The 70650-nt window shown below is 48.5% G+C and overlaps 3 protein-coding genes and 1 pseudogene across 6 annotated transcripts in view; 1 reads left to right on the top strand and 3 right to left on the bottom strand.

The window, feature by feature from the left end:
- Positions 1-4077, bottom strand: part of RAB8A (RAB8A, member RAS oncogene family) — a 19045-nt gene extending 14968 nt beyond the window's left edge. Inside the window, exon 1 of the mRNA XM_059063124.2 lies at positions 3539-4077. Within this exon, the coding sequence (XP_058919107.1) occupies positions 3539-3662 (124 nt within the window). The 5' untranslated portion in view covers positions 3663-4077. The remainder of the gene's footprint in view (positions 1-3538) is intronic.
- Positions 4078-7360: 3283 nt separating this feature from the next.
- TPM4 (tropomyosin 4) lies at positions 7361-29394 on the bottom strand. 4 transcript variants are annotated; one of them, XM_059063121.2, is made up of 9 exons: positions 28916-29394; positions 23614-23739; positions 19252-19385; positions 16529-16646; positions 15891-15961; positions 14908-14983; positions 13053-13115; positions 12897-12966; positions 7361-8801 (listed from the first exon to the last, which is right to left on the bottom strand). In XM_059063121.2, exons 1-9 carry the CDS (start codon positions 29027-29029, stop codon positions 8719-8721), a joined length of 855 nt encoding a protein of 284 aa, XP_058919104.1. In that variant the 5' UTR covers positions 29030-29394; the 3' UTR covers positions 7361-8718. The 4 variants fall into 4 exon arrangements, with proteins under 4 accessions (XP_058919104.1, XP_058919105.1, XP_066888471.1 ...); XM_067032370.1 differs by lacking the exon at positions 7361-8801 and adding an exon at positions 11618-11891 and having other exon boundaries at positions 28916-29097; XM_059063122.2 differs by lacking the exons at positions 23614-23739; positions 28916-29394 and adding an exon at positions 23080-23450.
- A 7502-nt stretch (positions 29395-36896) lies between these two features.
- On the top strand, positions 36897-46143 carry LOC131755812 (small nuclear ribonucleoprotein E-like; annotated as a pseudogene).
- A 6226-nt stretch (positions 46144-52369) lies between these two features.
- Positions 52370-61459, bottom strand: LOC131756220 (cytochrome P450 4F2-like). The gene is made up of 8 exons (XM_059063120.1): positions 61262-61459; positions 59792-59936; positions 56919-56972; positions 56699-56826; positions 54958-55079; positions 53901-54171; positions 52687-52752; positions 52370-52504 (listed from the first exon to the last, which is right to left on the bottom strand). The coding sequence occupies exons 1-8, from the start codon at positions 61457-61459 to the stop codon at positions 52370-52372; spliced, it is 1119 nt and encodes a 372-aa protein (XP_058919103.1).
- Between the last annotated feature and the right edge of the window lie 9191 nt (positions 61460-70650).

Here is a 70650-nt window from a genome sequence, read left to right as displayed (position 1 = left end):
TGTACAATGTCTGAGTTGAAATATATGTCAATAAAACTGTTTTGGGGTTTTTTTTTGTAATTTTTTTTTTGGTCTGCGCCACGTGGCTTTGGGATCTTAGTTCCCTGACCAGGGATTGAACCTGGGCCACAGCAGTGAAAGCCTGGAATCCTAACCGCGAGGCCGCCTGGGAATTCCCAACAATAAAACTGTTAAACGGTTAAAAACCTTTCCACCGCCTCCTGGCCCCGGAATACAGTGAAAACAGTTTCCTGAGTGCTCCTAACCTTGTCACCTCAGCACCCATGGCTCTTGCCCTCCCCTCCGGCCACAATGCCCAACAGTGTTCCAGCCTCAGGCTTTTACGCTTGCTCTTTCCCCTCCTGGAATGTTCTTTCATTCCATGGCCATCTGGCTCCCCTCTCCCTTCACTCAGGTCTCTGTTCAAGTCACCTCCTCAGGGGAGCCTTCCTAACCATCCTCTCTCCCCTCACCTGCTGCATATTCTTCACGCACTATCCCTGACGTTGTTTGCTTATTTGCTCTATGCAAATGGGAGCAAAACTTGCCAACTGGAATGGCCTGCGTGGAGGGGTAACAGCCAAGTCCAGCCTTTGCCCCCAGGACTTGGTTCTAAATCTCTGCCTGTGAAGCCCTGAGACTGAGGCCGGGCTTGAGCCCCTCAGAACATGGCATGGGGATGCTAATTCCATCCCTGCCCACCTCAGGAGCTGTCCTGGGGACCACAGGGAATATAAGCCTGTATTTGAGTTTTGTCTCCTAGAACATAAGCTCCAGGAGGGCAGGGGCTCACACGTCTTATTCATGATTGCATCTCCGTGAACGCACGGCAGGGGCTGAGTACATATCTGCTAGAAGCCGATCACCCCGTCCTGCACACACACTTTGACTACAGGCCTTGTTACAGTTCTGCTTCCCTCTGATTCATCCCAGTCATCTCTGCAGCCCCTGCACCGAGGCGGATGCCTGGTGCACAGCAGGCACTGGAGAAAGATGGCTGGATGAAAAAATAAAGAGCAACGGGATCTACGTGGTGCCGCACAGTTTACCAAGAAAGCACTTTCACGTACATCAACCACTTCTCTGAAGGAATGAATGAATGGGGCCCTGAGGAGGAGCTGGGGGCTGAGCCAGGCTGGGGAGAGCCAATTCCAGGAGGCACGGGACCAAGTTCACACCACAAATGATCGACTGACGGAGCTTATGAGAATAGCCTTTGGCAAAATGTTACCTGGGCAGGCAGTGAACAGCCACTTAATTCCTGATCTATACAGAAAATAGAGATACATACACTCAGTGCCAATACAGAATCACCTCTATGCATCACGTTGTATTTCAGGACTAAGCCACTCAGTGCTAACTCTTCCTAAAACATACCCCGCTCCTCTCACAGATGCACAGGACATATGAAATCAAGAAGCACTGTTCAGTCCACAGAACCCAAAGCATCACTCTGTTCTATTTTCCTCCTGGGTTTTATTAACACACCAAATTTAATTAGGAAGTGTAAACTTTACAAGGCCTAAGAGTCATGAGGCCATAACTTCAAGGTCAGGGGGAATTAAACTTTCCTAGAAGACAAAGGCCTCCAAGAAGGCTACAAATGTAATGAGAATCCGGGGGTGGGAGGGAGGGAACCTGGGTTCGAGTGCCACGCCCACCTCCTTAGACGACCTTGCCCAAGTTACATCCTCATCTGCAAGTGGAGGCTGGCCTCCTCAGAGCCCTAAAGGACTAGACTGGGTTTTCTGGTCAAGAATTAAAAAACAGATAAACCACTCAACCCCCGAATTGATCTCACTAGGAATGTTCTGACCCTGGGAAACTGAGGTCTGGGTTGAGAGTGAGCCATAGTCTACCAGGAGTTAATACCACTTAATATCACTTCCTGATTGGTGGGGACGCATGGGCTATCCCAAAGTTTGACCTTGGAGTTAGGGAAGGGGAGGAATCAGAAAGACATGTGCCTAGGGGAAGGATGCGGTCATTGCAAGAGACATTCTGCTTCCTCTCCATGGTCTCTGGCAGTGGTGACAACCCCCTATTCATTGTACAGTTCTGATCCTCCACCATCCAGGCGATGGCCAAAGCCAAGAACACCACTCCTAAGCTGAAGAAACAGGGCTCGGAGAGGCGAAGTGCTTGTTCAAGGGCAAACAGCAGCTGGAACCCAGACATGATGATTTCCAGTCCAATTCTCTTTACATCTGGCAGCTAAGTGTCTTGCAAAGTGCAGCTCCAGGAGGATGGCAAGGATGGAATCAGCAGCTCATTGTGGGCTTTAGGAAGATAAGGTACACAGGGGTAAAGCAGAGCCCATTCCCTAGGTTTCTTCCAGCTCCTGGGCTTGGGGACCATTCTCCTGCTTCCCCACTCCAGAGCAAGACTGCGTAGCTTATAGGCCACTCTGCTTGATGGGTGTTACCTCCAGGTCAAACTTTTCACGTGGGTAATGCTGTTTTTGTGGTGTGGGAAGAAGTCAGCTCCACTTTTGTGGATGTCAGAACTGGGAAGCAACAAGCCAATTCTGCTCAACCACAGTGTGGGCTGGCCCTGCAGGAAAGGCTGTTCTGCAAAGTGACAACCGGTGTCCTGGGCCTAGCGATAGGGAAGTCAGGGCTGTCTGTGGCAGCCGCTGATTTTGGTTTCTCACTGAAGCTTCTATCTGGCATCTCCTCCGGATGACAGGTCCCATGGCAGGCAGCTGTCACTCGCCATTTCTGTCACCCTTGAATGAGATGGAAATCTGCTTAGGGGAAGTGTCTGGACTCCCTCTCACCATTCCTTCCAGAAGAAATTCATTCATGGGGGAAACAGGGTCAGGGAGAGGGGCTCAACCCCTGAAGATTCCAGAGGAAAGAGCAGGAGAGGTCTGGGTTGGAGTCCTGGCTTCGAAGTGGATCAGCTGTGCTCGCATCTCTCTGGGATGGTTGAGCCTTGAGTTTTGGGTCAGACACACCCAGGTACAAATACCATCCTTGCCACCTGCAGACCGAGTGATCTTGGGAAAGTCCAGTATCCTCCCTGAGCCTCAAATTCCTCCACTGTGAAACGAACTCATAACAGCACCTGACACAGAGGACTGGAAAGTGTGGGAATGCACATAAAGCGCCTGGCACACGGTAAATGCCCAATAAGATCAGATGTCACTTGTCACTGTCCTTTCCCCATGGACAACTCTCCGTGCCTCAGTTTCCACTTCTGTAAGACGAGGACCCCAAAGAACTGCTTCAAGGTATGCTGCGAGGACAGAACAAAATGACGGGCGCCAAGACCTCCTCCAAGCCATACGCTCCCTGAGCAGATTGAGGGTTGGCGCCTCAGCCTCCCCATCTGCGAAATGGGCACCTGGTGCCCACCCCGCCCATGGCCCGGGAACCGCCAAACGGCGGTGCAGGCGACTGCTCTTTTCCCCTCCGGCTCCCTCGACCCTCTGCTCTTTTCCCCATCCGGCCCGGCCGCTCCCTCAACCCCAGCCCCTCAGGGGCGCGCCCGGCCCGGGCCTCCCGCGCCCCCGGCCGTTCCCCGGCCCTGCTACCTATGGTGGAGATGAAAGTGGAGTTGAAGGCGTCCTCGGAGAAGCGGAACAGGACACAGGTCTTCCCCACCCCCGAGTCCCCGATCAGCAGCAGCTTGAACAGGTAATCGTAGGTCTTCGCCATATTACACTCTCTCCCCGACGGGAAGTGCTGCCAGCGCCTCGCCACTGGCCCCTGGGCCCGTCCATCAGCGCCGATCCCACCCCCGCCATTGGCTCCCGGCCCGACGCGCGTCACCGCGGCCGACGCCCGCCCCCGTGCCCCGCCTGTCTTGGGAAGACGTGGGGAAGGGGCGAGCGGGGCACGGAGCCGGAAGCGGTCCGAGCGTGCCGCTCATTGGCCGGCGCTCAGAACAGGGCGGACTGCGATTGGCCAGCGGTGAGGAGTAGAGGGGCTTCAAATGGGGACAGGGCAGAGGCGGGGCAGCCCGTGTCCCCTCCTCTGCCCTCCACTCTGGGGCGGCCCCTCCCCCCGATGGGAGGGGGAGGGCGGGGAGCTTGGCCAACGGCTCCGCGCGCCCTCAATCCGGGGGCGGGGTCTGGGGCGCGTACGCACGCGCGCCGGGAAGACCATTGGGTGCCAGCAGAGGGCGCACGCGCGTGGGGTCTGTGGCTCCCGCCCTTCAAGGCCTGCGCAGCCTCAGTTGGTACCAGGACGAGCGCGGGAAGACGCCGTGGTTGTGTTGGTACCGTCTAGAGGTCTCCGCGTCCGGCCAGGGGGAACCAAAGAGAAAAGGAGAATAGGGGCGCCGTCATAGTCGAAGCGAGGTCCCCTCGAGACGTGCTGCGGGACCTCGGCGCTGGCCAGGGGACCTACCTAGAGATTGCCAGGCCCCAGCCACCAAGCTATGTACTGAGGCCCGCAGGACCCCCCTGCAGGGCACTCGAACCTATTTACAGGTTGTCCGGGTCTTACCCCGGAGCCTCGTCCGCCTCAGCCCTTTGAGCGCGCCCCGGGGGCCTCGGAACCTGCCGAGGGAGTTAGCACATTCAGAATTATAGGGAATACTTACGAGTGTTGGTTCTGTTACCGCAAGTGTTGTTAGCACTTATAAAAAATACATGAAATAGTTTATTCCCACCCCGACCCACTGAGGTAGGTATTATTGTCCTCCCCCCCGCCCCGCGTTTTATGGTGAGAAAACCAAGGCCAAGTAGGTTAAGTAACTTTCCCAGGCTATTAACCAGCTAAGTTGGTTTTTGAACGCAAAGTGACCAGCTTTCAGAGGCTGAGGTCTTGATCATGTTGGTTTCCTGCATCGTAGAGACGGGCCGCACAGCACCTGCGTGGCGTCACCGCTATGTGTCACTCTGGGGTTAGTCCTGGAGACTTGCCCAAGGATCTCAAAAGATGGCCCCTGCCTCTCCTGTCTCCACCCGCAGCACATTCTTCTGCTTATTTGGCTCTGGTTAGGAAAAGCTTCAACCAGAGCCAGAGACCACTTGGTTGGCTTCAGCCTCTGTGGCATTTGATACTCTTGACCACCTTCTCTGGCAGTTCTCCTTTTCTTGGTACACTTCCCATTTTATTTTCCTGTTTCTTTTATTACCTATACCTCCCCTTCTCTGGGTGCTGCTTCTTAGATTCCATTGCAGTCTTTGGGCGGAGGGGGTTTGCTTGGTGTTCCTCATGGTTCTTTCTGTGTCTGTTCTTGCATCCGGGGTGATCTTATTCACTTCTTGGCTCCTACTGTCTCTGTACTGGTGATTCTCAGTTCTTAGAGAACCCATAGCCCAGCCATCCCTCCATGTCCCGACTACTTCCTGGGCATTTATCTTTGGATCTGTCAAAGATACTTCAAATTCATCAGGTCCAGGGCTTCCCTGGTGGCGCAGTGGTTGAGAGCCCGCCTGCCGATGCAGGGGACGCGGGTTCGTGCCCCGGTCCGGGAAGATCCCACATGTCGCGGGGCGGCTGGGCCCGTGAGCCATGGCCGCTGAGCCTGCGCGTCCGGAGCCTGTGCTCCGCAACGGGAGAGGCCTCAGCACTGAGAGGCCCGCGTACCACAAAAAAAAAAAAAAAAAAAAAAAAAAAAATTCATCAGGTCCACAACTGAACTTGTCATCTTGTACTCACACTAGCTTGTCTTGAATTACTTTTCTGAGTGAGACCTAAGCCACCATACTTTTCTTTCATCCCTCACAGCCTGGTTTTAAAGGATGTTCTAAATAGCTCTTAAACCTTTTCTATTTTTAAAAAATTAATTAATTTTATTTTCGGCTGTATTGTGTCTTTGTTGCTGCACGGGCTTTCTCTAGTTGCAGCGAGTAGGGGCTACTCTTCCTTGAGGTGCATGGGCTTCTCATTGGGGTGGCTTCTCTTGTTGTGGAGCACGGGCTCTAGGCACGCGGGCTTCAGTAGTTGTGGCTCGTGGGCTCTAGAGCACAGGCTCAGTAGTTGTGGCACGTGGGCTCAGTAATTGTGGCACACAGGCTTAGCTGCTCTGTGGCATGTGAGATCTTCCCAGACCAGGGGTCAAACCCGTGTCCCCTGCCTTGGCAGGCAGATTCTTAAGCACTGCACCACCAGGGAAGTCCCTTGCTCTTCTATTTCTTTTGCTCGTCAGATCATCACATCTCTCTGCTGCTCTGCCTGATCGTTCTCTAATCCAGATTCCACCCTGCAGTGAGCTTAGTCTAAAACATTTATCCAATATCCATCCATGGTCTATTGGCAGGATAAATTCCTCACAGTCTGGTCCTAACCTCACCTTTTGTCCCACCGACACTTCATGAGATTGGGAACTCCCCAAGAGCTGAGACATGTCAGTTTAACAAATACTAAATACTTATGATAGGGGCTGAGGCACCAGGATGACTAAAACAGTATACTGAGATTAGATTACAGCCCAAGGGGGTGGGGAGGAGGGAGAGGAGGAACTTTAATCTAGCAGTGGTAGGGCACTTAGAGGAGGGCATTATACTTTATTCATCAACATTCCCTGTCTCTACCACCTAAACAAGCTCACAGTGTCAGCTAAATATTGAATTAAAATGAAGGAAATGTTTTTAATTGTACTTTGTAGCAAAAAAATTGTTTGCATACTGCCTTCATGTCTTCAAGGCTTTCATTTCTTTTTGATTCCCTAACCCCCTTTCCCCAGATCAGATCTTAAGGCAAATCTCAAAGCAATTCAGGTAGTGAAACTTCAGTCACCTTTGACACTTTCTTCTTTAAGTTCCTGCCATCCAGTAAGCCAAGTCTAAAGATTACTTTCCTTCAGATCACTTCTTCCTTCTCATTCCAATCTGGCAAGCACTGTCCTGGATTAACTGAAATACCTTTCTAACTGATCTTCCTGCTTCTAGTCTACCCCCACTCTAGTCCTTCCTGACAATGAATGCCAAGTGGGTTTTCCTAATTTATTTCTTTTATTTATTGATTATTGATCAGTGGCTCTCCACTCCGGACCAAATTAAGTTCAGGCTCTCATCAATGTGGACCCCTCCTACCTTCCAGCTTTCCTACTTCTTTCTTTTTTATGTGTCACACAGAGAAAACCTTACCCAGGCAGGCCTTGTGCTTTCCTGACTCAAGTGATAGGGACCATCTTTCCTGCTCCTATTTTGTCTATTAAAATCTTCCTCATTCTTTTAGTCTGGCTCAGGCAGGATTGGGGATAACAAGGGACAGTAGCTTTGCATTACTAAGGCAAAGAGCTGTCACCTGTAATATAGAGATCATAATCCTTATATCAGGTAGTCATGGTAGACAGCAAATAACATTTTCTGAGTTCTTGGTACAGTTATCTTTCTATCCCATTTACATTTGTCAAACCATAATGTTGTGTATGTCCCCACACACTCTAAAATTCACACAAATTGTAGTTTATGTAAAAATTTATTTGACCAAAATGTAGAAAAAGTGATACTATTACATATGATACAGTTGCAAGAATCTAAATGAAAAGTGTGGGTTTTATTCAGTTGCACAGTTTGCTAGTGTATCTCCTGGGTAGTGTGATGCTTAATAAATAGGAGTGAGGGGCAGAGGATTTGGATAAGCTAGAAGCAGGGTGATTTTTAGTCAGAATTGTAAACTTGAGTTGGCTCCCACACTGCTGGGGAATGTGGAATGTTTCAGCTCTGAGATGGTAACTGAGAAAGCAGAAATCTAACAAAGACAAAATGTGCAGCCCTGTCTACAAAATACTCCACATCCAGTTTAATCAGGAGTTTCTTGGTATTTGATTAACTTTGTCCTGAAGAAGGAATTAAAATTCCAGATAAGTAAATCTCCAATTTGCCAGTGCCTGGAGTATAGAGGAGATGAAGTTAGGCCAATTACTTTTTCATCTTTACTTTGCTGCCAGAGAGGGCCATTCTGCCCAATATTTGTTTATAGAAAAACAGTCTTACTCAGTTATTGATGCTAGCAGTGTTTTTGATAACGGCTTCTCTGAATAGGACTGAATTCTACAACATTCATTCCTGCTGAGTGGATGGCCTCATATCGGAGCAGATAAGCATGGGTCATTATTGGAATAAGACATCAGCTCCTCAGAGAACAACTTTAGAGTGAAAGAGGCATATAGAAGAGCATATCAAGGATCTATTCCGAAAACATCTGGGTAATTAGTATGACTCTTTTCCAAGCATTCTCATGCTGACTGCTCAGAGGATGTTTGTTCTGCACGGTGGAGTGTGGAAAAGAGCCGGGTTGATTAGGTTAACCTCTCTGGTTTATGACTCCCCATAGTAATCCCACCCCCACCCCCCTTTTTTGCTCTGGATGGAAAATCCCCACCCATTTTAATGTGACGGTCCCTGGCCTCCTATAATGTGACCGATGGTGGATATTCTTCAACCTTTTAAATTGACCCATGACTAGATATCGGAATCTGTGTTTTCAAAGTGTGAGGTTGTCTATTCTCCCAGGAACCAAATGCCCTCAGTCTTAAGAGAGTATGCTCAATATGAAATACCCTGCCTACCTTAGGAATAAATGCAATTTAAGGATAAAAATAGAGCTGAAAAAGCTGGTGCCATTTGAAAAAAGGAAGGAATAGATTTAACTGGTGCTCAAAGCTTCTCTGATACAAAATATTTGGTCATGTGTTCATAATTTGTTTGACATTTCCAGCAAAGCGAAGAGGCAATAACAAAAGAAACTTCTTACAAGAGAAGAGAAAGACACGGAGCTCTGGAGTTTCTTTTGGAACAAAACTCTTCTGTTTTGGTTATATACAGTTTAGTTCGTTTAGTGTCTGATCCAGTGTCTGATGTAAGCCCACGTTCTCTTCTTTGGCCTGGGCAAGCTTTTCTGGTGAGAATTAAGAATGAGGGAAAAATAAATTAATAAGCATCTTTGTTAAAGGAAAAAAAAAAAAAAGGTTTCTAAACTCCACATTGCCATAGTGAAAGAGCAGAGAAAGTACTCTGCATTTTAATTATAGCAGAACACCGTGGACTAGAAGACACTAAATGCCAAGCAAGTTTGGGAGCTGGATAGGGTTACAAAATAAAATACAGGTGCTCAGTTAAATTTGAATTTCAGATAAACAACAAAATTTTTAACACAAGTGTATCCCAAATGTTGCTTGAGATACACTTATGCTAAAAATTTATTCATTGCCTATCTGATATTCAAATTTAACTGGGTGTCCTATATTTTAATATGATAAATCTGGCAATCCTAGAGTCAGAACACCTGGATTTAAGCCGCAGTTGGGCCAATGAAGTAAGCCATTTAACCTTTCTAGGTCTCAGTTTCCCCATCTCTCAAATGGGGATAATAATACCATTGCGTGGCCTGGGGGTTATTATGAGGAACAAATGAGAAATGCTTCAGAACTTATGAAATGCTACACAGATTTTAGTCTAAGATATGGATGACTTAATACATTTTCTCCCTAGTGCTGGTTAATTAATCCTTGAGTTTATGGTAGGGAAAGATAATCCTGTAACCCATCTTTTCCTTTGGAGCTTCTGGGAATGGCTGTTTAAATTCCAGGCATAATTATGTTATTGTTTCTATGTGTCCATAGCAGTGTAGTCAAACTGCAGGTAAATGCAACATGACTGAAATTTAAGCCAGACTATAGGTACATTATTAAGTAATTGAGTTGATGAAACAAATAAAAAACAAAACCAACACACCCCCAAAATCTAAGATGCCATCTAGGGCTGTGCATGACAGAGCATGAGAGAGAACTGGTTTGCAATGAGTGATGACTGATAAGGACTAGGCCAAGACTTATTAAAATACCAGAGGAAAGCAAAATGCCTCATAAAATGTGATATGATCAACTTGGAAATTTTCAGAAAGAATAAAAATGACTGCAAAAGATGGCAGCCTTTCAACTAAAACTACTGAACCTTTCATTTGATGTGGCACTTTAAAAAAATCTAATCTAGTGACTATGATCTGGGAGGATTCTCTCAGAGGACAGTTACTTGGGCCTGTCCAGTCTGGATTAACAGAAGTAACTGAGGGCCTACTATGTGTGAACCATTTTCTCCATTACCTCATTTAATCCTCAACAACTAAGCTGTCACTTTTGTTTTTGCAAAAAAGCTTAGCAGCTTGTTCAGGGTTGCACAGCTAAAATGGTAGAGCTGGGATGTAAACCCAGGTTTCCCAACTCCAAATCTCGACCTCACTTCACACCTTGCCACTTGGATTCCCTGGCATCTACTTTGTCATTAGGTCTGAGACTAACTTTCCTCTAAATTGTTAATTGCCCTTGAGAATGTGACAGGCCCCCACGCTGTCAACAGGTAGATCTCCATAGCCCTAATTGCTAAATGAAGTTCTGCCTAGGTGCTGAGTTATGCAGAATGACTGGATAGACAGGGCTGCAGTTATTTCAAAGGGTGGAGGCTACATATGTCTGGAAAAATCCCAGGAACAAATATGCAGAGAGAGCAAACAAAAAACACCTACCCCTACACAGTTTAATCTTTCCAGGGGCATATGTGTAGCAATATGTGAGGGGAGTGGTTTATGCAGAAGTTCAGGGTGGACAGCAGTTAGGTACAGAGAAAGGTTGGAGGTGGAAGGGCATGGGTAGTTGAGGAAAGATGTATTTTGGAGGACTGAATATAAAGAACTGTGACAGAGGTTCCCACCTAAATAAAAAGTCACTGGATGAGGAATAACATGCTGTAGTGACCAAAAATTAATGATCTAACTGGAGCTTTTCATGCCATTTTCAGGTTCAAGGGGCAGTCTGGAAGGACGGCTTGGACATCAAAATGTCAGTGTTTCTGGGACAATTTAAGGTGGTGGCAGTGGTGGGGTGCAGGGGAGAACCAGACAGACTATTTAAAATTTGGATTCTCTTGGGAAAACTGATGAGCTTTTGGTCACCATAGGTGTGACCTTTTAACACCCACACGCAAACATTATGAACTCTCACTAAACCAAGGTTCCTGGTTCTAGTTAACTCAAGTATAAGGGGAGATAGATGTTAGCATCTCAGGCAACTTCGTTTGGAACTCAGGAAAGAATCACCTCACTTCCTTTGTTTGGCATCCCAGCAGCCTCCATTCCCTTGCCCTGTTAATGGGATGCCCTTTAATTCCTTGTATAGTTGTTTTCTAAGGGCAGGGTATAGAGGTGAGCTTCACTGGTGAAATTCCTCCCAGGACTGGGAGCTGGAGAGGTGTTCAGTGAACAATGAAGACATAGGGAACCCCAGGCACCACTCTCAGACTATATCACAGAGAAAACATGAGAAAAGGAGGACTAAGGAGACCAAAATGCCATTGCTGCTATTTGAATCCGCAGATGAAGCCCCATCCAAAGGTAGCCTCTTTTTAGCGATAAGCCTGCTGGTTTTTGCAAGTTCTGCTGACTATTAAGCTGCTCAAGAGGTTGCATGAGTCTCCATTCAACATAATTTCTATTTAAGGAAAAACTGCTATTGGCATGCAGATACAGTTAGCTAATACATTTGAGAGCTCAGGCCAAATTGGCTTTTGTTTTTACATTGTCAGAAAAGAATCATGTGGGCATAATTTTCTTTTTGAAACGAGCTCTTCATTTGAACCACTCACTTTTGATTGCAGTCATGATCAAGGGCTTCATAGCTATGGCTCAAATGCGGCAAGTGGAGAAATGAAAATGAGAGGGCGTGAAGGTGAGGACTGCCTGTCTTTATTTTGGTCACACAGTCACAGACACAGCAGAAGAAGCCTTGAAAGGTCAAACCAGGAGGCAGGACACTGGAGCTTCTAGGTTCTAGAAGCCCACAGGAGTATAGGCACCACAGTGAGAAGGCAGACTTCAGTATTGCTAGGACAGAGGGCAGCACCCCAGCCGCCTCTTAGAGAGAGGTCATGTCGTTGAGAGCATGGTCCAGCTCCTCGCTGATAGCTTTGTACTTGAGCTTCTGAGCATATAGCTCGTCTAGAGGGCGGAGGTCCCCAGGGAGAGAGTTCAGAAGAAGAGGTACAGGGTACAGAACGCAAGGGTCGGAATGGAGTGTCACACATGAGCAACGAGAGGAAGAAAAAAAAAAGAAAACAAAGCATGAACTAGGAGAACGTTGTGTCCTGTGTAACACAAAAGGGAAAACAAAAAATCTATGGAGTGATTTCTTAGTGGTGTGAAGTTCTGCAGGGTGTTAGCCATAATGAACCTTTAAAGAGTGGTGACTGGAAATGGCTAGAGCTTCTCCCCACCATTCTCCCACCCCAGGTTATTTCTGACTTTCAGTGATGTCATCCAGTCCAAAGGCTATACTTTGGAATGGGGCATTTTCCCTTATATGGAACCCTCACTTCCTAAATCAAACAGTGGGACACATGGTCTGAGGAATGAGTTCTGTACCCTTTCTGGGTGGGACAGGCAGTTTGGGAGATTTCGTTTGAACCCCAAGATTCTGGAATTTCTGGGTTATTTCATGAAGAACATGGGACAGAATTTTTTTTAAAGATGGAACTCTTCAAGAAATTCTGGGATATGTGGGCACCAGACTCGCAGACTGGAGTCTTAATTCACGTCTCCACGGTCTCTAAATTTCCATTTTCTCATACTGTGATAAGCTTTGCACTCTCTGGGAGAGAGCTTCTGTAAAAATGTAAGGCATTTAAAAAATGCAAGGCGTGTCAGAAATGAGCAAATTAAAGGAAATTCTAAAGACTTGAAAAGAATCAGCCATATTTGGGTCTCTTTACTCACATGTGGACCTAATTAAGCAGAAATATTTTAGTTCTTGAAAAATGGCGACCCTAGTCTGAATTTGATTTGCACTGTTCCATTCCAGGGCTCCAGACTTCTACATGTGACATCACTCTGCACTTTGCTATCCTAAAGTGGACAAAGCCCAAATCAGCCTTTCCAGATTCCCCCCAACTGTCTGGGGATGTGTCGTGTAGAGGGAGGCAGAGCAAACATATGGCAATTTCATACCTTCCAGGTCATCAATTGTCTTTTCCAGTTTTGCAACTGTTCTCTCTGCAAATTCGGCACGGGTCTCAGCCTAGGGCAGAAGAAAGGAGTCACTGTGACTGCTTTAAGACCAGCTGCAGGAGAAACCTGAACTAGTTGGGTGGAAATCACACGCACCTCTTTCAGTTTGTCAGACAGAAGTTTAATTTCTTCTTCATATTTATCCTCCTTTTCAGAATACTGTGGGAGAGACCAAAACACTGCTTTTAAAAAAGGAACGGAAAAAAGCACAGAAGAATGCATGTTCCCTGTTCCTCGGAGAAAAGTGTGTGCTTGAAGCTATGAGCCTGCCTAAGAAGTGGAGACAGGCACCTTCCCAGGCAGAAGAAATGTGTGCAAAACTCAGAGAATCTGGGGGAGATCCCTCTGGGATGGTATTGATCTCAAGACCTGAGCTGATAACTCAGGATACACATGTGATGAATATGGTACAGATGACTGAATGGAAATAGGCTACCCAAGGCCCTCCACAGCAGCTGGCCTAACCTATGTTTCCAACCCCACTTCCCACCAGCTTCCGCAAGGTGCTGGCCACTTCCTAACCCTATTCTGAGTATTCTCTGGTCTCCAGCCCTTGACTACGACTGGGCCCCCCAGCATGGAATGTTCCATTCCTCATTTCTATCTGTCAGACATTATGTTTGTCTTTCAGGGCTCGACTCAAATGAATAGTAGTGAACCTTCATTAACTGCCTGCTATGTTGCTAGATATCATCAATCCCAATTTACAGACGAGTAAAGAGTAACAGAGAGGTTAGCTAATTTGTCTAGGGTCACATGGCTACGAAGTGACCAAGCCATGACTGGAACCTGACTCTGGAATTTGAGCTCCTGGCCAGCATCCCGCTCTACGGTCTTTTCTAACGTCACCTCCTCGTGACACCTTTCCCGACTTTGTGAAGTCCCTCTGTTGAAGCCCCACAGCACTTTACTTTATCAACCCCTCTACTCAGCTAGACTTCGAGATCTTCAAGAGCAGAAGCCATACCGTCACTGTGGCATCTCTCCGTGTGACCAGGGCAGCATCTGGCATAAACATGTGGTCTGCATTTATTCACCACCTATCCTAGTATGAGATATACGCCAGGCACAATGCTAGGACTAATGACACAGCTCTAAACAAGACATAGTCCCTGTCCTTAAAACCTATAATCTAGTAAGGAAGGCATGCAATTAATTATGATAAATGTGATCAACCATCATGATAGGAAAAGAAGTGGGTGGGGCTACACAGCTGAGAAACAACCTAGATGAGCAATCAATCAGGGAGGGCCTCTCATGCAGGGGCCTGAAGGAGGAATAGGGGGTTGCCAAGCAGAGAGCAAAGGGAAGGCCACCCCAGGCTGAGTGGACAGCAGGTTCAAAGCATTGAAGGTGACCGACATGGAATGTTTGTGAAACTGAAGTTCAATGAAACTGGAGGGGAGTAGGAGGAGGGAGAATGAGGAAGAGATGAGGACGCAGAACTCAGCCGCAGGGGTTAGCGGGGGGGTGGGAAGAAGGCCATGGAAGAGCGTGTACGTTGCTCCTAATGCTCTCTCCTGTAATGACTGCTCGGGGTACTGTTTCAACTAAAAAAGCCCAATTCCACCTCTGATTGCCGCTCGACCTTCTAGGAAGCATTTCTGGAGAAACCCAGGGATTCAGTTGAGAGTGAGGCTCTGCAGGCTCTGTATTTATATGATGATGCTCAGATCTACCTAAGAGGAGCCTGACCAGATCCCAATCTCATTCCATCTCCACCTTCCGGGAAGCAGAGATAAAAGATGGTGCTAAGACCCCATCTTAAAAGGGGGAAATCTAGCCACTGGACCCTCTTTCCGTAGGGGAAAAACCTGGCTGCCGGGCACCAAAGCTACTGTCAGCAAATACAGGTCAGATCCCTGATAACCCTAGCACGCTCCTGCGTACGTTGGGGGAAGAAAAGAAGAAAGTCCGGCCAATCACCCTCCAGCTCAAGCCAACCACCAACCTTTTCAGATGCGGCCTCTAGCGACTTCAGGTTGTTAGTGACGTTCTTGAGTTCTTCTTCCAGGTCACCACATTTTCTGCTCAAAGACAAGAGATTTTTGTGTCTTACATCAGGCAATTCCCCTAAAAGAAGTTTTCAGAAGGAGGAATCGCACTTCCAGGGGCCCCCAGAAGGAATGCTGGGGGGGTGGGAATGTTAATGGCTTTTTCTGAGACACAGTGCTGTGTGTTTATCAAAACCCTATCATGCCAGGAAAAGGCGCGGCAGGCCGAGGAGTATTTGGAAGGTTTGTAAAGCACTCCTGGGTTCCTGCCAAGGCTGAGGCAACAGGGACTTGTGAAACCTATGATTGATGTGGCTGACTCTGGAAGGTGTTTAAGAACGAGATGGAGGCTGGGAGCAATCAGAGTTCACACCGGACACTCCAGGAAGCAAGCTTGGAGCGGATTTTCGAAACCAGATCTCTCTCAGCACAGCAGGAATGCTCTGGGGAGCTGGATTCCTCACCCAAGTCCGAGGGGGGAGGCTTTTTGGTTTTCTGGTGGGGAGCTTGTGGGGATTCTGGTCAAGCTTCTCACCTTTCCCCCCAGGAATGTGTCCCAACCAAACAATGACATCAAGAACAAGGCATTTAAACACCGACATGGCACCCTGCCCTCAGTGTTCCCTTAAGAAGGCACAGCCTCCTGAGGGATCCTCTCTGGGAAAATGGGACTTCTGGGCTTCTCTGCCACTGCCTGTCTCACTCATCTTTCCCAGTACCTTTGTGGGAAGAGTCAACACGTGGGCAGCACTGCCCAGGGCAATAAGAACAAACAGTCGCCCATCATCCTTTGTCAGCCATGGAGGCAAAGAGGAGGTACTGAGCAACGAGTCTCAGAGGCCCTGGTCGGTGTTCATTCCCAACACAACCGACTCCCTCCCAGCTCCACCCCTGCCCCGGAACTGAGCTGGGCGCTACTCAGCCTTGCGCTGCCACTCACAGTTCAGACACCTCGGCACGCTCCTCTGCCCTCTCCAGCTCGCCCTCCAGGATGACCAACTTACGAGCTACCTGCAGAGACAGGAAGGATCGACCAAGACTGAGCCCTAAGAGCCACGTCTAGTTCAATGCCCTCCCCCGTGCAGACAGCAAGGCCACGCCCAGACCATCTGCAACGTGGGGCTTTCTGCTGCTGCTCTGACTCAGACAGTCCCAGAGAAAATCTAAATTCTCTCCCTCAGGCCCTGGGAAGTGAAGGAAGAGATGGGACCATGAGGCCAGGCAGAAGGAGCAACTGAGCGTTCATGGTCTGAAGACCCACGACTGGGGACCACAGTTCCCCATTTTAGCCTAACACCAAGCTGCAGGGCGAAAAAGGGATCTGATCACTTGGTTTCCCCGTTAAGTCTAAGTCCCCACTTGTCTGAGTGTCACAGAATTTCCCAGGACTTGTGGCATCGTGGAAGATATGGTTTCCTAGCCAAGTGGCTGTCTTAGGAAAACAGATGTGGACACAGAAGGACAGCTGAGCTGACCAAGAACTTCCTTTAGGCGGCTCCAGGGTTCTCCCTATCACAGATCCATTTCCTCCCCACTTCCTGCTGCTGCCATCTACCAGCCCCACTCACCCCAACTCACCTCCTCGTATTTGCGGTCAGCCTCCTCAGCAATGTGCTTGGCCTCTTTGAGCTGCATCTCCTGAATCTCCATCTTCTCCTCATCTTTCATTGCCCGGTTTTCTATCACCTTCATTCCTCTGCAAGGAGCAAACCTCGTCATTACTTCCGTACATTACCGCCTCATCACACGCCTCCATGCATCTGCTCATCTAAATGTTTCTCTGACATCCACCAAGAACCACACTCCAAACAGGAAATTGTAGAGCTGCTTACATTCACTTCATCTTTGCCGAACGCCAGGCACTGAGTGCCTCAAACTTCACAACCCCCGCCCCCAGAGTAGGTACATTATCCCCATTTCACGGAGAAAGAAACTGAGGCATAGACTCAGTTAAGCGAGTAACTTGCTTAAGGTTACACAGCCAGTAAGTGGCAGAGCTGGGATTCAAACTCTGGTGATGTGGCTCCAGAGTCCATGCTCCCATCCTATAGAGTCTCTCACTAACTAGTAACAAGGGGGACTTGTACGCCAGCAATTACCACGATGTGATCGGAGGTCTGGGCCCAGCTTGGCTGTTGGAATGATGAATTCTGCTGCAGTGAAGGCGTGTGTGTGTGTGTGTGTGTGTGAGAGAGAGAGAGAGAGAGAGAGAGAGAGAGACAAGGTACTTCCCAGAAGAGTCCACAAATGAACAAGGAGGGGAAAGGTATTCTTCAGTGAGACAGAGCTGTACAGGAAAGCCCCAGAGGAATGAAAGAATATGGCAGGGAGGTCAGGGTGGCTGGACCATAGGCTGCTTGGATGACACACTAAGTGTTTTATGCCAAGGGGACATGGAACCACAGGAGGGTTTCAAAAGCAGGAGTGGGTGGAAAGCAGAATGATGGATGGGCTGCAGTGGGAAGACCAGGTAAGAGGCAGGTACCCATAAAGTGATGGGTGAGGAAGGCCTGAACTGAAGTGGATACTGAGCTGAAGTCCACTTTGGAAAGGACAGCGTCCTGGGAACGGCTGGAAGTCTACAACTTTTGACCATGAAATGGGGCTCACTCTAGCCTGCACTGCTTGGGATAGACAAGGTAAGATCAGATACTTCCAAAGAAGGGGCCAGTGCAGGATAATGTATTGATGTGTGTTGCGCCTGCCCACAGCAGAGGACCATATACTTCTTTCTTTTTTTAAAAAAATTTTTGAATCATTTAATTTTTTTATACAGCAGGTTCTTATTGCTTATCCATTTAATACATATTAGTGTACATATGTCAATCCCAATCTCCCAATTCATCACACCACCCCAACCCCCACCATATACTTCTAATAAATACTTTCATTCGGACTTTGACTACCATTCTCAGCTGACTATCAAAACACTCTCCACGCCTGTACCAGTCCTCAAGATCATCAAGCTTGGAAAACCCTCTGTAGTAGTGGAGAGATCAAAGTGACTTGTCCAAGGCCACATAGTAAACGGCAGTGGCTTTTTGGAAGGACTTAAATCTAGATTCTCCATCTCCCAAGTATAAAATTCTTTCTACCTAAACAGCAGTCTCTAATAGGGGTGCCATCAAAGGCCTCTGGTAACGTGATACCAATAAGTGAGGGGCCTTCCTAGGCTCTCTTGGTTTGCCTTGGGGAGGTCACAGAAGTGAGACATCTGGCCAGGCTGGTCTGACTGTGAACAAGGGTAGCAGCTAATCTAGGCCCCAGGCGCAGCCATGAGCAACTTGTGACTGGACCCTTCACACTTCCTTGTAACTGTCCTGAGCTGCCACCCTCTCCCTCTATTAAGTGGCTGAAGCAGATATCTGTGCCTGCACTGGGATCTGTGCCCTGGGTAGGACTATTCCACCGCATGGGAAGAAATTTACCACTTGGGCAACTCAAAAAGTCAATCTCCAAGATTCCCCAGTTGGTTCTGCATCTCCAGTGTATGGCCACAATAGTACAATCAGGAATGAACCCTTGGGAGGAGTATATACCAGAAAAGTATGGTGGATGGGTCCGGTGAGAATTCTGTTGTGATGATGTGGCAGATACACGAGGACCAATGGGCCAGCCCACACCATGACCACACAAGGAGCCCATTTACCACCACACAGAGACAGCTGCTTCTGTGAGTTACACAATCTGCCCTCAGTCCTCCAGAGCCTGCGCCAAGGCGTGCCAGAGAACTTGCCCACTGTGGAGGACACAGTACCCTTCTGGAGGCAGTGTAGCTCTGTCAGTGGCAAATATATTAATGGGACTGGTTTGTGCATGTCCCTGACATACAGCTGTCCAGTAGCCCAAAGCCTGAAGCACTGCTAACGATCATCTATGTAGATGGCCCATTCCAAATTTTCATCCCCTGCCTTCTCACAACACCCTGGAAACTGATGTCTTGAGAACACTGTTGACGAGATGCACAGGGACTTTCAGGGAGAATGTGAGAAGCAGCACTCTGCGAACTGATTGCCAATGACAGTTGCAGTTGCAATCTTATATGTGCCCATTTTTTGCCTTCTTCTGTCTGTTGTTAGTTTTCCTTTGGAACCACCACATCAAATGCCTCTACATACAGCATGATGGTTTACAAGGCGTTGCACCTACGTACAAACCATACGCATTTGTACGTGTGTGCACACGTGCATGTCTGTGTGATCTCATTTACTCTCACCTCAGCTCTGGGAGGTCCGCTCTACAACACGATCCCCGTTTCCCGGAAGCAAACGCTAATGCCACTGGGTTCAAGGCGTCCTTACCTCTCACTCTCATCTGCAGCCTTTTCTGCCTCCTCCAGCTTCTGCAGGGCTGTGGCCAGTCGTTCCTGAGCCCTGTCCAACTCCTCCTCGACGAGCTGGATGCGTCGATTGAGAGCTGCCACATCGCCTTCAGCCTAGGGAGGTCAGAGGTGCAGCCAGGTTAAGAAGGAAACAGGTCAGCTAGCAGCAGGAGTCCTCCACTCACACAGTGCCCTTTCCCCCAGCTAACCCGCTTCCCCTGCCGAAGCCCACCCAGGAATCCAGGTGGTAAGGAATTCACACTCTGTCTCATCTGGAGAATGTGAGTTTTCCGTATGATCTTTCCCCCAAATGTCAGCAAACAGCCACCACGAAAGGACAGTCTGTCAAGTCAATACAGGAGAGAGAGATAAGTAAGCTGTATGTTCCAAGAGGACGGTGCTGGCCCCTCCATGCTATTTCTAGAGAGCAAGCCCACCAGTGACCGGCTCACCGTCATATAAGGTCTGCTCCCAGCCGCCCGAATGGCAAGACAAATGCCAGAATCTGGACGCCTCCGTTACATGTTGGCCATACAGTTGGGAGGGAGGCTGGGGGCAGACCCGTTGGAGAGCCATCCTTAACCAAGGCTGGCTGAGAGATGTTGGGACAAAAAGATACAGGAAAGGAAAGGAAAGAAAACTTGGTTACAGGCATAGGAGAGATGTCAGAATGTTGTTAGTGGCTCTTCAAGGTGTTTTCACCTACAAGGAACGTGATATGGTGGCATAAAAGCAAGAACTCCAGGATCACAATGTGCTGGGTCAGAACCCCTGCTCTGCCAGTTTATAGCCACGTGGCACTGGGCAGGTCGTTTCACGGCTTGCTCTGAGCCTCCCTCTCCCAGGGCCTGCTTGCTTCACACCTCTGTGGGGACTGTAAAGGAAGGGTATGGCATTGCACCTGGCATCTGGGAAGTCCCACAAAGTGCAGCTCTTACTGCCATGGTTTCACCTCATTTAATCCTCACGTATCTCACCCATTTTACAGCTGGGGAAATTGAGACATCCAGTGAGGTGAAGTGGTTTGGTTCAGTGTCACAGAGCTGGTAGGGAACGGCTTCTTGAGCCCCAGCCCAGGGTTCTTCCCTTGCCGGACCTGTGCTCTGAGTCCTGCGGGGGCTTCGAGGCCACACACTTAGGAATATTGAGAATTGGTGAGATGGAGCTCAACCGACGGGAGAAATACAAAGCTACCCTGGCTTTTTCATAACAAGACAAATAAAGAATCTCCGGATTGGGGAAGGCTGTAAAACTCAGTAGAGTAATAGAATAAGGCCAGAGTTGCTGAAAAGCACAGAGTCAGGAAACTTTTCTTAGCTCCAGCAGCACAGGGAGAAGCTCCCACAGGTGGTTTTGATCGCAGTTTCCTCTGAAACATCAGTTTGGGGAACCCATTTAAACCACTGATGAACTATTTTAAGAAATGTCACCCACTTCTTCCAATGAGTGGGTGCTTTTTATTCTTTTTAAATTATATGAATTTTAACTCCTTCAGCAACTGGGGCAGGAATTGACTTCCCCCCAACCCCACGTTTTTTAGTACACTCACCAAATTGTGCAACCAACACCACTATCTAATTCCACACGTTTTGTCACCCCCAAAAGAAACCTCATACCCATTAGTAGTCAAGGAACTGATGTTTTAGATCATGCAGAGGTGCTTGATTCATGAGTAGTCTTAAAAAAAAAAAAAGAGCGCCTCTTTACGTGGGGGCTTCTGAATCCTGACAACCAAGCTTTTGGCACACTTTCAACTATGTGGAATCGAAACAGTTCTGAGATACATTCACATATGTACATACATACATACATATGTATTTTTGAAAAACTGCTAGTCACTGCTAGTCATTTTCGGTTCCACCCCTTCCTGCAATCAAAGCTTCTACATGCTACAAAGGATTTCCCTTATAAGGTAAAAGAGGCTTGCTAGATACATGTGGCAAAGGAACAGGAAGATGTCGGTTAATCACACAAAAATCTAAACGAAACCAGCTGTTGGGAGGCAGACCCAGAAGTCTGCCACACGCCGGCTCTTGGCTTTCTCTACAAGAGACTGAAAAATGTGCCCCCCCACTCCCTGGGCTCAATTCCTTTTGCCCAGGCACCTTCTTATGGCTTTTCCCCTTTCCTGATCAAGAGAAGCATGCTTTGAAAAGTGAACTTTTTAAGAAGTTCGAAACTTTCCCAAAACATCTCTCCTCCCATACTGGACTGTCCCACTCCTAAGTCTTGGCTCACAGCTGAGGGCCGTCTTTAAGCAGAAGTAATTGTCCTCCAGAGATGACTTGGGATGAGATCAGAGGGAGGGTTATGCCGGTTACGTGTGCGAAAGAGGCCAAACTGGCTACTGTTGGAGGCTTACACCAGGTTTCTGAGGCCTCTTCACGCCAGAGCAGCCCTTACAGGATTAAACGCTTTGACTCTGGCCAGCGGGGAAACAGTCTGTGGGGCTCTTCCCCAGACCTGTCAGTACACATGGCAGTTCCATCTGGTTGGGCACTTTTTCCACTTTTGGGGTCCCCACCCTGAGTCCCAGCACTCCAGCTTTCAGGGACCCTGGGCTTCCACCCTCTCCCCCAACGTTCTTTCCTCTGAGTCTTTGCACAGTCTCTTGTCCCAGAAAACTCTTATTTATTCTATAAGACTGCTCAACCTCCATTTTGAAGCCTACCCCACTGGTCGTCTGCCTCTGTCATGCTCCCATAACAGAACGCAGACACAACCCGCCCGCAATGTCAATCAGCCTTATTTGTCTGACTCCCCTAGCCCCCCCACCAGGCTGTGAGCTCCTCTAGGGGTAGAACGAGGGGAGAAAAAAGTCCAGGAATAGAGCTCGTACTCCTGAGACCCTCCCAACTATCCTTGGGGTCAGCATTATTGTCGTCCCTACTTTGTAGATGGAGACACACTCCTAGCAGTTAAGTACACCAAGTGGTATGAGATGGGGTAGGAATACCGATCTCTCTCCAGCCCCACTGGTGGCCACCACCTGTCCCGTGCCAAGGGGCAGTCAGGGGACGGAGAGAGGGCGGTGAGGCCCCCTCCTCATTCAGCCCTCTTATCTGCCTCAACTTGCAGCGGCCGCACACAAAACGATCTTGGGTCGGGGGCCCCGTGCTAACATTCCAAGGGTCTTCTAGAGGAAAGCGGGTTCCGCGGCCCGCGTTCTCGCAGGGACCAGCTGGGGAGGGAAAGGCCGGCGGCTCGGGACTGAACTTCCGCCCCCCGTCTGGAGCAGACACGTCGCCGCCGCGCCCCTGGGAACATCTGGGAAAGTTCGACAGGAACCGGGAAGCCTCGGAAGAGGCGAGAAAGTGCGACGCCCCCAGCTCCACTCCCGGTTGCGGCCTGTCCGACCACAGACAATGGAAGCTCAACGTTTTCACTCTCACTTCCCGCTCCTAAGCGGAGTAGCAGCTCCCCGCCCTCCCTCGCCCGGACCCCGGCGCCAGCGGCGAGTCGGAAGGCGGCAGGGTGCCCCCTACCCCCCTCTCCCCACTCCAGGATCGCGTACACCCCCCACCTCCGCCCCATCCCCCCATTTCCCGCTCGGCCGGCCCCGCCCGACCCGGATGCGGCGCCCCCTCCCCCGTCCCAGGCCAGGCAAGGAGGATGGCGATGGAGGAATGGGTCTCAGCAGAGGGTCCCAGGTTGCGGGTCCGCGATCGGGAGCGCCGGGGCCCGAGGGTGCAAAGGTGGGATAATGGGGTCGATCATGGGGGGCGACAGCGGCGGGCGGGCAGGGATAAGGGAAGAAAGGAGGGCGCGCCGGGGCCGGGGGTGCAGGACCCGGCGCGCGGGCTCTCACTTTCTCTCGCCGCTCGCGCTCGCCGTCCAGCTCCCGCTGCAGGCCCTGCGCGCGGTCCTCCGCCTCATCCGCCTGCTGCTGCAGGGCCTGGATCTTGCGTTTCACCGCCTCCAGGGAGTTGAGGCCAGCCATGGCGCGGAGGCGCACGCAGCGGGCGGCGGGCAGCGGCGGGCGCTCGTCTCAGCTCGGCTCCGGCGAGAGCTGCAGCAGCCGCGCCCCGGCCCCAGAGCCTTTGCCTGCGCCAGGGCCGCCCCCGCCTCTCCCCGCCCCCGGCCCGGCCGCTGTCGGGGCGATGAGGTCACCCGGCCGGGCAGCCGACGTCAGCACCGCTGGGGGAGGGCCTGACGTCGGCACCGCTGGCCGCAGCTGCTGGAAAGTGCCCCCTTTCGGGACTTATTTGGAGAAAGCGCCGGGAGGCACCGCCTTCTCCTCTTCCTCTTCCTCCTCCTCCTCTTCCTCCAGCGCTTCCCGCCCGCCCGACCCCGGGGCTCCCGTCCGGCCCTGCCGCGGGCGCCCCCATTACTGGGCACGTACGTCGGAGGCTTTCTTCTCCGTCAGCTCCAGCTTCTCCTGCGCGTCCTTCAGGTCCTCGGAGTATTTGTCCAGCTCATCCTCCGTCCCCTTCAGCTTCTTCTGGAGGTGCGTCAGCTCCTCCTCTACCTGGGGACAGATAGGGGGACGCATCAGCCTGGGGGCCACGTCCCCGAGGCGCAGGGGCGTCCCCCGCATTCATAGGAGTCCAGGTTTCCTTATCTATAAAACAGGGATAACAATGTTACGCACCACTCATACCTGTTAATATGACTTTCACGTCCTTTCCTTATCGGGACCAGCTGTGCTTATCTTTTTTGGAGTCCCCCAATACTCTTGCAGGATGGATCACAGCTTTTGGGAAACAAGTCCCGACACGTTTCCTACAAACACGCGTTCAGCTTTGCAGCCTCCTCAGGGGAGTCTCATACTCTGGGCCTGGACCATCCCCCTACCCTCAGCCTTCCCAACACTGGCAGCCAGAGGATCTTCCTAAGTACGTTTACCCTCCTTCTGTCTAGAACCTGCCATGGTTCCCTATTGCCCAAGAGAGTGGTTCTCACAAAATACCCTGAAGGGCTGACAGGCTCAATCCCCGCCCCCGCCCCCCACTCCTGGACTTTGGGGGCTTACTAGAAGAGAGCTACTCCTTAAAGATCACTTTCTTGGAAGGCTCAGGTTAAATCTTTTAAATTCTTGCAATCTGGCTTGTGTTTGTCTTAATAAAAGTGTCGCCTGCATTCCCCACATTTTCAGTCCTCTTTTGTTTATCCCAAGAGTCTTGCCACCCTCCTGACACCCCCAGTTTGAGAAGGTCAGGTCTATGGGATACAAGCCACAGACCCCTTCACCTCTCCATCACCTCCCACCACACCAGTCAAGGGTCAGCTCAGAAAGCTTTCTCTGTCACCCTCCCTCCCTCCGTCTGTGCGCCTCCCTCCCCTGCAGTAACTCTGGGCTGGGGAGGTCAGTCCAGATCAGGCTTTGATTTGACTTTATGTGTCAGGTGGTTTGACCCCTGGTCCTGTTCATGCTCCCAAGGTGGGCAGGCAGCCCCCATGGGCCCTGCATCCTCCTCCTGCTTCCTCCTCACAGCAGGAAGCCCAGAGAGGTGGAGTGACTTTCCATGGATCGCACAGAACAGGATTTGAACCCACATCTGAACAGGGCCTCATAACAGGCCTGCTTTTCTGCATCCCTCCCTGACTTGCTCATGTTCACTCCTGAGACAGTGTGCAAAATGTGCCAGGTTCTGTGTGTGCGTGCGTGTGTGCAAATTCTTAAAAGGGCTGCTATCCCAACCTCCCACCCAGCCTCCCATTTCCAGGGCTACTGAGTGTCCTACCGCTGAGCTGGGGAATGGAAAAGAGGGTAGGGGATCAGAGGAGGAGGGTGGCTGCAGCTCCGGCCTAAGACAAGGTCCACCAACCCTGACTTGACCTCTAGGCAAGGAGCCCGGAAGCCTGACTCCAAATCCCAGCTGTATGACCCCGTCCCCTTTTCTGGCCTCAGTCTCCTCATCTGCAAAATGGAAGCCTTGACGTGGTGGTCTCTGAGCTCCCTGGCAGCTGCTTTTGAACTTCCACTTTCACTGAGAAAATGAGCCAATTTCCTTAAAGACAGGTCAGCCTGAGCCAGCGTCCACCTGACTTCCTTCCAGATCTGTGTGGTACAGCAGTTCCTAGGTGCCAACTGTGTGCCAGGCACAATGCTCTCTTAACATGCAAAAGTGAGGGCAGGTTCTGCAGCACTGGGCTCATTTGGGTGTCAAGATTGTTTTTGATGACTTTTTCTGGCAATGTTTGGACAACAAGGAGTGGGCACTGTGATAAGGTAGGCAGAGGCCTATGAAGCAGTTAGGATGTGCCAGGCACATTACACATACCGTCCCACTGAAGCCTCGTGTCACAGAAGGGTAAACTGAGTCCCTAAACAAGAAAGGGACCTGCCCAACGCCATACGGATGGGGCACTGGAACCCTTGTCAGACTGATTCCAAAACTGATTTGGGGCTTCCCTGGTGGCGCAGTGGTTGAGAGTCCGCCTGCCGATGCAGGGGACACGGGTTCGTGCCCCGGTCCGGGAAGATCCCACATGCCGTGGAGCGGCTGAGCCTGCACGTCCGGAGCCTGTGCTCCGCAACGGGAGAGGCCACAGCAGTGAGAGGCCCGTATACCACACACACACACACACACAAAACCCAAACAAACAAAACCCACAAAACTGATTTGCTTGACGGGTAGGCTATACTGTGCTCACTGCCCATCACGCCCTCCTCCCACTGACCCTGCCCCCACAGCCCCCTCCGCTGGGTGGCCTGCACTGCTGCCCTGGGCCCCCAGTCCCTGTCCCACCCTCTAGCCCAAACCTGACCCCTGAGGCAGGGGGTGTCCCTCCACGTTTGGCTCTGTCTCCCCCAGCCTGGGGCTCCTTGCGAGACAGACCTGGGGCTGAGGTCACTCTGGGCTCCAGCATCACCCAGTATGGGACTGGGCCTGATGTTCACCACAGAACCCCGGGGGGAGTTTGCAGGATGAATCAATGACACAACTGCAAACCCCTTAGTGGTTGGAGCTGGGTCTGAAAAATAAATAAAATTGACACAGATCGGGTTCCTTTCCCTCTGTCCGAACTCCACACACAAAGTGTGTACGGGTGCGTGATGCCTTGCCGGGGGGCTGAGCCTTGCACTGAGTCTGCAAGGTCTCCCGCAAGTCGCTTCCTTCTTGGGAACCCGATTTCCCTGCCCGTAAAACTTTGGCCAGGAGGGTCATGGGCTGCGTACCATCATCCCTGCAAATGGGGCCTTTGGGCAGGGCTGAGGCAGGATGTGGAGTCAAAGGCCAATTGGGGCGGATGTCACTGCCCTGGGAGGGGAGCGGGCAGGAAGTGGGCAGGCTGGGCCTCCTCGTCCCATTCCCATACTGGAGAGAGAGGGCTTGGAATTGGGACTTTGCTGCAGGTTCCCTGAGGGTCAGGCTGGCCTAAGACCCATGCTCTCTGGCCTCCTGAAGCATAAGGCAGTCCAGATAAGTTGAGTCTTTCACGACCTCCTGCCTTTGTCCCAGGCAGAACTGGCCAATTGCTCTGTGGGGCTCAGCCTTCTGCTTCGGACCTCTGGAATCTTGGGTGCCCTGCCATCAGAAGGCATTGTTTGCCCCCATTTCTCAGATAAGAACACTGAGGGCTCAGAGAGGGGCAGCAATGTGCCCTGAGTTACAGAGCTAGAAGATGATCTGGCCTGGATTTGAGCACACGTCCACCCCAGTGGGCAGCTTTGTGGGAAAAAAAAGAACAGAATGAAAATCCAGCTGGAGACCAGAGAACCTGTCCCCCTGCCTCCTTGGCCATGCAGCTGGCTGGACACTTCGAGGAGCCTTCCCTTTTGAACTTGTGTGCGCCTTGGTAGAGTGTGCTTTATCAGTCACTCACACCTTGGTGCAAATTAGAGCCATAAAATTGCTTTTTTTCTTAATTCCTAGCTAAGCCCCTCTTGATAAGGGCTAAATGATGGATGGAAGCCGGCAGCTCAGGGCCAGCCCAGGATGGGTGTTTGTGTTTGCCAGGGAGGGAGGAGGAGAGTTTGTGGCAGGGAGAACTGGGGTGGGGCTGTCCTGTGAGGATGTGTCACAGGCGCCTAGGGCAGCCCCGGGACACTGGGGGATGGGGAGGCCCAAAGGGGAGGTAGGGCAGGGCAGGAAAGAAGCCTGAGTTTATTTAGCGCTTACACTGTGCCGGGTACCAGGCCAAGGGCTCCACCTGCCTAGTCACCCCTCGTCCTCCCAGGGTGGTGAGGGAGGCACCACTTTCACTTCCCCATTTCACACATGTAGCCACCGAGGCACAGAGAGGTGAGGGTGCTTGCTCCAGCGTGCTCAGTGACTAAGCTATGAACAAGGCCAGCCTGAGCTCAGAGCCTGCACTTTTACCTGCTGAGCTGGCCTGACGCCTGGGATGGGCAGGGTTGGGCACTTGGGGCACCATCCTAAGCGCCTCCTGGGGCTTATTCGTGACCCTGATGCTGCTGAGGGCTTGGCAGTTGACCCCAAGGGTGCAGATGAGCCGTGTGGGGCAGGGCACTATGGACCCCCTTCTCTCCTCTCACTGGGGGCTCTGGCCACCCAGACACAGACAACTGACTTCTGCTCTGTCCCAAGCCACGGCCTTGGGACTGCCCAGCCCAGGACACTTCCATTAGCTCTCTGATGTGTCCCGGTTGCCTGGGCCTCCTGGGAACCTTGTCCCCAAAGCTCTGGGTCCGGGGCCTCTGCCTTCCACAGGTACCCCTGCCTTACCCTGCCAGGCTCACAGCAAGGGATCCCCAGATACACAGAGACACACTGAGATTCTCAGGTTCACCCTCAAATCTCTACCCAACCCAGCCCCCAGCCCCTCACTCCGCTGCGCCTGTAGCTGGTCACAGCCGGGCCCACCGTGTACCCACACTTGGCCACTCTCCGTGGGCTGTCACGCACAGTCACACCTGAGTGTGCCCTGACACGGGCACCGGGTCACCCACACTCACAAAGATACCCCAACAGGCACGCACGTACCCTGACACACGCACGCACGCCAGCTCAAACACACAGTCACCTTAACACACACACACACACACACACATTCACCCTGACACCTGCACATTCCATTAATGTCATGTCAACTTTTGCACAAGCACACACACAGCTAGCCTCTCCCGCATACACCCAAACCCCTGCTGATGCCACCATCTACACACGCAGACTCACAGACGTAGCCGTACTCTTCCACACCCACTTTCCAACAATTGCACGGGCAGGCTTCCCTCTGCACACGCATCGTTAATCACCTTCACCCCTCCGGAGAGCTGAAACACACACACGCAACACATGTGGACAACACAAATACTCAGACACACACAAATACCTTTCACACACACAGCATCCCCAAACCACCCCGTCTAGGATACCCCCCAACACTGATGCCTTCACCCCAACACACATCCGCACACCCTCACATTTGCACACACATCCAGCCCACACAAACACCCCTCTCTTTCTCACACGCTTTCTTAGTCTCTCTCTCTCATTCGCTTTGCTCCCACTGGCTTTGCTGGGAGTGGGTCCAGCTGGCCCCCTCTCTCCCAGCCCAGGGACCCCTCCAGGGAAGACGAAGCATCACTCTTTCTCAGCCGGAGCATCACCCCCTGTCTCTCCCCCAACCCCCGAGTACCAAGATTTCCCAGACCGCCACTGTCGGCCCCAGAAGCTCGCCAGCTCAGAGAGGGTGCTGGGCTGCCCGGTGCAGCCCAGCAGAGGCACGTCCGTCACCTGCTTGCACTTCTCCTCAGCAGCTTTCTTATCTGACTCCGCCTGCTCGGCCCGGTCGATGGCATTCTCCTTGTCCAGCTTCAGTATCTGCATCTTCTTCTTGATGGCCTCCATGGCTGGGCAGTGGGGGGCGTAGGCGCAGGAAGGGCTTCGGGATCGAGTGAGCGGTGAGGGTGGTAGAGAGGCCCTTATAGGCTCCCCGGGGTGCGCCGCCCTGCTGCGGGGCGAGTCTTGGAGGAGGCCCAAGCTCAGGCTGGCTGGGCCAGCCGCCACTTGCTTGCTTGCTCAGGAAGACTTGGCCAGCTCACCGGCCTCCGCACAGCCCTCGCCTTATTTGGGTCTAGGATTTTCTCAAAGGAAAAAAAAAAAAAAGGCCCGACCCGTTTCCGTTTTTAACCTGGTGACACAGGTCCCGCGTGTGTGAGCGGGCACAGCTCCTGGCCCAGGAGGATGAGGGCGGCCTGCTGGCTGGTCTGTTTCCCCATCTGTGGTTGGGCGGGCTGAAGAGGGCTTGTGGGTGGGTGCAGGGTAGGCGTGTGGTGGGGTGATGGGGCTCCTGTCCTCCCTTCTTCTCCCCTCTGGGTCCCTCCGGGTATTGGGGGGTCAGGACCCCATCTCATCTGCTACCACCCCTGGGGGACTCCCTGGATTACTCCCACCTGTCTGACCAGTCTCTGTCTCATCATCTCCCTCTGTCTCTCTTTCAGTGACTGTCTGTCTCTCTCCACCTCTTTTGTCTCTGTGTCTCTCTCTATCTCTTTTTTGTCTCTGTGTCTCTCTCATCTCTGTTGTCTCTGTGTCTCTCTCCATCTCTTTTGTCTCTGTGTCTCTCTCCATCTCTTTTTTGTTTCTGTGTCTCTCTCCATCTCTCTGTCTCTTCGTGTCTGTCTCCATTTCTCTCTCTGTGTCTCCCCGTCTCTTATGGTCTTTTTCTCTCAGACTTTCTCTGTATCCTATTCCCTGTATCTCTCCCTCTCTCTCTATCTCCTCCTCTATGTCTCTGTCTCTCTCTGTCACCTCACCTGCTCCTGTGGATCCGGTTCACAGGGGCGAGATGGACCCGGGCTGTCTTTCTTTCGGAAACTCTGGGAGGCCAAGGCGGGCCCAGACCACACCCTTGATGCCTTCCTTAGATCTTGCCCCCGCCCTCTCCCACTCCGAATCTGGCTAGGGCTCCCCAGCACCGGCAGGAACAGGAGGCGGCTTAGCTTCTCACTCAAGACTCCTGTTCAGCCCCACCCCCAGCTCTCCCCACACTCAGCTCAGCTCCTTCCACTGCTTCCCAGGCAGGGCTGCCATTTCCCCTCCTCCAGGCCTTTGCATGTTCCGTCCCCTCTGCCTGTTTTGCCTTCCCTGCGGCAACCGGAGCAGGACTCACTGCCTTCGGAAAGATGTATTCAAAAACAAAAAAAGAAAGAAAGATGTATTCACTCATTCATTCACTTGAGAAACACAGAATACCTCTCACGTGCTGAGCCCCAGAAGCACAGGCTTGGAATGTGGGAGCCATTACTATTATTGTTATTATTTGATCATCCGTTTTGGACCGTCAGCAGCTTTGGGGCAGGCCTGTGCCTGGGTCTTATCTGTGGTGCCCTGAATGCACCCACCCCCAGAGGATCAGAAAGTCCTTGTTAATGAAAATGAACAATTCGCTCTGTACACTCAATACATTCTCTCACACACATTCACATACAGACCCATCTCTCTAACTAGGAAACTTCTATTCGTCCTTCAAAGCTCAGATCAGATGCCTCCCTCCTCCAAGAAACCCTCTTGGACTCGTAGACAGAGCCCCGGACCCAGACCTGCATCAAGACTTCTATGTGGTATACTCGATGGAATATTACTCAGCCATAGAAAGGAATGAAATTGGGTCATTTGTAGAGACGTGGATGGACCTAGAGAGTGTCATACAGAGTGAAGTAAGTCAGAAAGAGAAAAACGAGTATCGTATATTAACACATATATGTGGAATCTAGAAAAATGATACAGGTGTCTTTATTTGCAAAGCAGAACTAGACACACAGGTGTAGAGAACAAATGTATGGATACCAAGGGTGAAAGGGGTGGTGTGGGAGATCGGGATTAACACATATACACTATTGATACTATGTGTAAAATAGACAACTGATGGGAACATACCGTATAGCACAGGGAACTCTACTTAATGCACTGTGGTGTCCTAAATGGGAGCGAAATCCAAAAGGGAAGGGTTATATGTATAGGTATGGTGGATTCATTCTGCTGTGCAGTAGAAGTTAACACAACATTGTAAAGCAACTATACGTCAATAAAAATTAATTAATTAAAAAAACACAGACCTATAATGTGAAACAGACCTAACATGTGAAAGGAAATAGTCAATCAAGTCCAGGAAGCACGAGAGTACCATACAGGATAAACCCAAAGAGAAACATGCCAAGACATATTAATCAAACTATCAAAAATTATTAAACAAAAAAAATATTGAAAGCAGCAAGGGAAAAGCAACAAATAACACACAAGGGAATCCCCATAAGGTTAACAGCTGATCTTTCAGCAGAAACTCTGCAAGCCTGAACGGAGTGGCAGGACATATTTAAAGTGATGAAATGGAAAAACCTACAACCAAGATTACTCTACCCAGCAAGGATCTCATTCAGATCCTTGAAAAAAAAGACTTCTATGTGGTATGGAGTACAGGTAGTGAGGCTTCTGTGTTTCCTGCCTGAGGCCGCAGAGGGAGTGAGATAAAGGGACTGGACAGTGGGCAGTGCCGCTGCAGAGTGTGAGGGGCGAGGTCTACAGTTCCCAGCACCTCTCTACCCCCTCCTGATTCCTTCACTGTCCATTAAGCCAGCTTCCTTTTCTCTGTCATGGTGAGAACACCTCCCCTGCACCCCCGCCCCCAGCCCCATGCTCCAAGGATACTGGTTTCTCCCCATGTTCAGGAGCTAAGAAAGCTCAACCTAGACCCCTCCCCAACTCAGTTCTCCGTCCGCCTTCCTTATCTCACCCCCGCCCCATGTCCTGGCTGTGCAGACTGTTTCCTCTTATGATAAAAGTAGGGTATCATCATTGCATCTTGAAGAATGTCAGTGATGATTAAAGGACACTAGATAGATCACGGAATACTGTTCATTGATCGAGTACCACATGAAGGACACCACGCTGAGCACTGGACATGCAGCATCTCACTTAAGCCTCCCTGAACCCTAAGAGGCAGCGGGCTGTTTTTATTCTCATTTTATAGAAGAGGAACCTGAGGCCCAGAGTGACCCACACGGGGTCATCCAGCTTGTCAGTGGCAGACCTGGCACGTGACCCAGCTGACTCTAGAGCGGAGCTGGAGAGAAGTCCGAAGACCCCACCTCCCACCATGCTTTCCTGCCCCCCGACTCCCATCCCCTGACTATCTCAGGCTGAGTCATCAGAGGTCAGCTCTCTCCACTCCTGATGTCCCCCTGGGAGACCCTGGGACCAGCCTCATCGCAGGTGGTGTGGCTAATTCCAGGCCTGACACCACCGGCTGCAAAAAGGGATCCCTCCCCCAGGAGATGCTGGCTCGCTCCATGGCCTGGTAGGGTGGACCCTTGTCCCTGGAATGGCCTCTTGCTCAGGGAGCTCCCGGAGGTGGAATCTGATGCCAGGGAGGGGAGAAGGCGGCTAGGAATGGTGTTAGAGCCCAGCTGGGCCCCCTGCCCTGTAGCCTTAGCACTGGAGTTATGCTCTCTCTGTGTATCTGCCCCAGGGACACCCCAGAATTCCTGGCCAGGACTGGAAGGGTCATCTGGGGTTCCTGGCCCCTGGGGACTCTGGTCCAGCTGTCCAGGCTGCGAGGCCTGGGGCATGAGGTGGATGAAACCCGCCATTTATAGCTCAGAAGGAGTGAGCTGCCCTCCTGCACCGTCATCCTCCAAATAGGGACTTCTGAGGACTGGGGTGGGGGCAGAGCTCTGTGTTGCCATCAGGCCACCTCACAACCCTGAGACTCAGGGTCACTTATTGAGCACCTACTACATGCCAGGCACTGTGCAGGCTTTGGAGACATGATGCTGGACATGACTCAGCCCAGTGGGAGACAACCAATACCTGCAAACCACTGTGGAATTTGTTAGGATAAGGCAAACTGCTGTCTTAGGTTGGGATCCCCCAGAAGCAGACCCTGAGACAAAAATTCGAGAGCAAGTAATTTATTTGGGAAGTTACCCAAAGAGACACAGGTAGGGGCTGCGGAAGTGAGAAGCGTTACCACTCTGGAAGCCTGGGGCACAGTGCCACCAGGGACCTCTGGGGGGCAGCAGAGAGCATGCCCCTCAGAGTTTGAGGACCTGAGGGGTGAAGGAGCTGGGGTATTTATCTACCAATTCCCATCCTTGTCGGTTGAAGGCTGATCCTGGCGGGTATTGATATAGGGCCACCGCCAGCTTCAGCAGCTGGAGAAAGACACCCCTGCACCCCGCCATGAATAGGCGCTGGAAGAAGGAAGCCCTTGGTATAGGGGGACCTGATTAATTTGGGGTGGAAGTCAGGGAAGCCTTCCCTGAGGAGGTGGCAATTGAGGTGAGGTCTGAAGGAGGACTGTAAGGGGGTTGCCTCTCCCCCCCCTCCCAGATCTCTCCTGGAGTTTGAGGCATGCAGAGAGACAGAGGGGCCAGAATGAATTTATTGAGTACTGGAGGAAAAGAGCAAAGATGTTCTCAGCTTGCATCCTATGGAGTCTTGCTCACTAAATAATAATATGACAAGGATGATAATCGAAATGGCACTGGCTAAAGATGGCCTGGAGCGTCAACAGATGTGCTGAGCCGGTCACGTGCAGTATGTGGGCGTGGGGTGGACGGGGATGGGGAACTCGACCCTTCACTGAGAACCTTGTGCAGTGTGTACTTGGAGTCCCCTCAGCAGGGAAGTTGCTCATCAAGGTCACACAGCTGGTACTCTGCCAAAGCCAAGATTTGAACCTGAATCTGTCTGATTTCCCTAGACCCTGAAACCACCACTGCTCCAGCCCTGCTGCCCTGTTTATTAAGAATCACCGGGGAAGGAGCCAGTGTGGGGAGGAGGGAGCAAAGGGTCCCGGGTTCTCCCCAAATTCTCTGAGGCAGACTCCAAGGGAACTGTGTGGATTACAGGCCTTGCCCACAAATGCTGAAAAACAGGCATGACCACAAGCTTTATGACATCATCTTAATGATTAATAATAATTATGCTTAACACTGACTTTCCCTCAATCTGCCTGTGCTGTTCTAAATGCCTCACATATATAAGCTCATATATTAATTTTCACAATAACCCTATGAGATGGGGCTATTATTATTCCCATTTTACAGCAGGAGAAACGAGCACAGAGAGGTCAAGAAACTTGCTCAAGGCCACACAGCTGAAAATGGCAAAATCAAGATTTGAACTCAGGCTGTCTGACTCCAGAGTTAACACCCTGAGCCACTCTACTATGCCCTGAACAGCCTCATATGCTTGACCTCCAGCCCAAATTACCTTTGCAGATGACAGCCACTTCCCATTGGGTGTCAGAGCTACCACTACCGGGAGATGATTCTCTGTGAGTCCCAGGTGTTTCCATACAACTCACAAGCAGGGATGTGGACAGCTTTCATTCTGGCTGTCTTTTCAAGAATGTTTGTATAGCAAGCAGCCCCAGAAGATAGAATTTCTTACTCTGGAGCAGAGGGCAGGTTTGTTTGCTGTCCATGTAACAAAGTGAATGCTTCCTTCTGAGATAAAGTTAGAGCAGGTTTGTTCACAGTCCACTAGAAAAGACAGGAGCTCATAGTTACTCAGCTGTGGTGCAAACCCAACATGCGCTTGCATTGTCCCCGTGGCACTTGGGAGGAACCAGCAAAAACATGAAGTTCATACTGCCTGCTGTGCTGTGAGTAGGAAAGTCCTTTGTCTCTGACCCTGGAGTCTCGTATCTTCTGCCAGCATCCGTGAAACTGGCAGGTTAAATTGTCAGCTTACAAGTAAAGTCTCAGACCCTTTACAGTCCTAGATAGCTATTTGCTCTCTCTATGACGCTACCTGTCACCAAGACATCTCACCAGGGATCCTGGATTTAACCTGTTTAGATTCCACCTCTGCTGCCACCTTTCTGACCTGGTGCAGAGTGGGACGTGAGGCATGACGTGACGTGAAGCATGTTATTCTTTAAGGTTGATTTCTCAACCTTGGCATTGTTGACATTTTGGGCTGGATCATTCTTTTTTTTTTTTTTTTTTTTTTTTTGTGGTGTGCTGGTCTCTCACTGTTGTGGCCTCTCCCGTTGCGGAGCACAGGCTCCGGACGCGCAGGCTCAGCGGCCGTGGCTCACGGGCCCAGCCGCTCCGCGGCATGTGGGATCTTCCCGGACCGGGGCACGAACCCGCGTCCCCTGCATCGGCAGGCGGACTCTCAACCACTGCGCCACCAGGGAAGCCCTGCATCATTCTTTATAGTATAAGGCTGTCCTGTGCACTGTAGGATGTTGAACAGAATCCCTGGACACTACTCACTAGATGCCATTAGCACCCCACCCCCAGTCATGACAGCATAAAATGTTTCCATACATTGTCAGTGCCCCCTGGTGTGTGGTCTAAATCATCCTCCTTGTTGAGAACCACTCCTTTTAGGGAGGACCAACAGCTTAGACAACAAAAAAATCTGCCTTCTTTGTCTTAGGGAGTCTATATTTCAGAGAGATCCTTCTACACTCCCAAATTATCAATTTATAGAAATGATTCCTAGATTACCCTCAGTATGAACACTGGCATATTGGAAATCTTGTGACTTTGGACGAATGAATGAGTTAAGGAGCAAATGATACAAAGTAACAGCACTGTACACCCATGTTCATGGCAGCATTATTCACAATAGCTAAAAGGTGGAAGCAAACCAAACGGCCATTGGTGGACGAATGGATAAACAAAATGTGGTTCATGCACACAATGGAATATTGTTCAGTCCTAAAAAGGAAGGACATTCTGACACAAGATGCAATGTGGATGAAACTTGAGGACATTATGCTAAATGAAATAAGCCAGTCACAAAGAGGACAAATATTGTATGATTCGTCTTATGTGAGGTCCCTAGAGGAGTCAAATTCACAGAGACGGAAGAAAGTAGAAAGGTGGGTGCAAGGGGCTGCGGGGTGGACATGGGGAGTAAGTGTTTAGTGGGGACAGAGTCCCCATTTTGCGAGATGAAAAGAGTTCTGGAGGTTGATGATGGTGGCGGCTGCACAATAATGTGAATGTACTTAATGCTACTTAACTATACACTGAAAAAAGATTAAGATGGTAAATTTTATGTTATGTGTACTTTACCACAATTTTTTTAAAGTAACAACAACAACAAAACAACTAATAGCATCTGTTGAGTATTTACTATGCACCAGGCACTATCTCAGAGTTTACAAACTTCAGTTATTCCCCACGTCACCTCTACCCTTTTGTCCATGTCTTACTTTGGGTTTCCCCAAAAGTAGACCCCAAAACAAGAGTTTGTGGGAGGTGGTTCCTGGAAGCCTGGTGAGAGAGTGGGGAAAGGAGACAGGGAGAGGAGGTACGTTCATGAGTGGCTAGCGCTGCGGGCAACCAGGGGTTGGTTCCACTAGGGATCTTCTGAACACTTCTGACGTCTACTCTGAAGTCATCTTAGAATCATCCAACTGAAAGGTCAGGAGGCTGGGGGTATTTGCCCACTAACTCTTGACCCTCAGTGATTGAGGGCTACACCCTGGGCATTAACACCCTGCTGCTTCTGGTCTGCCACACGCGGGGCCAAGAACACTCTGTATCAGAAGTCTTTGGCATGTGATGGCAACTGTCTTCAGGTGAGCTATGGGTGTGTTGAAGGAATATGGGGAGGGGTCATCAACAGTGGCTTGGCTGCTGAGGCCATGTCTGTGTACCAAAGGTACTATCATTTCCTTGATTTTTTTTCCCTTTAAATCTATCATTTAAAAATATCTCAGGTGGGTTAGTCATCGTGAGCAACCACCATGGGGTACCATGGTCGGAACCAAAAAGTACAGAAGGTGACAGAGCACCCCATCATTTTCAGATACTTGCAAAAGAGATCTGGGATTCAAGTCCGGCTTTATTTTATTTTATTTTAGTATAAGTTTATTTTATTTATTTATTTTTGGCTGCGTTGGGTCTTCATTGCTGCGCATGGGGTTTCTCTAGTTGCAGCGAGAGGGGGCTACTCTTCGTTGTGGAGCACGGGCTCTAGGTGTGTGGGCTTCAGTAGCTGTGGCATGTGGGCTCAGTAGTTGTGGCTCGGGGGCTCTAGAGTGCGGGCTCTGTAGCTGTGGCGCACGGGCTTAGTTGCTCTGCGGCACGTGGGATCTTCCCGGACCAGGGCTCGAACCCGTGTCCCCTGCATTGACACGTGGATTCTTAGCAACTGTGCTACCAGGGAAGTCCCTCAACTGTAGCTTTATGAGCAAGTGAGTATGCAGATAGAGGGCTGTATCGTTGGTTTTAATGAGTACAGCAACTTTATATCAGATGGTGCTGAGGGATTCATTCTAAAACAAAGTCAAGAAAACACCTGGGGTGGATCATGCTCAAAGGAGGTAATATTACTCTGCTCCAAAGTGTCCAACGAGAATATTACGCAGCCATAAAAGAGGATAAAATAATGCCATTTGCAGAAACAAGGGTGGACGTAGAGATGATCATACTAAGTGAAGTAAGTCAGAAAGAGAAAGACAAATACCATATGATATCACTTATATGTGGAATCTAAAATATGACACAAATGAACTTATCAGAAACAGACTCACAGATGTAGAGAACAGACTGGTGGTTGCCAAGGGGGAAGAAGATGGTGGAGGGATAGATTGGGAGGGTTTTTTTAAAAAACATCTTTATTGCAGTATAATTGCTTTACAATGGTGTGTTAGTTTCTGCTTTATAACAAAGTGAATCAGCTATACATATACATATATCCCCATATCCCCTCCCTCTTGCATCTCCCTCCCACCCTCCCTATCCCACCCCTCTAGGTGGTCACAAAACACCAAGCTGATTTCCCTGTGCTATGTGGCTGCTTCTCACTAGCTATTTTATTTTATTTTATTTTAAACATCTTTATTTGAGTATAACTGTTTTATAATGGTGTGTTAGTTTCTCCTTTACAACAAAGTGAATCAGTTATACATATACATATGTTCCCGTATCTCTTCCCTCTTGCATCACCCTCCCTCCCACCCTCCCTATCCCACTCCTCTCTCACTAGCTACTTTATATTTGGCAGTATATATAAGTCCATGCCACTCTCTCACTTCATCCCAGCTTACCCTTCCCCCTCCCCATGTCCTCAAGTCCATTCTCTACATCTGCATCTCTATTCCTGTCCTGCCCCTAGGTTCTTCAGAACCATTTTTTTAAAAAATTCCATATATATGTGAGAGCATACGATATTCGTTTTCCTCTTTCTGAATTACTTCACTCTGTATGACAGACTCTAGGTCCAACCACCTCACTACAATAACTCAATATCATTTCGTTTTATGGCTGAGTAAGATTCCATTGTATATATGTGCCACATCTTCTTTATCCATTTATCTGTTGATGGACACTTAGTTTGATTCCACATCCTGGCTATTGTAAATAGAGCTGCAATGAACATTGTGTACATGACTCTTTTTGAATTATGTGTTTCTCAGGGTATATGCCCAGTAGTGGGATTGCGGGGTCATATGGTAGTTTTATTTGTAGTTTTTTAAGGAACCTCCATACTGTTCTCCATAGTGGCTGTATCAGTTTACATTCCCACCAACAGTGCAAGAGAGTTCCTTTTTCTCCACACCCTCTCCAGCATTTATTGTTTGTAGATTTTTGGATGATGGCCCTTCTGACCCCTCACTGTAGTTTTGTTTTGCATTTCTCTAATGATTAGTGATGTTGAGCATTCTTTCATGTGTTTGTTGGCAATCTGTATATCTTCTTTGGAGAAATGTCTATTAGAATGGGAGTTTGGAGTTAGCAGATGCAAACTATTATATAGAGAATGGATAAACAGCAAGCTGTATAGCACAGGGAACTATATTCAATATCCTGTGATAAACCATAATGGAAAAGAATATGAAGAATATATATTTATAACTGAATGACTTTGCTGTACAGCAGAAATGAACAGAGCATTGTAAATCAACTATACTTCAATAAAATTAAAACAAAACAAAGTATCTTCAACTAGAACTTTTCGGCCATGGCATGTGACTCGGTTCAGTCTAGTTCAAGATGCTGACAAGCTTCAGGGCTGGTGCTTGAAAGACAGAATTTTGGTGCTTGAAAGAACCTTTTCAAGGAGTTAAAGTGTATTTGAACATGTGACGATTGATATTTATAGAATAAAGGTTTTGGCTTTCTTTGTCCCTTTCATGGTGGCAGCAGGGTAAACTTTTGAGAAGGTGCCAAATATCTAAGAACATATATCTGCCCCTGAGAGAATTTCTGTAGAATTCAATTCCATTAGTTAAAATAGTTTTTCTAGGGGACTTCCCTGGTGGTCCATTAGTTAAGAATCCGCCTTCCAATGCAGGGGATGTGGGTCTATCCCCAGTTGGGGAACTAAGATCCCACGTGCCTCAGGGCAATTAAGCCCACATGCTGCAACTACTGAGCCCGCACGTTCTAGAGCCCGCGCATTGTAGAGCCCGTGCACCATATCTAGAGAGCCCGTGCTCTGCGACTAGAGAAGCCCGCGCGCCACAATGAAGAGCCCAGATAATGGAGGTGCATATCAAAGTAATGATTTCAGTGAGCCCAGACTCTTGTATCTTCCCATACGTAGAAAAGCACTAAATTCCTTAACTTGACGTATCTGGTTTTCTTTAATTAACAATAATCTTTCGATGTTCAGACTACCTGCCCTTTGTGCAAAACTGCTATATAACCTGGCTTCCCCCTGGCCTCCCCAGAGCAGTTCTCTCAGGGTTACTTGAGATGCTGCTTCCCGGGCTTGAAGTCCTAAAAATTCCCGCCGAATAAAACATGACTCTCAACTTTTAGGTTGTGAATATTTTTTAAGTCAACAGGGCTGAAGAACTGCTCTACTCTTTGGTTATGATGGTGATGGCATTTGACAAACTTCAGAGAGAGTTTTACTGAATGTAAATTCTACGTCAATAAACATGACTTTAAAAACTAAAAAAAAAAAAGTCTCCAGCTAGAAATGATCAGCGAAGTGAGAAATTGTTGAGAAGGCAATGCAGTTTGTTTTTTTTAGGTGTTCTTTGTTGGGAGTGTGGTTCTAAAACATTTCTTCATATTGTTACCCTTATGTTGTTATTACCAGCTGATGATTAAAAAAAAACTCAAATAACTTCTTTGGCCTCATCATAGTGCAGGCTCGAGGTACCAATTGTGTTTTCTACACATTTAAGTAAAATGTGTTTATCCATTTCACACTTAAAAAAATTATTTTTAATTGTTTTGGCCCTGCCACACGGCACATGGGATCTTAGATCCCTGACCAGGGATGGAACCTGCGCTTCCGGCAGTGGAAGCACCGAGTCTTAGCCACTGGACTGCCAGGAGAGTCCTCATTTCACATCTACAATCATCTTGCTTGCCAGTCATTCATGAACTGTATTATCTCATTTAATCTTTCTAACATCCCTGTGCACTAGGCGTTATTACCTTTATTTTACATATGAGAAAACGGGGGCTCAGAGGGGTGAAATGACTTATCCCAGGCAGCACTCAGGTACACGACATAATGATTCCATATTTGTATATATTGCCAAACGATCACCCCAATAAGTCTAGTGCACAACCATCACCATAAGCTATAATGGAATAAAAAAAGAATATAGATATATAGCTATATGTGTATAACTGAATCACTTTGCTGCATACCTGAAATTAACACAATATTGTAAATCAACTCTACTTCAATAAAAACAAACAAAAAAAAACCCAACCATCGCCACACATAGTTACAATTTTTTTTCTTGTGAAGAGAACTTTCAAGATCTCTCTTCACAACTTTCAAGATCCCTCTTAACAACTTTCAAATACACAGCACAGTATTATTAACTATACAAATCATGCTGTACATTGTACTTCCTGACTTAATTATTTTATAACCTGAAGTTTGTCCTTTTTGACCGCTTTCACCCATTTACCCTACCACTCACTCCTTGCCTCTGGTAACACCAATCTGTTCTCTGTATCTATGAATTCATTTTGTTGCTGTTGTTTTTTTAGATACCACATATAACTGTATAAACGGCATCAAATGGTATTTGTCTTTTCTCTGTCTGACTTATTTCACTTAGCATAATGCCCTCAAGGTCCATATTGTCACAAATGGCAGGATTTTTTTCTTTTTTATGGCCAAATAGTAATTCATCCATCTTTTTTTTTTTACATCTTTACTGGAGTATAATTGCTTTACAATGGTGTGTTAGTTTCTGCTGCATAACAAAGTGAATCAGCTATATTTATACATATATCCCCATATCCCCTCCCTCTTGTGCCTCCCTCCCACCCCTCTAGGTGGACACAAAGCACTGAACTGATCTCCCCGTGCTATGCGGCCGCTTCCCACTAGCTATCTATTTTACATTTGGTAGTGTATATATGTCCATGCCACTCTCTCACTTTGTCACAGCTTACCCTTCCCCCTCCCCATATCCTCAAGTCCATTCTCTAGTAGGTCTGTGTCTTTATTCCTGTCTTACCCCTAGGTTCTTCATGACCTTTTTAAAAATTTTTTTCTTAGATTCCATATATATGTGTTAGCATACGGTATTTGTTTTTCTCTTTCTGACTTACTTCACTCTGTATGACAGACTCTAGGTCCAACCACCTCACTACAAATAACTCAATTTCGTTTCTTTTGATGGCTGAGTAATATTCCATTGTATATATGTGCCACATCTTCTTTATCCATTCATCCGTCGATGGACACTTAGGTTGCTTCTGTGTCCTGGCTATTGTAAATAGAGCTGCAATGAACATTTTGGTACATGACTCTTTTTGAATTATGGTTTTCTCAGGGTATATGCCCAGTAGTGGGATTGCTGGGTCGTATGGTAGTTCTATTTGTAGTCTTTTAAGGAACCTCCATACCGTTCTCCATAGTGGCTGTATCAATATACATTCCCACCAGCAGTGCAAGAGGGTTCCCTTTTCTCCACACCCTCTCCAGCATTTATTGTTTCTAGAGTTTTTGATGATGGCCAATCTGACTGGTGTGAGATGATATCTCATTGTAGTTTTGATTTGCATTTCTCTAATGATTAATGATGTTGAGCATTCTTTCATGTGTTTGTTAGCAATCTGTATATCTTCTTTGGAGAAATGTCTGTTTAGGTCTTCTGCCCATTTTTGGATTGGTTTTTTTTGTTTGTTTTTGATATTGAGCTGCATGACCTGTTTGTATATTTTGGAGATTAATCCTTTGTCAGTTGCTTTGTTTGCATATATTTTCTCCCATTCTGAGGGTTGTCTTTTTGTCTTGTTGATGGTTTTCTTTTCTGTGTTCATACCGTCTTTGGAATTCCTTGCTCCTGACTCAGCTACCCTGACCCAAATAAGGAAGAAGGTCACTAGGTCCCAGCTGTGTGCACAAAGACACGAGTACAGAGGTCCGTACTCAATGACGCAGTCCAGGACCCAAAATGAAATGACAGAAAACCTGCCTCAAAAAGGTGGGAAGCAGAAAGGCATTGGCTGAGTGTGAGGAGACACTTCAGCATGCTGTATTGTTGCCATGAGTAGGTCAGCAAGATCTTTTTTAATACATCTCCTAGAGTAATGAAAATAAAAACAAAAATAAATAAATTGTAACTAATTAAACAAAATCTTTTGCACAGCAAAGGAAACCATAAACAAAAGAAAAAGACAACTCTCAGAATGGGGGAAAACATTTGCAAATGATGTGACTGACAAGGAATTAATCTCCAAATTATACAAACAGCTCATGCAGCTCAATAGTAAAAAAAAAAAAAAAAAAACAACCCAATCCAAAAATGGGCAGAAGACCTAAATAGACATTTCTCCAAAAAAGATATACAGATTGCCAACAAACACATGAAAGAATGCTCAACATCATTAATCATTAGAGAAATGCAAATCAAAACTGCATTGAGATATCAGCCTACACTGGTCAGAATGGCCGTCATCAAAAAATCTAGAAACAATAAACGCTGGAGAGGGTGTAGAGAAAAGGGAACACTCTTGCACTGCTGGTGGGAATATAAATTGATACAGCCACTATGGAGAACAGTATGGAGGTTGTTTAAAAACTAAAAATAGACTTACCATATGATCCAGCAATCCCACTACTGGGCATATACCCAGAGAAAAACATAATTCACAAAGACACATGCACCCCAATGTTCATTGCAGCACTTTTTACAATAGCCAGGTCATGGAAGCAACCTAAATGCCCATTGACAGATGAATGGATAAAGAAATTGTGGTACATATACACAATGGAATATTACTCAGCCATTAAAAGGAACGAAATTGAGTCATTTGTTGAGACGTGGATGGATCTAGAGACTGTCATACAGAGTGAAGTAAGTCAGAAAGAGAAAAACAAATACCGTATGCTAACACATATATATGGGTTATGAAGAACATAGGGGCAGGACAGGAATAAAGATGCAGATGTAGAGAATGGACTTAAGGACACGGAGGAAAGGGTAAGCTGGGATGAAGTGAGAGAGTGGTATGGACATATATACACTACTGAATGTAAAATAGCTAGCTAGTGGGAAGCAGCCGCATAGCACAGGGAGATCAGCTCGGTGCTTTGTGATCATCTAGAGGGGTGGCATAGGGAGGGTGGGAGGGAGACACAAGAGGGAGGGGATATGGGGATATATGTATAGGTATAGCTGATTCACTTTGTTATACAGCAGCAACTAACACAACATTGTAAAGCAATTACACTCCAGTAAAGATGTTTAAAAAAAAAAAAGCATATCAGTGGTTGCCATGCGCTGGGATAAGGGGAGAATGGAGAGTGACTGTTAATGGATATGAGGTTTCCTTTGTGGGTGCTGAGACGGTTCTGGAACTAGAAAGAGGTGGTAGTTGCACAACATTGTGAATGTATTTACTGCCACTGAATTAATTGTATGTTATGAAATGGAGAAAATGGTAAATTTTCTCTTATGTGTATTTTACCACACTTTAAAAAATAAGAAACTGTAATGAATACCCTATTAAATGGGCTCATGTCCTAGATCAAGCCCTGACAGGTTGAGAACAAAACAAAATGGGGGAACCAGACACTTTTGTCCCTGGAGGCTGCATTCCCCAAACATCATCGGTTTCCAGAGTTTCTTGGCCTCCCTCCCTTGCAGTCACTTGTTTCTTTCCTTCACTTCTGGGTCAGCACCTGCCTTATGTCCCCAGGATGGTAGCCCCCATGGCCACACTCAGTCCTGATACTCTGAGATCCTGGATGGCATGAGTTAGAGTCAACGACTTTGAAACAACAGCCTCAGAGACTGAATGGGTGAGACCGAGATCATGCGGGCTGTGCTCTCAGTTTCCCATAGATCTCAACATCCAGGGTAAGATTTCTCAATATTTGGGGCAAGATAATTCTTTGCTATGGGGGGTTGTCCTGTGCACTGTAAGGTGTTTAACAGCATCCCTGCTTTTCACCACCAGGAGGCTAGTAGCTCCCTGCTCAGTAGTGACAACCAAAAACATCTCCAGACATTGCCAATGTCCCAATGGGGACAAAGTTGCCCCCAGTTATGAACCAATAATCTACAGAGTACAGTTGTAATTCCTTAGCTGTTCCTTCTACCCAGATCTTGGTTCCTCCCCTTTTCCAACTAGCAAACACCTGTTTATCTTTAAGACTCAACTTAAATGTCACTTTCTCTGTGCAACCTTCCTGGACATCTCTTCCCAACAGAGATTTAGTCATTCATTCCTGTTTGCTTCCAAAACAACTCCTGAGTGAGTCTAAAAGTCCTTGCTTTTATATTTTCCATGACCATCATTATAATGTGTCATGTTGGAGATGGAACTGTCTCTAGCACTGGGTTTTGAGTTCTTGATGAGAATAGCTACTCTTAACTGGATGTTGGCACCTGTGCTCATACATTTCTTATTAAATTTGTACCCCAATATTATGAGGCACCTGCTATGATCCCTGTTTTATGGAAGTTACAGCTGCATCCCACAGAGGACACAACACTTCTCCAAGAGACCATGGCTCCTGAGTTGGGGAGCCAGGATCTGAATCTACAACTGAATGAGCCCTAAGCCTATCTTTTCCTAACATGTTTTACTCACCACTTACTGGTGGCTGTTAATGGATGTCAGAGCCGCTCCCAGGACCAGGGAGTTCTTAGCTTCACCATACCAGACCATTCACACATTCCCTCCCTATATTAATTAGATCACAAAAATCCACAGTCATCAATAAAGAAAGAGAGAGGAACTAAGAGAAGACAAGAGCTCATCGTGTCTTGGGGAGGTGGCCCAGGTCTGCATATACAACTTCTGTGATGATGGGGATGCAGAAGACAGGTAAGATTGGTGTCTGTTCATTCTGGAAAAAGGCAAAGGTGTGGAGTCAGTAAAAAGATTGGTGGTTGTCAGGGATTCAGAAGGAGAGAGAGAGATGAATAAGTGGAAATCTGGTTTTTTTAAGGTGATGAAACAACTCTGCATGATACTATAGTGGTGGATACATGACATTGGGCATTTGTGAAAACTCATAGAATGTACAGCACCAAGAGTGAACTCTCATATAAACTGCGTTCTTTAGTGAATAACAATGTGTCGATATTGGTTCAGCAGCTGTAACACAGTTACCTCACTAATGCAGGATGTTAATGAGAAGCCTGTGCATGGAGAGAAGAGGTATGTGGAAATACCCTGCACTATCTACTCAATTTTCTGCAAACCTAAAACTGCTCCAAGAAGTAAAGTCTGTTAATTTTTTTTAAACATCTTTATTTGATATAACTGTTTTACAGTAGTGTGTTAGTTTCTCCTTTACAACAAACTGAATCAGTTATACATATACATATGTTCCCATATCTCTTCCCTCTTGCGTCACCCTCCCTCCCACCCTCCCTATCCCACCCCTCTAGGTGCTCACAAAGCACAGAGGTGATCTCCCTGTGCTCTGCTGCAGCTTCCCACTAGCTATCTAATTTACATCTGGTGGTGTGTATATGTCCCTGCCACTCTCTCACATCGTCACAGCTTACCCTTCCCCCTCCCCAGATCCTCAAGTCCATGCTCTAGTAGGTCTGTGTTAATTTTTTTAAGGAAAATAAAAGCCCTTAGAACTATGATGGGTGTCAGTCCAGGATGGCAGAAAAATAGACTGAAGTGTCCTGGCATTGATCCTCCAGGAGAACACCTAGCAGGTTCATCTGTAAGTAAACTGAACAGCCCCAGAGAGAGCGACCTAGCTCTCTGGCACTTAGAGGAACCCACAGTGGGGCCAGTCCCCACCCAGGAACTCAGGGACCGAGCCCACCCGTGGACAAATCCTGTCCACACCTATTCCCTAGGGCAGAGTTTTACAACTTGAACATTAGGAACTTTAGGTGCTGATGATTTCTTGTGGCTGGGGCTGTCCTGTGCATTATAAGATGTTGAGCAGCACCCCTGTTGCCCACTAGATGCCAGTATCATCTCCCAATTGTATACAATCAGAAGTACCCTCACACATAGTCAAGTGTCCCCTAGAGAGCAGAACTGGCCCTGGTTGAGAACCACAGGCCAGGTCTGTGTTGTCTCCACCTCCTTGCCTTACCTGTCTTCCTCCATCCTGGCTCTCTCTTCTCAATGAAGCTGTTTAGGTTCCCCTCGCTGCATCCTCCCTCCCATCTCAGCCACCTCCTGCCTCCCTTTTTTCTGCCTGTTTTCCTCCCTGACTCCTAACCATCACCACACCTGCCCACCCTGGTGCTTCCCTAATAATTTACACCCTCGGTGGGTGGCTGGAGCCTCTCCATCCTAAATTCTCGTCTCTTTTCTCTGCCTGCCACAATCATTTCACCTTTGGTTTTTCACCAGAACGGAGTGGGGACAGCGGTTAAAAGTCAGACGGGTGTTCAGGGTAACTTAGAGCAGTAGCTCTTCTCTCTCTGCACCTCAGTTTCCTCACTTGTCCTGCAAAGCAATCATCACATTACTTTGAACCCAGGAAGTCGACCACTGCTTTCTGCTCCCACCTCTTAAATTCAAGTTACACAAGGAGTTGTATAAGCAGGGTGGCTGCTCTGAGTCTGTGGCATATGCTGGTTCCCCAGGTCTCTCCTAGTCAAGTGGAAGGGAGGGAAGATGACTCAGCTGGGGGTCCGGACTCTGCACCTGCTTCTGCCTCACTCCAACTGGGGGTCTTAGTTTGGTGTCTCCCTGCAGGTGAGGGCCTTACGAGTGAGAGCTGCAAGGCAAGCAGCCTGCCGCCCTGATAATGCCAGCCGGGTGGGGAGCTCACCTGAGCCACACCGCCCTTGTTTATGCTGTCTCTGCTCCCTGCCCGCTGCCTTCCCTCTCTGTGGTCCCACTGTCTCTGCATTTGCCCTCCCAGGGTCCCCAAGGTATGCAAGACCCCTGGGGACCCTGGGAGGCATTGGGCAACCTCGGGGAGACTGTCCTCACTTTCCCTTCCTCCCTGCCTGACAGGGGTGAGTCAATTACCTGAGCTTCTCAGGGGCTTGAGCAGAGTCCAATGCTCTCCAAATTTGGGGTTGGGGGCTCTGGCTGCTGACATCGTCAGGAAAGCAGCCCCGCCATTGCCCACTGTGGCTGAGAAGGCTGCCCGACATGCCTCTCCACCTGCTTTCTTGCCCATTCAGGGCATTTGCTCAGTTACATGTCTTTTTAAAATTTTAAAAATCAGCACACAAATGTGTGTTTCTTCTTGCTAAATAATTGAAATGCTGCAAACCAGGCTAAAAGTCATGCAGTGGCCAGCCATGCGATCACAATGATCAATTTGATGGACATCCTTAGGGACCTTCATATGCATGTGGCAAGTGAAGAAACACAAACACATAAAATAAGAGTACTATTGTGGGATTTCGTTGTGCTTTTGTCTTGTTTTTATTTTTGATGTGAAATTTACATAACTTAAAATTAACCACTTTGAAGTGATCGATTTATTGGCATTTAGCACATTCACAATGTTATTCAACCACCCTCTATATCTACTTCTCGATCATTTTCATCACCCCCAAAAATAGGAAGAGGAGGAGGAGAAGGATGAGGAGGAGGAGAAGGGAAAGAAGGAGAAGCAGGAGAGGAAGAGGAAGGAGAAGAAGAAAAAGGGGAAGAAGAGGAAGAAGAAGGGAGGAAGAGAGAGATTGGGAGAGGAAAAGAGAAATGGAGAAGGAGAGAAAGAAGAGAAGGGAAGTAGGGACAGAAGAAGGGAAGGTGGGAGGAAAGAGTGAGGAAGAGAGAAAGAGAAAGGATGATAATGGTAACAAGAATATCCAAGGTTCTGGACACATTAAGTTTGAGATGCCTCCTAGATACCCACTTGGGGGTATTGAATAGGCAGTTGGACAGGGATAAAGATAAGAATTTGAGGATCACCTGTGTGCCCAAGGTACAGAAAACCATGATAGAAGATGGGATCGCCAGGGAGAGCAGGATGCTGATGAAGTCCAAGGATTAAATGGACTTCATGGCTGCCTGTGTTCCACGTATGAATGAACCAAGGTTTGTTTAACAGTCCTTTACTAGTGGATATACCTAATGTGACATATAGATGTCACAGCTCTGAACATCCTAGTATTTACACAGATGTGGAATATACCTATAAGATGTCCATCTAATTAGGTGGCAACATGGAAGGCAAGATTTAACCAGGTCATTCTGACCCCAAACACAGCCTCCCACACACTGTTTCCCACTGCTTTGGATGGCAATGAGGTTTCTCACAGTAAACATTATAAGCCAACATTTTGGTTTGTTCAGTATTCTGGGGATTGCACTGGCCCACCCAAGAAATATATGTCAATCAATTGTATCTTCCAAGCACCATGTTGGTGCTGGGTGTGATGGTGAGCAAGATGGACAGACTTCCTGACCTCAGGAAGCTGATAGCCTAAGGAATCATAAGTCAGCAGAAGACATTGGGTGCCCGACTCATTGTGGATACCCAATCACATCCAGGTTCTCTTTTGATTTGGATACCTATAGGATCAGAGGTCAAGTTGCTCTTTAATGAAGAAAATGAAAGAGGCTAGCTTGTATTCTTTTCTAGAGATTTCTTGCTGCCAGGGGTGGGGAGCATCTCGGCACCAGTGTGAAAGAGTTCCTCAGGAACTCCAGCAAGACCAAAACTTTAAAATCACGAAGTAGGGGCTTCCCTGGTGGCGCAGTGGTTGAGAGTCCGCCTGCCGATGCAGGGGACACGGGTTCGTGCCCCGGTCCAGGAAGATCCCACATGCCGCGGAGCGGCTGGGCCCATGAGCCATGGCCGCTGAGCCTGCGCGTCCGGAGCCTGCGCTCCGCAACGGGAGAGGCCACAACAGTGAGAGGCCCGCGTACCGCAAAAAAAAAAACAAACAACAACAACAAAAAAAAAACAAATGGGACCTAATGAAATGTAAAAGCTTTTGCACAGCAAAGAAACAATAAACAAGACGAAAAGACAACCCTCAGAATGGGAGAAAATCTTTGCCAACAAAGCAACTGACAAAGGCTTAATCTCCAAAATATACAAGCAGCTCATGCACCTCAATAACAAAAAAACAACCCAATCCAAAAAGGGCAGATGACCTACATAGACATTTCTCCAAAGAAGATATACAGATTGCCAACAAACACATGAAAGAATGCTCAACATCAATCATCATTAGATAAATGTAAATCAAAACTACAATGAAGTATCACCTCACACCGGTCAGAATGGCCATCATCAAAAAATCTAGAAACAGTAAATGCTGGAGAGGGTGTGGAGAAAAGGGAACCCTCTTGCACTGTTGGTGAGAATGTAAATTGATATAGCCACTATGGAGAAGAGTAGGAAGGTACCTTAAAACACTAAAAATAGAACTACTATATGACCCAGCAAACCCACTACTGGGCATATACCCTGAGAAAACCATAATTCAAAAAGAGTCATGTACCAGAATGTTCATTGTGGCTCTATTTACAATAGCCAGGACATGGAAGCAACCCAAGTGTCCATCAACAGATGAATGGATAAAGAAGACGTGGCACATATATACAATGGAATATTACTCAGCCATAAAAAGAAATGAAACTGAGTTATTTGTAATGAGGTGGATAGACCTGGAGTCTGTCATACAGAGTGAAGTAAGTCAGAAGGAGAAAAACAAATACCGTATGCTAACACATATATATGGAATCTAAGAAAAAAAATGTCATGAAGAGATTAGTGGTAGGACGGGAATAAAACACAGACCTACTAGAGCATGGACTTGAGGATATGGGGAGGGGGAAGGGTAAGCTGTGACGATGTGAGAGAGTGGCAGGGACATACACACACTACCAAATGTAAATTAGATAGCTAGTGGGAAGCTGCCGCATAGCACAGGGAGATCACCTCTGTGCTTTGTGACCACCTAGAGGGGTGGGATAGGGAGGGTGGGAGAGAGGGTGACGCAAGAGGGAAGAGATATGGGAACATATGAATATGTATAACTGATTCACTTTGTTGTAAAGGAAAAACTAACACAATATTGTAAAATAGTTATACTCCAATAAAGATGTTAAAATTAAATAAATAAATAAATAACTATCTGATTTTATATGTCAATAAAAGCTGAATTTTTTTAAAAATAAATAAATAAATAACTGCAGACCCTTTCAGAATATGAATGGATTATTATAAATAAATGTTCTCCAGTTGATGGACATGAAAAAAAAAAAGACTAACAGACTCATGAAGAAAAGCTGGTAAAGAACCAGGAAGGAGAAAAGGTTGATATGTGGGGGGGAAGGGAGTAATCCCATCATTCCTATGAGCACTCACATTTTATGTCCAGTTGCTTCAGTTCATTCTGCATCTGACATATGAACCGCAAGAGTGGGGGGAGCAAAGTGATATGTTCTAGACCTTTGGACCACTTCTTGGTTCTTCCTCCCACCCTAAAAATCCTCCAGGCTGAGAGGGGGAAGATAGTTTACTTCTAAAATCCTGCTGACCAGGAATGCAATCCATCTACCCCTGCCACTCCTTCTCTACCCTAGTCCCGTAAGACCCATGTCTGTAGACTGAAGACTATGGGCCTGTTTCCTTCTGATCCCAATGGTCTGGCCACCTCACCCTTGGCAAGGGCCAAACCAAGGATAATGAGCTACAGAAGCAGCACCAAGGTCATTGCCAGGCAACAAGACTTCCAGAGCTCATCCCGGGGCAGCTTTTTATTCTGCTGGGCAGTGGGCAATGGGTCTAGGATCCATATACACAGACTCACAGAGTGCTATGATAGTCAAAGCTTCTAGGACTGTGGAGTGATGAGGTTGAATCACTCATCACTTTAGGGGTGAGATGGTGAATGACCATGAGAGTCCAGGAGGGGTCCTAGGGGTTATGAGGATCCTAAGCTTCCTCTACCCACTATCGGTCAAACTACTCAGGTGTACATAGTACCCAGCACATGAGAGTGAATAAAAATACTTTACCCTGAGATTCCTGACTCACCTGATTACCTGGGCATGGGCAAAGCTTCTCCCCCACTGGTGTGAGGTCTTGTGAAGCCTGCCACGCACTGCGGCTCCTCCATCACCAACAAGCCATTCACCTCAGAGAAAAGTTACTCAAACTTCTAGACTTCCATTTCTTCACCTACAAGCTGGGTGTAATAACAGACTTTAGCTGCCAGGGTGGTTCTGGTGATTAATTGTGTTCATATGAACACAATATATGCCACTTACTATGCCATCAGAAAATCTGTGTGTTATTATAGGACATTCAACCCCAGGCTTGAGAGTTTGGACTCTGGACAAGAGGAGAATTTTTGCCATTGAACTCTTGTAAGACAAGAGACACATATTGAGTCATTACTGTGTGTCCAGCGCTGTTGTAGGCCCTGGGGACACAGAGGTAAATCACGTCCAGTCCCACATGCATAATCCAGCAGCCAAAGCACGATGTGAAAGGGTGTGATGGAGACATCTGCTGGTCACTAAGAGAAAATGTAGAGGAAGAAATGTTCACTCAGGGAGTGAAGATGTTTGAAAACATGTGATTTCAGAGAGAAAAGTAAGAGAGTGGAGGGGAAGTTCACTGACTGAATATGTGCTGAGTGGCAATATCTGCGCTCACACATTGTTGCTAATTATCTCAGAAATCCGGGTTTCTGTCTCAAAAGCCTGCAACTTTGTCTTGCTACCCTTGCTGAGTACTAGATCCTGCCTCAGAGCTCTGCTCCTATTCCCACTAAGCAGTAATGACAGAATCCACAAAAAGATTTTCTCTCTTCCCCAGCCAGGGAGCAGAGCCAATGAGAGGGGCTCATAAAAACACCAGGAGGACTTGCACTCACCATTCAATCTCCTTAGGCTCACGGTTCCTGAGGAGCTCTTCCACCTCCTGCTGGCAGCGTTCATGGTATTCTTGGTGCTTTACAAGGTTGTACAGGATCCAGGAGTGGCCACTGGCTGTGGTGTCATGGCCGGAAGGGCATCCAGAAAGGCTTGGCTATCTGGGCTACTTCAGCACCAGAGGGTGGACAGCACCATCACAGTAAGGCCCATGGGGAGGATGGGGAGGGATGGCGTGGTCCAGGGTCCACACACCAAGTCCCTGGGATGGAGAGACACGTGCCCCCTCTGTAGTCCCACACTGGGACCCTCACCCTCAAACATGAAGGTGTCAGCTTCAGCTCGGATATCTTCGTCTGACAATCCCTTCCCATCTTCATCCTGGAGAGAAAGCAAGATCCGCAGAATCACACTAGCTCTGAGGGCCCCTGAGCCTAAACTGAGAAAATCTCTGAACCTCCACCATCCATCCAGAACCCCAAGCCCACCCTGAAATCCTAGACTTCCCTCTGTCACCAGAGGCCCCACCTTGTAGGTCTCCTCCTTGATCTTCTTGTCTCCTGTGTTTTCCCTGGTGAAAGGAATCAATGATCCATAAATATTTTCATGTTTTTTCATAAATATTTTCATGTTTCTTCATGATGAGGAGTTTCTGAGAAACAAGTTGCTGGCAATCTGGGTTACAGGATGATTGAATGGCAATTTACCTTGGAAGCTAGAGATTGAGCGTTGCCCCAAAGCCACTTGCTCACATGCTAGGATAGTAAATACAGAGATTCTTTATGTCTCCTGGAGATAAGGAATGGGTTATAAACCTATAGAACCTATAGACTTTGCCTTCTCACCAAAGAGGATTTGTTTAAGCTCCAGAACAATCTCTCTCTCCTCTTCTTTTCTCTTCTCTTCTCTTTCTTTTCTCCTCTCCTCTCCTCTCCTCCCCTCCCCTCTCCTCTCCTCTTCTCTCCTCTCTTCTCTTCTCTTCCCTTCTCTACTCTCTCCATATCCCTATCCCTATCCCTATTATCCATACAGAAGAATGGGCAGATGTATCAGCTGTCCTGTATAAGTTCCAACTTTCAGTATCTGGAGGTAATTCCCCTGTGATGCAACCATGGCTGCATGGACAGGTAAAAGCGGCATGGAGCCCTCAAAAGAATTTGGGAATGGGGAAAAAGAGCTAAATTCTACTCTGGGTACTGTTACTGCTGTGAGAAATAAATGCTCTGCTCTGATCCAGGGTTATGTATGTATACAACAACAGCAACAACAACAACAAAACACACACACACACACACACACAGACTAACTTATTAACTTGGAAGTAGAGTAAAATCTCAGGACTTCACAGTTTCAGACTCAGCAATCCCCTGTAGGGGGATTCCACACACTCATCTCTAAAACTTACCCCTGACCCATCCCTCCCTCAAGCACCTCACATGGCTCCCCAGTACCCTCTGCCTCCCGTCCAAGCTCTTTGATCAAATCGAGGTCGATTCTAATACTTCTACTCAGATACCAGAGGAGCCCACCTTGGTCAGCAGGAGCACATCAATGAAGTCCAAGGTCTTGGCCTTAACCTTGGCCTTGAGGAAGTCATCAATGCCCTGACTGGGGAGGGTACGCCGCCGCTCCTGGATAACAGCATCTGTGAAGTCGTGCACCAGGCGGCAGGCCCTGTGGAAGCACCGCCCGTCGGGGGTGAGGTAGTACGGGAGGTCTACATGCAGGAAGATACCCTGGTGCCATTTTGCCACTAGGGCACTGAGCTCCAAGATGGCAGCAATATATTCACTGGGCTTCCTGCAGGATGAGAGCGTGAAGGGAGCCAACAACATAAAACATCTGAAAGCCAGAAGCCGGGAGTTAGCTCCCTCTAGGAAACTGAGGCTGCAAGAACAGATGGCCCGCAGATACAGTGTGGGGAGGACCCAGGACATAAGACTCTCCAGAGTCTTCTCCTCTACATCGCATCTCTGTGAGCTGCCTCCATGCCCCAGGCACCCAGAGCACAGTTTAGATATCATGCTTCTCCCCTCTGTCTCTCACCCAGTATCTGCCCCTTCACCTTCCCAAAACTGTCCACACGACTCAGAACTTATCCTCTGCTAGCTGGTTAATGGCCCAGTCCCTTCTCTATTCTCCTTACATCCAATGTCAACACCATCCATTGTCTACATTACAGTCAGTCTTCTCTTGAGTCAGATGTCCAAGCTCAAGTTTAACCAAGACCCTCATCTGATCAAACACCTTCCATGGCTCCCTGGAAACCTTGGAATAAAGTTCATATCTTCTTTGTATGGCTTCAGAATGTCCTTAAGATATAACCCTGCCCACTCCTCCAAACTTATTTCCAAGGTGTCTCCTCACGGTTGCACACACTTTGATCGTTCTAGGCTCCTGGCCTTTATCAAACAGTTCCACCTACCTGAAATGATCACTCCTCTTTCCCTTTTCCTGTCCTTCAATATCAAGCTTTGACCCACCTCCTCCAGGAAGGCCCCTCTGATAGCCCTGGTCAGTCCTCCCTCCCCCATCTACTCCCTTGCATCTATGGCTCATGTATCCAGACCCTGGGCCAAGACTCACTCCTGGCAATTGCTGTCGAAACTGAAGACGCATTTCTGCAGACTGTCCAGGGTCATGAAGCTGATGTGTTCAAACATGTACAGATGGGCGTGGCCCTCCGTGACTAAGCGCTGCCACTTGCCCTGGACAGAGAAGGGGACAAGGTTAGGGCTGGGAATTGCCTCCTCTGAGCCCCTACCCAATCCCAACCACCTGATGGGCTCCCCCAGACCCTGCCTCTTGGCCCCAGGCAGCCATCCCCGGGGAAGACCAGGCTTGGGTAGGAGTAAAAGTTGTTACTGTTAGGACATGAAGTCCCCATGGCTCAGAGTTAGGAGATTTGGCTTTTTGATCTTGGCTCTTCCTTCTACACTCTGTGTATCCTTGGTAAAGTCAATGAATAAAGTAAGTGCACAACAAATGTTAGCTTTCATCATCATCATTTTTATAAATTGATTAGGAAAATATCCCCTATATTGAGAGAGGTGTCCTCCATGCGCCCTGAGCACCCCTGCCCTTTAATGCTGGGTATGCCAGAAAACATTGCAAGACTCTTATGTTCTTTATCTGGGCCATTTCTCAGAGTTGTATTTGTAGAAAACAACCTTGAGGAGTGAGGTTATGTTTCCCCCTGGACAAATATCAAGCTCGCTTCTAGTAACTATAAAAGTCACAGAGTCCCTAAACCTATACTCCTTCCCGCGATAATACAACATACTACATGACTGGTATCTATAGAAGCCCACCCGTGTCATCCTCATGGGGTTTGGTAACTTGGAGGAAGAATGCAAACCAACAAGAAGCACATGCTCTTTGTTGTGCTGAGGGTAATAAACTGTCCTTGGTTTATGACCCAGGAGTCTCATGTCTTCAGGTCAAATCCATGAAACAGTAACAAGCTCACTTGCAGCTCCCAAGTATGAAAAAAATCCCAACCTTCACAAAATCCTGACCTGCAGTACTTCACTTCCATATGTTTATATCCAAACCCTTTGCAATGTGATTTTTCAGCAGCTTCTGTTAGGAGGTGGAGCCTATTTCACTATCCTTTGATTCTGAGCTGGCCTTGGACCTTCTTTGGCCAATACCTTGGGGAAAATGATAAGGTGATCATCCCAAACCCAGACCCCAAAGGGCATTGCAGCTTCCTGTCAGTCTGTTGGAACCCTGCTCCTGCCATGTAAACAAGCCTGAGATGTCTTTTGGAGGGAGAGAATTGCATGAAAGAGTGTCCAGTCGTCCCAGCTGAGGCCATCCTAGATCAACCTTCAGTCAGCCAAGCTGCAAGCATGTGAGAGGACTGATTCCAGCACAGCAAATCTTCCTATCTGACCCACAGCTGATCACAGATGCATGAATGGCCCCATCCACATCCAGAAGAACTGGCCAACTGACTCACAGACTTCTCAATATTAAACCCTCATTTTTTGGAAGTGATATGTTACTCAGGCATAACTACTACACAATATTCATCATAATCATAACCCGTGTCTCAAGATTCCAAGGCTTTTCGGAGGGGAAACAGAAAATAACACACTCTGAGCACCTACTATGTGCCAGGGACATGGGTCCATTATGTTATCTTGATCACCCTGCAAAGCAGGGATCACATTATACTCATTTTATAGCCAAGGAAATTGAGGTTCAGAAGGAAAGAACAATGGCCCAAGCCACCCAGAAGAGCCAGAATTACAGACAAGATGTATCTGAGTCTCTGTTGTCCCCAAGACTCCAGCTGGGACCCTGGGTTCAAGATACTCACATGCATGATGTCTGCACTCTTGGTGAAAATCTTCACATAGGGCTTCAGGATGTTGAAGTGGAAGGCGGGTGTCAGCATGCGACGGCAGCTGCTCCACTTGTCACTGGAACTCAGCAGGAGCCCGTCCCCTAGCAGAGACAGCCACGGGGAGTGGGCAAGGGCGACACCTTCCTCTGGGCTCCAAGGTTATCCCCAACCCCCTTCACTCACAGTTACTCACCCAGCCAGGGCTTCAGAAAGTCGTAGAAGTGCACGTCCTTGGGTGCGACGGTGGCTGGCATGAATGAGGACCATCAGGGGCCAGGAAGAAGGGGAGGGGAAGGATTTGGGTGGGGGGTGGAGGCTCCCAGCCAGGAATCTGCATTCCCCCTCCAAGCCCAGCATAGCAGGAATGGGGCCAAGAGCACAGGAAACTGGGAGGAGGGGGGAAGGGAGGGTGGAACAGACCAGGCTGCAGCACAGAATACAGTAAAGACAGAGCCCATAGACACAACTCTATATGCTGAGACACAACCCAACATGACACAACATACCCCAACGTGCCTTGGCATGGCTCCTACGTGGTCTAGCATGTTCTGAACACACAGGCATAGCCCAGCACTTTACAAAACGTCTGTACAGAGACTTAGGACACCATATCTGCCCCAGCACTCTCACCTCTCCTGAACATCTGACAGGGCCCCATGTGTTAACATGTCCTGAAAAGGCCCCGACATGCATGGTACAACCTGACATGACACAACAGCTCTGCCATGGACCTGAAGGCAATCTGACGTGACCTCAATGTGCCCCAGGCAGGCTCCAGACAGGACTCAAATACACTGTTATCACAGATGTGAACCAGGTGTGACCCAGATATACCCCAAGACCTGCATCAGACATGACTCACATAAGGTCTCAGGCATTTCTCAGAGTGATCTTGAGTTCCACACCTCAGACAAACCTCAAATGTGGCCCAGACGTGACCAGGAGGAGAACCAGACAATCTCTAATGGCATCTCGGAGAAGAACCAGACAGATCCTGACATGCCTCAAATATCCTTGGCCACAGCTGAGCCCCAGGCATAACTGAGACCATCTCTGAGCTCAGGTGGAAACATATACCGGGTGTCACCTGTTATAACATACACCAGCTGTAACCAGAATCCAGGTAGAAATATAAACGTGACCAGACGTGGCCATGCAGCAGACATTGCACAGACATGACCGCAGGTCAGGCAGGTGGGAGTCCAGGTGACAGAGAGGCAGTGACATCTCTGTCACAGCCCTCTCTGTCTGCACCCTGGTCACCTGCCCACCTGGAGGCAACACAGAGACCATGGCAGTGGGCAAGCTGTGGCCAGGGAGGTGTCCACCTGGAATAAAAAGCACAGGCTTGATGCAGGTGGGGTGGAAGATGTGGGTGACCACATGCCAGGGTCCAACCCACCAATGGCACACATCCCATAGGTGCTGGCCTGGCTCTGTGTGTACAGGAGACCTTCCTCCGAGCTCCGAATCTGGACAGGAACAAAAAGGACCCAATTCACACTCTTCCAGGCTGCCAGAGGGAAGGACTTGCAAGGAAGGGATCCAGGCCTGAACCCATGAATCACCTCCAGCAGCTGCTTGTCTGTCCTCAGCCTCCTCCTGGGCTCCCTCCACACACCCTCTATACATGACAAATAGGATCCCCTGTTCACCAGGATAGAAATGTTCTTTCCCTGTTTGGATCCCAAACACCATGTTCACCTGACTTCTCTTCCATCCTCATTTTCCAGACAAAGAAACTGAGGCTCTGAAGGATGAAGTCACTTGCCCATAGTCTCCCGGATGGTAAATCTGAGACACGAGCCCAGGTCTGTCTGAATCCAGGGCCTGAGTTCTTAACCATCAAACTACTCTGAGCCCCAAAACAGTAGCTCAGAAGGCCCTATGCCTGCCAAGACAGGGCACTCAGAATCTCAGCAACACAGGAATCAGTCCTATGATACAGGTTAAGGAATTTAAAGGGAATCCTGTAACTTTTCCTGGAAATGGAAATGAGCTCACTATTCCATGGGGCTAGAGCTTCTGGGTTTCATCTTTACCAAGATGAGAGTGAAGCCATCACAGATGAACACAGAACTAAAGGAGGAAAACAGATTTCTGATGACATTGTTTGAGACCTGGATCCAGCTGTGCCTGAAGACACCCTCCTTGGACTTAACAGTCACTTGATTCCCTTTCTTTGCTTTAGATCCTACAGGGTGGTGTTTCCACCACTAACACCACTAACATCTGAAAGAGACTTCAGTAGCCAGAGAGCCAGGGACCTTCCCAGTGTCACCGAGTATTCTGGTGTCAAAACCAAGGTTTCTGTCAGGTGTTGCCTGTTCCCCTGCTTGCCTGGTCTGTCTGCGGACAGGAGGGACAACGGGCAAGGGAAGGGCATCAGGGTTGGGTGGAGTCTTCTCTGGGAGACTCCTGGGGACTGGGGAAGGAGGGCACTGAACTAGAAGTGGTCAAGCTGTAGGATAGTGTAAAAGGAACTGACCCACCAGAGAGGTGAATGTCATGGAAACAGCAGTCCAGATCCTGCACCAGCTACGAGTCTTCATTGCTCTGGGCCTGGGGATGGGTGGGACTGAGGGCAGGCCTGGCAGGGGGCCTGGGATGCTATGGATGCCCACTGCACCACTCTACCTTCTGCTTTAAAAAATGTCTGCTCATCGATCCAGACACAGTTCCAGCAACTCCTCCTCCAGGAAGCCTTCTGGGATACACCAGCAGAAAATCTTGCTTCTCCTCTGAGTTGCCACAGCCCATCACCCTCTGGCCAATTCCTGACCACACCAGGTCAGGGATCTCTCTGTCCAGATCTATGTCCTCAAGATTGTTGGGGGGGGGTCCTTCACCCAGGACATGAGGGTGGGGTGCAGATGGCAGTGAGAAGAGGAAGGAGGCAGTGAGATGGAGTCTGGTGAATACTTGAAGGAAAGAGGAAGATGGCTGAGAGAGAAGTGGGGAGGAAGGGCCCGGGTCCGGGAGGGGTCACATAGAAGCTTGGAAGGGAGGGGTTCACTGTACTCAGATATGCCTCTGCACCCACCACCACAAGCTCTGCATGGGTACCTGAGGCATTGGCGACATTCCGGATCAAGTCGGGATGGCAGAAAATGACCAGGGGGGTGGTAGGGCCCATCCAGAGCATGTATCCCTGGGGGTAGTTGGCCACCAGCTGAGTTAAGCCCCTCAAGCCCTGCTCCGTGGGGGGAAACTGCAAGCAAGGTAAGGGCCATCAATCCCCAGAAGGAACCACTGCAGTGGACAGTGTGGGGGATTCTGCACAGATGGAGGGAATCTCTGTTTCCTCCTGCTCCTTCACTCTGGGGGCCGGAGAGTCCTGGGGGATCTCTTCATGTCCCCAGAGTGTATCCCAGGGCACAGGGGGAAGACACGCTCTCTGTCCACCAGGAAGGTGACCTTGGCTTGAGAAGACACATTTTTCTTGTCCTGGGAGTGGTTCCAGCCCCAGGGGTGGCCACGAGAGGAGATCCCCATGGAGGAGGTTTGTGGGTAGCAAGGTGGCCTCAGAATTGTCCCTGGGTTTTGGTCCCACATATGTTCATATTCTGTCCCACATAGCCTCTGGCTCCTTGCATGTTAAATGGTTTCCAGACCTGGGAACTTCCAGCCCTGGCTGACCCCAGAGGACAGCTGCAGACTCTGCCCATCCATCAGGAGAGCCACTCTGGACCGGAGGAGCTGGATGCCCATTCCTTTGACCTTGACTCAGGGAAGTGACAGCAAGTTCATCACCTCGGTCATCAAACATTTATTTTGCATGCCTACTATATGCCAGAACTGGACTGGGCACTGTAGTGTCTGCTCCCCTGAATTGTCATCAGATTGGAAAGATGGTTAATACGTAATTGGACAATTAACTGTTTAATTAATCATGAGCAGGGCCAAGTCAAAAGTCAAGGTCTGGGGCACAAGTTGGGTGGGTGGAGTGGGGGTGTGATCTAAGAAGATTTCAGAAAGAAGAAGTGAGGGCCAACTATATCCAGACTGGGTGAGGGCCCCACTGGGACATCTTGGGGGGAGGGAGGGGAGTAAGAGAAGAGGAGGGGGTCCCAGGAAGGGGAGGGGGTGGGGACCTGTGCCCTTGTAGGTTGGGGTGGGGAGGTGATAGCCATTTCCTGTGGGGAGGCTGTAGCCCAGAATGAAAAAACACAAGGAAGTGAGCCACATGCAGAGCAGACCCTGGACAGTGCCCTTGAGGAGGCCTCAAGGCCAGCATGGAGACTGAAAGGCCAGGGGACGAGGCTGTGTACAGTCCAGCAGAATGTGGGGTGCACTAATGTGTGGAAGACAGGCAGGAAATGGACCCCAAAGCAGGCTAGGGGTGGAAGGACAGGATGTGGGGAAGGTCTCGATGGCAGAGCGGAGGAATGGAGGAGTGAGGAAAAAGGGGGCTTCTCATCCTCCCTGGCTTCTCTGCTGTCCTAGATCACAGCCCAAACCCTGAGCCCCATTCCTGACCCTGCAGGAAGTCCGTCCACCCGGATGCTCCAGACCCATCCTGCTGACCACACTCACCAGGCCCAGGTGACCCAAGAACCAGTTGCGTTTTGGGGGCTGTGGAAAACATTGGAGGCGGCGAGAGTTGCTGTAGGAGGTGTAGGTCCAGGCCAGGACGCGGGCCAGGAGCCAGGAGGCCCCTACCAGGAGCAGGAGCAGCCACGGGGAGGCTGCCACCGGCCCGAGTCCCAGCCAGGACAGGCTCAGCTGCAGCATCCTGTAGGGCAGACGCGGTGGAGGGTGAGCTCCTGAGGATGAAGGAACGGGGGGAGATGATGGTGAGCTGTGAGGCAGAGACACATAGAGGCACAGGAACAAGGGAGTGAGGGGCAGGGATGGTGAGTGCTGGGGGTGGGGCAAGAAGGGCTCAGAGAAGGCAGACAAGGTCTGGGAGAGGGGAGGGAGACCCAGGGAAGTCCAGGGGAAGATCGAGAGACAGAGACAGAAAGACACACACTACCAGTGGATAACCACACACACACACACACACACACAGTGTGTGTGTGTGTGTGTGTGTGTGTGTGTGTGTGTGTGTGTGTGTGTGTTTACTTACCACTGGTATCCATTCATTTCCCAGACCCGTTCATTCCCTGGAACCACTGCCTTGTGCCTTCCCCCACCCGAGGCTACGACCCCCAGCCCCTTGACCCCCAGCTTGGCACCTTCTGTCAAGAGCCGCTTATCCCATACAACTTCCTCTGCCCTCCTCCTGGGAGGCCTTTTTCCCTGGCTCGACCTCTGACCTGGGGGAGGCTGGGCTTAGCTGAGTCAGCCAATTCCCACAGCCTCTTTACCTCCTCCCCACCTGGCAGCTGTCCAAATAGACGGTTAGAGGAAGGGAGCTAGACTGTTATTGAGAGAGGACTGTAAACCAGCTCAGGGTCACAGTGTGAAAATTGGGTCCTCAGTGCTCAGCACCTCCCATGTTAACAAGTTAGGGGGTGGGCAAAGGTGACTCCGGACCCCAAGTTCACAGCCAGCCCTGCCCTTCCAAGGCCAGGGCACAGCAGGTGAAAGCATGAACATTCAGGTGCCAGGTGAGCAGGGCACACATCTCCGGTGCTCATTTCCACATGTAGGCCAGGAGGACGTCATACACCATTTCTTGGCATAGAATCAAGAAAAGCTCAGAACCATGAAGCCTCTGGCCTCTGAGGCACACAGCCTGGCAGGAGTTCAAGCCCTGCCTCCAAGCAACCAAAAGCCTGGACTGAGACATGACTGCTGGGAGCAGAAACAGAGAATCCAGCCTGGCTGGGGGTTACCTGCATCAGCTTCAGGGGATAAAGGGACCAATCGGAAGAGGGCACCTGGAGGCATGACACACAGCAGGTATGCTTTATGTAGGGCACCTGGCACACAGTAGACATATTTACATAGAGCACCCAACACAAAAAGGGTGTGCTTTACATAGATTACCCGGCACATAGTAGGCATGCTTTATGCACAAGACCTAGCATAAAGTAGGTAGGATTTATGCAGAGTACTTCACACACAGTAGATGCTCTTTACATAGAGCACCTGACATACAGTAGGCGTGCTCTATGTAGAGTTTGTCACACACGTTAGGCATGCTTTTTGAGGTACCCAGCACACAGTAGGCTCTCTTTACATACAGTTGTCTGCACAGAGTAAGCTTACTATATGTGGAGTACTGGCACGCAGTAACACAAGTACTAGTTGCCAACACTTTTCCTTCATTCCGTCTTTCTGGGAGCTCCTGATCCTTACCATCTTCCTGCAGAACCCTCCTTGGTCCCCCTCTCAGTCTCTCATCTAGCAACCCATTTCCCAGATGGGAAGACTGAGCCCAGAGGAGGTCGGCACAGCCCACAGTCACGGTGAGGCTGCCCACTCAGGATCTCCCAGCTCTGCCCTCCCCTGTCTGGATCCTGTTCTCTCTCAGCCCCTTGCAGCCTTAACCCTCGTGCCTCCAGGTGCCCTCTTCTACCTGAGGACACTTTATCCCCTGAATCTGACACAGGTAATCGCCAGCCAGGCTGGGTTCTCAGTTCCTGCTCCTGGCAATCATGTCTCCACTCAGGCCTTGGGCTGCCTGGAGGCAGGACTTGAACTCCTGCCAGGCTGTGTGCCCCGGAGGCCAGAGGCTTCATATCTCTGAGCTTCCTGATTCTGTGCTGGGAAATGGTGCAGACACCCTCCTGGCCCACGCATGGAGAGGAGCCCCAGAGATGTTTGCCCTGCTCACCTGGCACCTGAATGTTCATGCTTTTACCTGCTGCACCCTGGCCTTGGAAGGGCAGGGCTGGTTGTGAACTTGGGGCCCAGAGTCACCTTTGCCCGCACCCCAACTTGCCCATGTAGGAGGTGCTGAGCCCTGAGTAGCCAGTGTCCACACCGTGTGATCCTGAGCTGGTTCACAGGCTTCTCTCAACAACACTGTAACCCCTTCCCTCCACCCTCTATTTGGGCAGCTGCCAGGTGGGGAGGAGGTAAGCAGGCTGCAGGGATTGGCTGGCTTAGCCCGGCCCCTGGAAGCTTCCTCTAGGTCAGGGGCCAGACAAAGCCTTCCCAGGAGGAGGGGAGAGGAAGTTGTGTGGGACAAGGTCCTCCTGACAGAGGTGCCAGGCTTGGGGTCTAAGGGCTGGGGGTCCTGGCCCAGGGTGCGGAAGGCCACTGCTCAAGGGAATGAGCTGGCCTGGGAGATGAGTGGATACTAGTTGGTTACTAACTCCTCTGTCTGTCTCTCTCTTCCCCTGGACTTCCCTGGGTCTCCCTCCCCTCTCCCAGACCTTGTCTGCCTTCTCTGAGCCCTTCTTGCCCCATCCCCAGCACTCACCATCCCTGCCCCTCACTCCCTTGTTCCTGTCCCTCTATGTGTCTCTGCCTCACAGCTCACCATCATCTCCCCCCGTTCCTTCATCCTCAGGAGCTCACCCTCCACCGCATCTGCCCTACAGGATGCTGCAGCTGAGCCTGTCCTGGCTGGGACTCGGGCCGGTGGCAGCCTCCCCGTGGCTGCTCCTGCTCCTGGTAGGGGCCTCCTGGCTCCTGGCCCGCGTCCTGGCCTGGACCTACAATTTACAAAATTTACTAAAAGTAAAGTTTGCTCTATTTGGTGTACAGTTCTGAGATTTGAAATGTCTACAGTTGTGTAAACACACTACCATAGTCACCCTTCATAGTCAAAAACTTTTCACCCCAGCTCCTGCCAAACGCTGATCTATTCTCCATCCCTATAGCCTGGCTTCTTTCACCTGACAACACATTTATGATTCATTCATGTTGCATGCATCAATACTTTGGGGTTTTTTGCTAAGTAATAGTCCATAGTATGGTGAGCAACATTTTCTTCACCAGTTGGAGGACATGTGGATTGTTTTCGATTTTGTGCTGTTATGAATAAAGCTACTATGAATATTTGTGTACAACCGTTCACCGCTCTTGGAATGGGATGGCTGGGTCCTATTACATGTGTACGTTTAACATTAGAAGAAACAACCAAACTTTTTCCAAAGTGTGCCATTTAAAATTTTTAATTTCATTAAAATTCCCAGCTTTATTGAGATATAATTGACACATAACATTTCTGTCTAAGGTGTACAACACGTTGATTTAATACATTTATAACTTAGAAAGTGATGATTCATAGTATTAGCTACCACCTCTACCCCATCACATACTCACCACTTATTTTTTGTGGTCAGAACATTTAAGATCTACTCTTTCAGGAACATTCAAGTTTCTGATGCGGTACCATTAGCTGTAGTCACCACACTTGTTAATCTTATAACTGGAAGTTTGTATTCTTTGACCATATCTCCCCGTTTCTCCAACCCCTGGTAACCATCACTCTACTCTGTTTCTCTGAGTTTGTCTTTTTTAGATTCCACATATAAGTAATATCATTCAGTACAGTTATCCCTCGGTATCTGTGAGGGATGGGGAGATTGGTTCCAGAACTCCCCGTGGATACCAATAATTGGGGATGCTCAAGTCCCTCATATAAAATAGTGTAGCATTTGCATACAACCTACACATATCCTCCTGTATACTTTAACTCATCTCTAGATTACTTATAATGCCAAATACAATGTAACTGCTATGTAAATACTGCCTGGTGCACAGCAAGTTCAAGTTTTGCTTTTTGGAACTTTTTGGACTTCCCCCTCCCCCAAATCTTTTTGATCTGGTGTTTTTTGACTATGCAGATGCAGAACCCACAGATAAGAAAGGCTGCCTGTGTTTGTCTTTCTCTAACTTATTTCACGTAGCATAATGCGCTCAAGGTCCATCCATGTTGTCACAAACGGGCAGGTTTCCCTCCTTTCTCCTGGCTGAATAATATTCCATTGTGTGTGTGGTGTGTGTATCACGTCCTCTTCATCCATTCATCCACTGGTAGGCAGTTAGTTTGTTTACATATCTTGGCTATTGTGACTAATACTGCAATGAAGATGGGAGTGCAGATATCTCTGTGAGATCCTGATTTCGGTTTTGCTGGATCATATGGCAGTTTTAGTTTTAATTTTTTGAGGAACCTGCATACTCTTTTCCACAGGTGTCCATGTCAGTTAAAATTCCTCTCGTTAATCTGTGAGAGTTCTGGTTACTGTCCGTACTCACTGGCACCTGGCGGTGTCAGTTTCTCCCCAGCCATTCTTATGGGTGTGCAGTGATATGTCCCTGTGATTTTAGTTTGCATTTCCTAATGACTAATGATGTTGAACATTTTTTCATGTGCCTATTGGCCATCCATGTATCTTCTGTGGTAAAGCACCTGTTCAAATCTTTTGCCCATTAATTTTCCTTGGATTGTTACCTTCCACTGTTGCATTTTACTCACAAATTCTTTGTCAGATATGAGATTTGCAAGTCTTTTTTCCTACTGTGTGGTTGGTCTTTATCTTAAATTTCTTTCACAGAGCAAAATTTTAAAATGTTTATAAAGTGCATTTTATCAATTTTTTCTTTTTATGATTATGCTGTTGGTGTTATATATAAGAATTCTCTGTTTAACCCAAGGCCACAAATATTCTCTTCCATTTTTTCTTCTAAAAGTTTTACATGTGTACATCATTTAGTTCTATGATTCATATTAAGTTATATTTTGTATAAGGTGTGAGGTATGGGTTGACTTTTTTTTTGCATGTGGATGTCCAATTTTTCCAGTACCACTTATTGAAAAGACTATCCTTTGTACATTGACTTGCCCTGCATGTTTGTTTGTTTTTTTAATATCTGGACTCTCTATTCTATTCCACTGATTTATGTGTCTAGTCTTTGATCAGTATCGCATTGTCATGATTACTGTTATTTTATACTATGTGTTGAAAGGGGTCTTGTAAACCCTTCAACTATATTTTTCCTTTTCAGAACAATTTTGGCTACTCTAAGTCTTTTACATTTTCATGTAGATTTTTAAAATCAGCTTATTTCTACAAAAATTCCTCCAGGGACTGTGATTTCTTTGAATTTGTAGAACAATTTGAGGACACTTAAGATATTAACAATATTGAGTCTTCTACCCCATGAACATTGTATATCTCTCCATTAATTTGGATATTCTTGGATTTCTTCATCAGTGTCTTGAAGTGTCCATCCTAGAAACCATGAACACATTTTGTTAGATTTATACCTGAATATTTCACTTTTTCTGGTACGTGAATGAGAGAGGGAGGAGGGGCAGCATGGACCCCATGGGTCCCTTGCTTAGTTCTCAAGACACACCCAGGCCTGTTCTAGTAGGTGTCCGTACCTCTCCTGAGTGTGTTGGAGGCTTCTTCTGCTTGAAGATTCAGGACAACAAGCTCTAAGACATTCGGACTCCATTGGTTCAATGTGTGTGTGTGTGGCTATGTGACTGTGTGTGATTGTGTGTAAGTGTATGCGTGACGTGTGAGCGTGTGTGTGTCAGTGTGTGCATGTAACTGTGTGTGCATGTGCACACGTGTGTGTGCATATGTATGTAAGAGTGTGTATGTGACTGCAAGCACATGTGGGTGCGTGTAGCTATGCTTGTGTGTGGCTGTGTGCACACTGTGTATGTGATTGTGTATACAATTGTGTGCATGTGTGTGTGTATGTGTTTAAGGGTGTAAATGTATGTGTCTTGAAGTCACTGAACCACAGTAACGGCCTGCACTAGGCTGTGTTCCTGAAAACAACTGCTGTGGAAGGCTCCTGCGTCTGTCCCCAGACCTCAGCCGTGCAGTGCAGGCAGGACATTCTGGAGAAATAATGCCTTTGGAAGCAGCCCTGACTAAGTATTGGTGGATGTATGTTCTCTGCTGTCCCCGAGGGGGACTGAGCCCCAGGTGTCACAGTGTGAGCTTTCTTGCTAAAGAACCCTTTACCTGCTGGCTTCCCTACCCAGTCTCACTTCCACAGTGCCCTACATTCAGGCATTTCCTGGGATTATTTCCCAAGGAAACAACTTGCAGTTGAATTCTTGCCTCAAGGTCACCTCCAAATAAAGTATTTGCACTTGAATCCTTGCATGAGGATCTCCTTCCAGAGGATGCAAACTAAGACACACATAGGCTCGTTCCTCCAGTCCCCAAGGGTCTGTACTTATTCCCTTTTTACAGTGGAGGAATGTGAGTCTCAGAGAGGGCAATTTACTTGCCCAAGGTCACACAGCTGGAGAGTGGCAAAGCCTCACGTTGACAAGGAGCCCTCTGATCCCAAGCCGGTGATTGCTACTTTCTAGGGAGCCTCTTCCCTGATAAGGTCAGAGGGAATGAATAGGGGACGTTCCTAGCCTGCAAGATTGCCAATGTGTGTGCTAGTGCGGCCTAACGCTCATGGCTGGTGCCCATGTCCTCACACTGTCATAAAGTAATGGCAGTTATCATGTTGGTGCTGGCCCTGAGCCATGGAGTGTTGTTACCACTTTACTCATTTCAATTCGTCTGATTTTCCCAGTCACCTTGTCATTACCCTTGATTTTCAGGCAAGAAAACTGAGGTCCAGAAAGGTAAAGAGACCTGCCCAAATGTACTCAGCTGGTCCTGATTTGAACCCTGGTACCTGGAGTCCTTGTTGTTAACCACGGTACCCTCTGGCTTCTCACAATTCGTATGTATTGAGTCCTGCTGGCACTCAGCGTGCACTCAGCATGGTACTACGTATGACACTAAGCATTGTTCCTTTTGAAAATATAATTTGTAATTACATAGATTAGCAATTAGAATGAAAAATGCTTTGCAGGCTTCATCGAAGAAAAGGAAATAGGAACTTCCCTGGTGGTCCAGTGGTAAAGAACCCGCCTTCCAATGCAGGGGACGTGGGTTCGATCCCTGGTCAGGGAACTAGGATTCCACATGCTACAGGGCAACTAGGCCCACGCACCACAACTACTGAGCTCGCGCGCCTCAACTAGAGAGTCCGCATGCTGCAACTAAGACCTGGCAGCCAAAAGTAAATGAAATAAATGAATAAATAATAAATAAATAAATACATAAAAGGAAATAATTGGTTACATGTAAACATTTGACAGAACCATTCTTCCTCCTACTCTGCCCTCCCTTTCCAGAAAAATTTTTCAACTTTTTCTGTGTGCACAGAAACATCGACACTCCCATAACTGGATTGCTGAGGTGGCCCATCCCTCTGCAGAACGTAATAGTCGGGTCCTGGCAGAGACCTCAGATGGGCTACATGAGAGTGGCTTTAAGTAGGGGCCATTTACAATGTACCGGCTTTGTAAACAAGAAATGTTGCTTGCCATCTAGTTCTACAAGGATTAAGGCATTAGCCATTGTAGTTGCTAATTCAGGACAGACACCAGGATGAGGTACTCTGTACATTGGGAAAACAGGCTTTTAGATAGATATATTTAGGAAAAATTTTATGAGCCAGAATTCTTGCATCTTCCCATGCTTAGAAAAGTACTAAAATTATTAACTGAGAAATCTGTTCCTCATGACGACTAGCAGTAACCATCTACCATGATGTATATTGGATTGCACATACGCCTTATCTAAAATCACAGACAACTGAGCCAAGGGAAACCATCAAGGCTAGGGTAGCCCCCTGGGGGCTAGCATCAGCTGAGAGCTGACACCACCCCCAGGCCAGGTAGTGGCTGTTCCTGGAACCCAAAGAATTAGCTGAAGGTGGAAGCAGCAGTGGCCTTTGGCAGAGGATGGATGTCTGTCCTCTAATCCCCTCTGATTGCCTGCAGGTGCATTCCACTGACCAAACATCATCTCCTTCTCTGACTTGGGCTGCAGGTAGATGGCCAGACTCCTACTGTAACAGGGAAGAACAAACCTCAGTCCAGAGTGGATCTATTCTAACCTTTGTGCTCTGTTGCCTGTGCTTAGTCATGCTGGCTCTGCACCTTTGTAAAAGAATGTTGCCTAGAGCCTGAAATATACACAATACTCCTTTCTCAAGGCTCTGCTTCCCAGGGTTGACCTTTAAGTCTATAACAGTTTTCATTCATACAGAGATAAAGAGTTGCAGGACATAAAATAACATTTGCCTTGTTGGAGGTTTACAGAAACATTGTGACCAGACCTATAGGGACAGCTGCTAGAACCAGGGTTATCCCGTCCATTCTGGGGATCTGGCCAGCACCAAGAAGTCTGCAACAACCAGCCACGCCCCCCTCCCTTTCAGTATAAAAGAAGCCTGAATTCTAACTCCAGTACGATGGTTCTTTGGGACACTAGTCCACCATCTCCTTGGTCTGCTGGGTCTCAGAATAAAGTCTTTTCCTTGTCCCAGCACCTCATCTCTCGATTTATTGTCTTATTGTGTGGCAAGCAGTACAAGTTTGGATTCGCTCACATTGTTGTAGCCCCTCTTCTCAACCTGGGTCAGTGTCAGCTCCACAATGTCCCCGCAGATGGGGATTCATGAACCTCCTGTGCACCTGGCCATTCCCTTTGCCCACTGACTAAGCAGACCCCAGAATGGGGAGCAAAATTCTGTCTCTCCCCCTTCAGGCTTTTTCTTCTCCTTTGGAGTGATGTTCCTGAGGCCTCCCTCCACTGGTCTTTGGATGAGAACGCTCCTCTGCCCGCCACAGAGATGCTCTCTTTTGAGTCCCACCACAGTCCCCTCACTTCTCAGTGGAGGGGGTGGTCAGGTTACTTTTCAGAACTGGCATCACCCAATAGGTCCCATTTAGGGCAACTATCACAGGTCTTCCAGACCTTCCTGAAGTTTTCCTAGTGCCTTATGTTTTCCAAAACCAGCTCATCTGTTTTCCTGGTACCTCTGCCAAAACGTTGGCAGCCCCAGCTTACAGATCTGGCCTGGCTCAATGTGTCTTCAGGGACTGGTGAGATTTCCTGATCTTTATTATGGTAAGTGAAATGCAGCAACTGCTTCCTGCCTGAGGTCTGGCCAGACTTCACCATCAATGTGGTCTCCAGCACGGGTAGTTCCTGCTTCCCCCATGGATAGACAAGGAGGGAAATTGCCCCCACTTT

The sequence above is a fragment of the Kogia breviceps genome, chromosome 4 (assembly GCF_026419965.1).
Source record: "Kogia breviceps isolate mKogBre1 chromosome 4, mKogBre1 haplotype 1, whole genome shotgun sequence".
Lineage (NCBI taxonomy): Eukaryota > Metazoa > Chordata > Mammalia > Artiodactyla > Physeteridae > Kogia > Kogia breviceps.
Note: the sequence above shows the minus strand (reverse complement) of the source record. Positions and strands in the feature narration are given on the sequence as shown.

Bases quoted from the DNA above. Each gene is read 5' to 3' on its own strand.
- TPM4 (XM_059063121.2), bottom strand. From the start codon at position 29,029: ATGGAGGCCATCAAGAAGAAGATGCAGATACTGAAGCTGGACAAGGAG. The intron at 23,740-28,915 runs GTGACGGACGTG...ATCTGTCCCCAG, and splicing joins CTGAGGAGAAGTGCAAGCAG to GTAGAGGAGGAGCTGACGCA. The intron at 13,116-14,907 runs GTTGGTGGTTGG...TCTCTCCCACAG, and splicing joins TAGAGGCCGCATCTGAAAAG to TATTCTGAAAAGGAGGATAA.
- LOC131756220 (XM_059063120.1), bottom strand. From the start codon at position 61,459: ATGCTGCAGCTGAGCCTGTCCTGGCTGGGACTCGGGCCGGTGGCAGCC. The intron at 59,937-61,261 runs GTGAGTGTGGTC...CCTTGCTTGCAG, and splicing joins TCTTGGGTCACCTGGGCCTG to TTTCCCCCCACGGAGCAGGG. The intron at 55,080-56,698 runs GTGAGTATCTTG...TTCTCTGTCCAG, and splicing joins AGAGTGCAGACATCATGCAT to GGCAAGTGGCAGCGCTTAGT.